Here is a 72,089-nt window from a genome sequence, read left to right as displayed (position 1 = left end):
CTCCTTTCTGACAAAGCAAAAGACAGAGGTAAGAATGAGGTGCTGGAGTGTGGTGTGTTTCTTTTTTTTTTTTTAATACATACATATTTAGCTTCCATCTGTGCCAGTTGGCACAGTATGAAATGTACAGTAGTGATTTTTATTGATACCTAAAGGTATAAATGAGTTATTTGGTAAGTTTAGTTTTCTGCTTGACACTAGTATTAGCTTCTCATATGAAAGCCATTATCTGAGATGTCTGTCCCCTGCCACCCCCCACCCGCCTCAAATTTTACTTTTAAGGTCCAGAAGTGCTGTTTTAAGTGAAATGTCAGTTTGACTAACAAGACAATACAGCCCTTTGGATTCCTTTTGAACCGTTTTTGTCATAATCTGCTTTGAAGTCATGTCAGGAATAATTTAAGTGTTTTCAGTGTCCCACATTGTAAATGCCTCTCTCTTAATCAAGCTCCCAAGTGACATTCTCAGTACCCAAAAGCAAAGAGCTGAGTATTTTGCCTATGTAAGGGAAAGTGGTTATCACGAGAAATAAGGCTGCTGACCTCAGAAGTTTGATGTTTTTTCCTGTATAATACAAGACAACTACAAGCTAATACATTTCAAATTAAAATGCTTGCATATGGCAGAGATTTCTAGGTTTTTGCCTTTGTAAACCCTCCTCTGGACAGCATTTAAATATTTGTAGCATTGTTTTATTCAAGCRGAGTATGTAGAGAACAAGTCTCTGGGACACTGGTGACAACACTTATCTTCTATACACTTGCAGAGGTGATGGCCTGAAAGCTACAGTATTGTTCCATCATAGCGGCTTACAAATTCTTCCTATTATAACTATAGTTGGGCTGCTGTAATAAAATACTAAACGCAAAAGACAGTTCTGCATTTGAGAATTTGTAATGCATATGTGCTTCTTCCCCCCCTCCTTGTGCTTTCGTTTGGAATCCCAGCAACAATCTTTAAAGGTAAAACGATTCCAAACTACATTATTGATAGCAGTAAGTATCCTGTATTAAAAAGGTTATATGAAGTTATACTCCCTAGAACTCCTGTCTTATATATTAGTTACAAACATTAAATTCTAAAGAAATCAGACTAGTTAAATTGGAGAGCTCACGTAAAGTTAAAACCTAAATCCCTACTTGAGAAATGAATGTTAGCTGCTTTGAATAGGGGTGTGAGGGGGGAGGCACTTCGGCTTTGGCTCTCTTTAATTCACAGTTTAGTAAACCAACATAACTCTGTGCGTCTCCCACTTGCTTAGATGTGGGATCCTGGCTGTGGATCTGGGAGTGCTTTAAAATCCAGTATAAAAATTCAGCGCGCACACRGTGGATGTTAGAGTATTTGCTTAAGACCGAAGAGTGGCAACTAGCACTGGTCCAGAAACCACTAGTCGAGTTTGAGGATCAGAAGCTAGTCTCACTATATTGCTTGCCTTTTTTAGTGTTTAAATGTCTTCCCCTCTGTAAAATCTATTCCTTAATAACGTTAAGTCTTCATATCAACAGAAAGTCTGCACTTCCTTGAAGGTAGTGATCTTACATTTGAAATGCATAATAAAATGCTGCTTTCSTAGCTTTTTTTCAAAACACTTTTTTTCCTTCCCCCCGCTTAAAGACTTGGAAATGGACAGTATGGACCAGAACTTGTCTGAAAATGATTCACATAAGCAGAGCTCAGAAGAGACTACTTCAGCATCTCAGGATGTTGGCTTGGCCAGTGAGGAGCCTGAAGGAGAAGAAAACTCTGATGTTACTCAGCCTGATCCTTTATCTCCTGCTCACGCAGACAGTGACAGTGTTTCCATTTCAAATCAGGATTCCTACATCCCTGAAAATGAGGCTAGTACTCAAGAGCCAGAATGTGCACAAGTGGATAACCAGGCTCAGGAACAAAAGACTGAGACAGAGTCAGACTCCAAAGCTAACTGGGATAATAAAGTCCAACCTATGGAATCCATATTAGCAGACTGGAATGAAGATATAGAAGCATTTGAAATGATGGAAAAAGATGAACTATGACTTGTAATAATAACTTATTTGTTAGTAAACAAATGGAGAACTCTTTGGGTAGAAGAGAGGCCCTGGTATGAGAGAACTAGGAAACATATTCAGTATTGTGATGAGCAGCCAGGTTTCACCTGGAAAATACCATAGAAATCCAGCACGTGCTCTTTGTATTTTAATTTTTCCTGTTTAAAAATGGGAATGTGCAATTGAAGCATTTGTATGGCTCCATTGCATGGTGCTGTAACCCAGGAGGCTCGTTCAGCGAACGAGCCCGACATCTGCGTTCCAGGCTCCGAGAGGCCAAATTCCTGTAGCCTCTGGAAGGCAAAAGTTGAATGCAGTGGGGTTAACATACCACTTAACGGTTATCGGCGAGAGCACTCGAAGGCAGGAGGTCAGTCACCGTTTTTGTTGGAGTGGAGGTGCGGCTTCGCCGATCTATACTGAATCGAAAGCCTTCATGGGTAGCAACAGGTGAAATCACGCGTTTCCAGTCGTAGCGTCTTTGAGACACGGCTAGAAGCAATTTGATTTTGTTCTGACATATCATAGCGAGACACAGTCATGTTGCTCATCCCTCCTATCTGTTACCCTGAGGAATGACTAAGGTGACTGGGAGTTTTTCCCCTCTGCTCTGATTTCAAATCGAGACACTGTATAAACCAAAGGCGGCGTGTACTTGGTTAGCAAGCTCCCTCAGGGAAACAGACTGACTTGGGGTCTACCAGGTAAAGGTTCACAGTGTGTCACCAAAATTGTACTTGAGCTAAGGTAAAGGGGACAAGAGGGACGTTCAGTACCGGTATTTCCTTTGGCCTTCCAGGTTGAAAAACTCAGTCTAGCCTAAGATACCGAATTCAGACCTGGTAACGTTCTCGGAAAGGAGACTAAACAGAATTAGATCAGAATTAACAAAATCTTCCTTTTCTCCAAGTTCTCCTTCTAACAGTCAGCTTGACTTTGTTGTCCTTTTTATATGCGACTTCTATACGTGTGATACGTAAGGCAACGAGGCCAGTGCCAGTAGTGAAGTGCAGCGATTTTGGCTGTTGATTCCATAGTTCAAAGTCTAGTGGTGTGAAGTCAAAGAATGACTGATAGGTTACTCTGGGCTTCGGGAGTTTGTTACAGGTAAGTGTGAGTCCTGATTTGTTATCCCTTTTATGAAAAACTTTGTTTAAATTAAAATGGGGATGTTTAAACAACTGYGAAACGTTTTGACTGTGTCCAAAGAAACTGCCAAAAACTAATGAACTTGATTTATATAAACTGCTTTTAGTGAATTATGATTCAAAGGATTGTTTTATATTAAAGAATAAAATAACACTGCCTATATGCTGCACCAGGCTAAAAATGAAGGTTTATCTTTACAGTGGAAAAAAAAAGAAAAAGCCCCCATCTGAAGCGCACCTTTAATTTAGCTGGTGAAATGATGCGTGCTGAATATGCAACCGTTAATTAGTACAGCCATACTGTATCTATTTATGTATATTGGTGTACAGTATGAATGGCGAGAACCCAGGCAAATGTTGTATACATGTATACTTAATGACACTTGCTTTCAAGAGTACCAAAACGCACAGGCACCTTTTGAGAGCATGACAGTCGATCAGAATATTACACATCAATCGAATGGTAACTTTAAATCGTTAGAGTAGGAGGTAATTTTGAGGAGGAAATGAAGCAGTAGCGGAATAGTGTGGAATAAGTGTCCTTTTAAAATGAATTAGCTTTTAATTGTAGTTACGATTCCTTTGCACAAATAACTGTATGGAGGTTTGAGCTGAATGAGTAGAGCTTAAAGCAGCTGAGCTTTTTCAGTTGAGAGGTTTTTTTTATTTATATATATATATATATATATAAAAAAATATTTGTTTTATGTGGGGCTGTTCACGGAAGCAATTTGATCATGGGAGCCTCCTAAGTGTCCTTGGTTACTTGGAGCCCTGATGCGCCATTGGGGCCGCGCTCGCGCCCGGCTGCGCGGCCCAGCGCCGGCGGCGGCAGGATGAGCCCCGGCGCTGGTGCGGTCGGCGGCTTTCCCTCGCACGCTGCCTACGGCCGCCCGTGCGTCGTGCCACAAGGGCGCGTTCTCGCCCTTCCGCCCTCCGCGCGGGCTGCGTCTTCCTACTGGTTAGGTCTTTGGGGGAAGCGGAATTTCCTTAGGAGTAGAGACCGTCCATCTAACAACTAAAGCTTTTTTTTTTTTTTTTAATCTGCAGAAAATTTATCTTTAGAGCTAAAACTCTTTTAAAAAAGATTAGCTTTCCCTGCCACCGCAAACTCATTTTTATTTCTTAACTACTGTGTGTCTACACCTATTGATAAAGCAGTAGACGTTGTCTCTCCTCTTAAGGGATTTTTTAACAATCCCAGAATTCGGTGTGGATTTGGGAGCGTCTGTTTGGTGGTGGCCTACCTCAGATACACGTTGCCTCCTTTCTTTGGGGTGTTGGTTCGTTTTTTTTTGTTGCTGTTTAAGATTGTTTTACTTCATCTTTTGAAATGATCGTGAGAGCCATAGCCGTGTTTGACAAGTGGGGTTTACACTTTGTTTACAGAACCGAATCAGGTAAAGTTGACCTTTGGGGAAAGAAGAAAAAATTCGGGAGACAGTTTTATTCAGGGGTTTTGGGTTTTTTTTTTTTTTTAAACTCCTTACAGGGAAATCGGTTTTAGTTAGCCTTTTCATATCGTTCTGAAAAGGAAGTTTCTGTCACTGTCATCATAAAAAGCGAAAAGAATGTATTAATCCTAAAGAACTTCTGGAGAGGGGAGTAAGCGAGCTTTACAAATTTTAAAATGGGCAATAYGACTCTTGCAGCCTTCGGTAATCGCCTCTTTATTTGTCTGGATTGTATGAACACYGAAGAATTCGGGGATCGCAGATGGGAATCGCACTTACTCCCTGCCATGTAATTCCGATTAGCCAATTGCTTTCTCAGTTGATGTTAGAGGAATATTCTCAATTGTTTACATTTATTGTTTCTTAATGAAGTTTTAAAGTGAGCCCGGCTGCGTTTCTCTCCTCCTCCTGCCGATGTACCTGAAGGCGTTAGTCACGAGTACGTGTACATTGGGAAGTTAAAACGGGACATCTTATGCAAAAGGCGTCAGTCAGAACATAGAAAAAAATAACATTCTGTGAATGAAATATTGTATGTTCAGATTTTATAAGATTTTTTTAGCCAGCCCAATTTACAGCCGTATATTTTCTTATGAAAGATGTCTAATAACAGGTGCTGTAACACTATCCTTGGGTTTCACTGTCTGGTGATAAGTGTATACAATATTTCTAAGGGCAACTATGTACTGTGATGTAAAAGTCTGGGCTAAAATGTATATAATCTGTGTACATAATTGTGTACTTGATTATAATTGATTGTAAAGATTTAATAAAATGTAAATATTCTGGTCAAGCTGTTCTAAATCGACACTGATTTCTGAATTGCCCAGCCACATTGGTGGTTTACCTTGGCTTTAGCAAGTAGTGTCTCTACAGGAAACCTGGTTAGCTACCAGCTGGACAAGCAGTGCAAAGGCCAGCTAGGTGCTATAGCCTATTACTGGGGACACGAATAAAGAGGTGAAACACTATTAACAACTGTAATGATGGAGCGGAGTGTGCAGCAACCTCCCCGGGGCCAAGGCAGAGGCCTGCGTCTGGGCTGCCGTAACCCCGTCCTGGCTGCCAAAGGGGCTGGAAAGCGGCTTTGCACAGAATAACAGGGGGTGCCAGCGGACTGTGAGTCAAGGGTGAGTTAGCAGCGTCCCCCTCCCCGGAAAGGCTTGGAGCAACCTGATCTCGTTGGGACTGTTTCAACCTGTTTTCTATGACTGATTTTTTTTTTTTTTTTAAGCATCTGTTCCTGCAATTAGAATGCCGAACTGCAAAAATCCCTTTTAAATATGAGCACTGCTGGTSCTCAAAGAGGCAGGAGCCCTAGACTTTAGTCTTTGTTCAAGTGGACATCATTGTTTTCAGCAACGAATAGTGTAAGTAGAAAGCATTACCTAACTTCCCCAACCTATGGTTAAGGGAACATCGGGAATTAATGGCTTGGAGTATTTTGGACAAAGCCGTGCTCTGCCTTCCTGCTCCCTGGAGAGGTCCTTAAGCCTAGGTAGTCAAAAAGCATCCTAGTCTGCAGGGAATCTACCAAGGCCATGCCCTTAAAAACACACCATCCCCTTGGCTAGTGGCTGTGGGCACGTGGAGGTTCAGTTGCTTCTGCCTGTAAATTACCAGTAGCTCCTGCAGCCCCGTGGGGGGTGATGGGCACCTCGCCGCAGTCCCTGCTCCAGCACTGGGACTCGCCTTGCACGGCTCCATCAGCACGGCTTGCAGCTTCAGCTCGGGCCGTGAGGGGAGGCCGGTGCCGCCTGGAAATGAGCTGCCGCCTCCTTGTTGGCTCGTAGGAGCGAAGGGCACAGCGGGGTGGGGGGGGGAGAAGCACCCGCTTCCCCGAAGGGGCTGCGGCTGCCCTCCGCGGGCTGGGGCGCTGAAGGCAGCGGGGGTGCGGAGGGGGCGCAGCGGGGCCCCCAGCCCACGGCGGGCCGGGAGCGTCCCGGTGGTCCRTCCTCGGCCGCTGCTCCGTGTCCTCCCCTGCTCCGAAAAGCTGCGGCTGCGGCCGGCGCGGGGGCGTGGGAAACCAGCCCGGCCGGGCAACGGCAGCAGCCTCTCGGGGCCTTTTTTGAAGAGGAAATAGGTCGCGTTGCCCGGAGCCCCCTTCTTCTTCTTCGTGGCAAGCGGGGGCCGGGCGAGAGGTGCGCGGGGCCCTGTGGCTCCGGCCAGGCGCTGCTGGGGGGGGGACGGGACGGGACGGGACGGCTGCCTCGCCGGCCCCCGCACCGGACGGATTCACGCCTGCTTCGGGGTGAAGCGGCTGCAGACGGGGGCGAGCAAGTGGCAGCGAGGCTTTGCCGCCCCTCTCGGAGCGAGCGTCCGCGCAGCACCCGGCAAAGCTCGGCCAAGCGGCTCGGCCAACCCCGCACTGTGCTCGGCCGCCGAGCCGCTGCGCGCGCGGCCGCAGGTGCCTCCCGAGATCAGCGCGCGCCCCCAAACCAGAGCCAGCGAGTAATGTCAAAAAAGCCCCTTCCAGCCGGGGACGTCGCCCGCGGAGGCTCTACGCAGCGGCGCGTGCGGCTCTCCGCRGGCGCTCGGGGGCTGACGCGGGCGAGCCGCTCGCCAGCCGGGGCCTGGCGCTGCGAGCGGGTGCCGGGCTCGGCCACGCTGGCGTGACGGCGTCGTAGGAAATTGCGGAGCTGCTATTTCAGGCGGCAGCTCGGTGAATAAGCGCGTCTCCCTGTGACTCATTCGGGGGGGTTTATTAATAGACGCAGGAACCAGAATGCCAAAAACCTGAGAATACCGCTCCGTTCCCACACAGCGCCAGCTCGCTTCTCGCGCTCGAGAACTTCTGCTCTCAAGAACCGTTCGAGGCAGAAAGAACAGACTTCCCACTCGGCTCCCGCGGGGGCAAAGAACCGCTGCCGCCGCGCACGATGCCGGTTATTCCTTCCGTGCGCGCGCACCGCGTTGCACGCCAGCCCAGCACGCTGGCCCGGTGCTCCGGGCTCAAGGAAACGCCTCGTGTTAACGGGCCAGCACGGGTGAGGCTGTCGCTACTATCAAACCCCGTAGCGGATTACGTAGCAGGCAGAGCATCACCCTCAAGTAACACACGGCGGGCTCCTCCGGCCAAGCACGGCTCGCCCGGCCCAGGCCAGCCGCGAGCTCAAAGCCGGTGCTCACCTGAATGCGTTAGGCAGAGGTGCGCAGCTAAAAAATAATACTAATTAAAAAAAAAAAAAAAAAAAAAAAAGCTAAAGTTGGTTTTAAAGCAAAGATGCAAGCAAACCTCTCTGAGCTTTCCCATTGCCAAGCTCAGCTGGGTCAGGCTCCACTTGATTTTGCTGAACACATGATCCAGCGACTGCAGAATCCTGTAATGTGAATTTTTTTTTTTCCTTCGGTGGCTACTGAGGCTCTCGGGTGCTTGGCCTCAATTTCTCCTCCCCACCCAGGAAAGCTAATATCCTGCCCCTCCGAAAAACCCATCCTCCAGCCTCCTTGTCCTCCCCCCCTTCCCCAAACATTTATGGAATTAAACTAGGAAAAGGAAATATTTTACTGGAAAAGGAGATTTTTCTCAGAGGTATCATAAATCCAGTACAGGGCCTTCTAATATTAAACACTTGAAAATCATTATCAATAAGGCCACATAGGTAGGAAGGTCAACAGCTCTGGACTTGCTCATTGACCACCATAAAAATATGGTGATGCTGCCCCAAAAACTTGACTTCAGACAAGGCTTTCGATTTTCCCAGGCATGCAAGTGCTATTTGCCACTTGGTTTTGGCCACCCCAGATCACTTATCTAGCCCCCACTTCATCCGTTTGCTCATGAGGACATTACGGGAGCCAGTGAAAGCCTGGCTACAGTCGAGATGATAGACAACCATGAACCGCTCTCCTGTCATCCACTGAGCCAGGCGTTTCACTGCAGAGAGCTATATCGGGTTGGTTAAGCACGATTTCCCCTTCAGAAATCCATCTGCTCTACCCCCGAGCACCTTCTCGTCCTTCATGTGTTTGAAAACGGTTCGTGGGAGGATTTGCTCCATCACCTTCCCAGGGATGGCGGTGAGGCCGGGCAGCCTGTAGTTCGCCTGATTCAAGCACAGAGCGGGACGTGAGAGACCCTGCTTCCAAAGGATGAAGTACGGGCGAGATAAGCAGACGCTGAAGTGAAAATGGGCTGAACTGCTGGGCTCAAAGGGTTGTGATCAGCAGCAAGATGTCCAGCTGGAGGCCAGGCACTAGTGGTGTCCTCCAGGCATTGATATTGGGGCCGATACCGCTTCACATCTTCATTCCTGACCTGGATGATGGGACTGAGTGCAGCCTCAGCAAGTTTGCAGATGATGATACCAAATGGGGAGGAGCGGCTGATGCACCAGAGGGCTGTGCTGCCACTCAGAGAGACCTGGACAGGCTGGAGAAACAGGCAGAGAAGAACCTCATGCAGTCCAACAGAGGGAAGTGCAGAGTCCTGCACCTAGGGAGGAATAACCCCAGGCACCAGGACAGGCTGGGGGCTGAGCTGCTGGAGAGCAGCTCTGCAGAGAAGGACCTGGGGAGTCCTGGTGGACACCAGGTTGAACATGGGCCCTTGCAGTGAAGGAGGACAACAGTATCCTGGGCTGCATTAGGCAGAACATTGACAGCAGGTCGCGGGAGCTGGTCCTTCCCCTCCATCAGCGCTGGTGAGGATGCACCTGGAGTGCTGGGTCCAGTGCTGGGCTCCCCAGTGCAAGGAGGACATGGACCTTCTGGAGCAAGTCCAGCAAAGAGCCACAAAGATGATGAAGGGCCTCTGCGGTGGCACGCAAAGCAACACCGGCCACCCTGATCCCCAAGGCAAACTATAAAACCATTGCGGGGGAAAAAAATGCCAACAGCAGTCAGAAATCAGCCTCTATTTTGTTTAAAGCTCATATTAAATTCATTCCTCAGTGGACGCGTGCATGAAACAGCCAGAAGGCTCTTTTATTGCAAAGACCAAGCGTGTCGACCGGGCCAGCTTGGGATTGAGTCATCTCCAGCTCCAAAATCGAAGTGACAGATAATTACTGTTGTATAAGCTTGCTAAAAGTGAAATAGCCAAGAAGTGAGTATTTGCCTGAAGTCTAATTTTTTAACACGACTGCAAAGGTTTTTGGAGTTCAAACATGCCTCTCTAGCACTTCATCTACCTATTTGTCCTTATCTTTGGACAAGTCTCTTAAGTCAGAGTTTAAAATACTTGCCCTGCTTCACGGCAAGGACCTGGCATCACCCTGGGCACTTTTACAGCAATTAAAACAGATGCTGCAAAAAAAAAAAAAAAAAAAGAGGAAAACCAACCACGTGCAATAGTCCAGATTGCCGCCTCCTTTCCCTTACGCCAGGTGCCCCCGCGTCTTGCAGCAATGCAACACGCAACGGTGCGCGGCCCACCCACCTTGCAGGAATTCAGCCGGTGCCGAGCGCTGCCGAAACCCATCAGCCCAGAGAGCAGAACTAGGGCAAGAAGCAGCCTCTAGTCCTGAGCCCTGCCAAAATCCTGCCGGAAGGCAAAAAAAAAAAAAAAGGGCCAGGAGGGGGTCTCGCCTCCTCCTCGGGGGCCAAAGTCCACTTTCCTGCGCACGCTGGCCACGCAGCGCCTGTGTTTCCTGCACGGCACCCGACCACCCGCGTCTCTCGCCAGCTTTTCGGAAATGTGCTGTTTTAGATACCTCGTCTGGACTAAACCGCGACCGGCAGCTTTCACCGGGACGTCTCCTTCTCCAAGCCAAAGCGCCGACCGCAGGTATCCGACTGCCCCATGCCGGGGCACAGCCCCATCCCCAGCGCAGGAGGCCACTAAAATTTGGCCAGAAAAGGAAAGTCAGCACAAATCACCAAGGTGCTGGAGCAAGGAAACCGCGTGCCGATGGAAGAAGTTCGCTCACAAAAACCCTTTCACTCCAATTTTGTTTAAGCCCCCGAGAAGTTGACTYGGCACTTAAGCCTACTAAATCAATCAGTTTGGCCTAGAGTGATTTTTTTTTTTTTTTTCCAGTGGTTCCCATATAACAAACCTCAAAAAACCCATTTACAAATAAGAAGCAGTACATCCTATAGAAGCAGTTCTACTTCTTCTCCCACTCTCTGCTCTTCCACAATCCCAAATATATTTGATGGGTGCAATCTGGAGGTGCAGCTTTGAGGAGAGCTGCATCGGAAGCCACAGTAATCCACTTACATTATTATAGGTCTTCGGCCACACAGAAATGGTAGTATATATTTAGAACACTAATGCAATTTGCTAGAACTTTGCAAAGGGAAAAAAAAGACCAGATGAAAAAAAAGCAGCATTTTTCTGTGCAACCTAACAGCATAAGATACGCCGGGGCCTATGATTTTCTGACCCGATTTGAATGGGCAAGAAAGTCCCCAATTCCGTCCCAATTTACTGCACAATGGTAAGGGAAATCACTTTAAAACTATTAGTTGGCCAGCAGAAACTTCATGTTAGGTCACTATATGCCTTATACATAGGATTTGTATAGGGAAATTTATAAATGAGACCTTCATCATTTAGAAAATGAAGTCTATGCTAGAAGAAAGGACCCAATCCCATCACTCCTCCGCTGTCGTAGAAGGCTTTATAAAGCACTTTCGAGAGAAGGATTTGTGGGATCAAATCCTAAGACTGTTTATTAATTAAACTGCTTAAGTAATTCAAGCACGCAATTCAAACTCCTCAGCGGGGCCACCTGCTCGAGCGCTCACATAATTTATGGGAAAAAAAGAAAAAATCATGCACAAGAGGACAGTGATCACGTCAAAGGATTCGTAACAAATTAGATGATGCTTCTTCAGCACTGAGAAACTAGAACAGACCTAATGAGGATGATGTGTTAGGAAAAGTAGGAAAAACTCAAGGAAGTCATACTGTAGCAAAGCAGGGAGAAAAGCTGTTCGTACAGGTAACAACCATCTCCTTTAAAAGAATAAATACAAAAGGTGCCTTTTTTTTCTTAAGGTTTTTTTTTCTTACTCATGACAGTTTTTGTTAAAAATATTACATCTTGCTTTTGAGAAGGTAATATCCTCCTTGTGCAATATGGAAAAATAAACTTTACAGCACACGCAACAGATATCCCCGGCCGGCACAGAGCTGCTTTAAAACACTCGCTCCAYGGAGTCGTAAATGCGGGGGGCCGCTTCTGCCTTCCCTCTCCCCAGGCTCTTAAAACGCTGCATCGTATGAATGGTAAAAGACAAGAATACATAAAAACAGTAAAATGTTTATTTTCTTAGAAAAAAAGAGATTCAAAATGATTGTGATCACACTCCCATTCGTGCTCAGCAAAGCCAGTACTGCAAGCTTAGTCCTTGATTAAGATACCTATTAAATGAAAACTCTTTTCCTCTTAAAATACAAATCCCTGCTCCTGCATCACTTCCAGTATTTCAGYGATAACATGCTTTTAATGGATACTAGCTTCTCCGCTTCTTCCCAGCGGAGAAACGAGGCCTGCCATGGCAAAACATCCCATCTCCAAAGCTTGAAATCACCAGCATTAACAAGCACGCCGGCCCGTACGCGGCCTGACAGACAGCTTAGGGGTGTTTCCTAGACGCTTGGACGTTCACTTATGGAAGCCTGGTATGACACTACCTCATCCGATAGAAAACCGGCCCGAAGCCTCAATAAGATCAACACTGTCTTTCAGATTAACCTTAAGGATTTGCTGCATATCTGGACACGGAAAAAAGTGGAAAGTTGCGACAAGTTTTAACTAGCAGCAACAAAAACGGTCCCATACGAGTTCTTAGCAATATTCCTCGTCTGGTCATTAAGAAACACTGTAACTGAATGGAGCATATAATGTGGAAATGATCTTCTTGCGCTATGTAGTGCTGCTCGCTCTAGAAGACTTCCCAAAGGTCTCGGCGGGGTTGGAATCTATTTACACAGTAGTATTCCTGCTTCRCTGGGCAGAATTGGCACTATGTGACATCCTCCTCTTCTGAACAATAGTCACGACCCTTGAAAGAGAGGGAGAGAGAAAAGAGCCACGTTTGTAAAGGATTGACTGAAAACAGAAGTGACAAAAAGCAACGGAGGACTTCAAAACTACCTATTATTTCAGTTCCGTAAACTTAGGAGATTTAAGTTTAGAGCTGGGCAGAAGCCTGAAAACCAGGGAAAAGAGTCTGCACAACTCCTAAATCCATTTCTGGAAGATCTCCGTGAAACCCAAACAGGAACCTGTTCCAGTACTGTCAATCTCTCAGCATTTCCATCCACTCTGTCGACTCCCGGGGGTTCAACGAACTGTTTTCCAAACCCGTTTTACAAAAAGCTGTGCCCTGACGGATGCCACCTTACCGATCCACCACGAAACACAAGCTCTCAAGCAAAGGCCACCACGCATGTAACCCTAYGAGCTGCGCTGCCAGGCATCTGCGGGGATCTTTAGCTGCGCTCGACGGCCAAACGCTGCTGGTAAAAGGGCTTGCTCAGCAGGTTGGGAAAAAAGAAGCCTAAGCAGCCCTAAATTCRGTTCAGCACTGACCCAAAAAGAAACATTTCTAAGTAGAAGAGTTGATTCAGAAAAAAAGAGGAGCTGAAGGAAAGTAGAAACACTTTGCAGCAAAGCCCAAATCCATTGGGTTCCTTTAGGCCAAGGCCCAGGACGTACTCTTCAAACCAACAAACCACCAGCTTCATCAACGTCCGAGGCTCAGGGCGCCGCTGGGGATTATGTCACCTGGTCCCCAGCGYGCTGGTGAAGAGGGAGCCCACCGGCCATCCGCCCCTGCCGTGCTCTGCACGAGGGGCCACCAAAGCTTGAATAAACCCCAAACATTTAATCCCATCTTGCATTTTTTTTCCCCACCCCTTTTCTCCTGCCGTTTCTTGCCTTTTTGGTTCGATTCCCGACAGAGCAGCACGCTGCTCCGCAGAGGCACGGAGGGAAAGGCTCGCAAAAGCAACGCGCCGAACAAGTCTGCGCCGCCTCCCGCCCGCTCCGCGAAGGCGAACGAAGGGCAGCCAGCCGCCGCTGCCGCACGTCCGATCTCCGCCTGGGCCCTGCGGGAGAAGGGGCTGCTGGCGCTGGTGCCCAGGAGGTGGCTTCCTCACCCGGGCTCGGGGCGAGGACCGGGTCCGTGCAGTCATCGCCCGGTGCGGGAGGCTGCCCGGCGTTGGAGCCTTCTCCAGCCTTCTGCTTCCAATTCAGYGTGTGTAGGCAGCAGCAGCACGGTTGAAAGGGGGAGAGAGTGACAACGCTGGCTGAAATACCAGGAATACTTCCCACGCTTTCCTGAAGCGTGACATGCAGCTCTTCTACGCACCATCCCGGGAAGAAACCGGCAGAAGAGACCTCCAACCAACAACCCATGGACTTCCCAGGCGAAGGCAATGCCCCGTTTGAAAATTAAGAGCCGTCCTAGCACCACGCTGCAGCCTGAGACCGCAGTGTTTTGGCACCGGGGCGCTCGACGCTGCAGACCGCCTGCATTTCTCCCTCACATGCAGCCACCAGAGCAGCCTTCAACCGACTCACCAGCTGTTGGGAAGGCGGAGGAAGGGAGCAACAACGTAGGCTTTTGCAGCCGCTTCGCTTGCTGAAGTTTGCACGGCCGCTTCCTTCTCTCCCATCCTCAAAGCTGAATAAAACCCTTGCTAGAAGCTGGGCGCAGTATTGCACTGTTCGATACAGAAGGAAGACGCGTTCGTAACATGACGGCACCTATCCCGGGTTTTCTACATACACGACCCAGTTACACCAGAAAGACCAGAAAGCTCCCGGACTAGCCCACGCTTAATTCCAGCACAAACACCTACGCGAAGCGCCTGGGCTCAGCCCTGCATGGCTCGAGGCACGCCGGCCCGGGTCGCCGGGGGTGAAGACCTGCTCGCCTGGAAGCACGTGAGAAACGGCCCTGACGCCCTGGAGATGCTCACGAGCAGAAAGCGAAGCGGGGGCTTCCCCTGTCCGGGCAGCAGCACTTCGCTGAGTGAGCTCTTGATGAGAGCCAACGCCTGTACAGAACATTCAGTCTCCTAAAAAGAGCAGAATTGGGGGAAACTACGCTAAAAGGATGCTGGAAAACTTAACAGCGCTTGCATTCGATTGCGTCTCAGGCAGAAGGTTGGGTGAGCTTTCCAGCTCACCGCCTGCCGAGCAGAGATCTGCTTTGGTCCTGCTAAGCCCTGTGGCCCCAATCCAGAGAAATACCTTAAGCAAACGCCCGTTTTGGCCCCCCTGGTTGTTTCGAAGGACGTCTGATGGACGCTGGAGCAGCCGATACCCCGAGTGCTCACGCCTGCCATCAGCTGGAAGCCTGCTGAGCTTCAGATGGGAAATTAATGTGGTGGGACCAGGCAAAATGTCGCTCCAAGAGTCAAGCTCAGCAGCTTGCAAAGCAGCTAAGGCCTTCTGAAGGAAATGGAAATAAAATATGGACCACGCAAACGGCCAGGCAGAAGATGAGCTCTGCTACGTAGACAGTATCCGGTAGTATTTAAATGCAAACATAGGTGACGGCGTGTTTCTTGAGGGAGAACATGTGCAAGCAGATGCATAACTGACAGAAAGAAAAAGGCACTGGCGAAGGTAACGGACCCTCCAAAAGGCAGCCGGATTTTGGTGGGAAAGGTCGGACGTGGCTGGTGAAAGCACGTCCCGGCTCTCGCTGCCGCCTGCCGGGGAGCGGGCGCCCGCTTGCGGGACGGCACGCGGCCGCAGCGACGCGGGCAAAGCCCAGCGCAGTGAAACGCTCGAGTCCTTCCGCAGCTCCTCTTCCTCCCGCAGGGCCCTGAACGCCGCCGAGCGACCGCAATACAAGGCCCGTTAATACGACGTGCCGTTAAACGGAGACGAGTTCCAATGACTCGCGGTGTCAGTTAGCTGGGTTAAGGATCAGAAGAGCAGGAACATATACATACAAGTCGAGCTAATTCCTAGGAAATCCTTTCTTCCTCCCTTGCCGTTCCAAAATCCGGACTTCTAATTTTTGTAGCGGACCACGAAAATGCCTTAACGCAAGCGTGCGAGTCCAAGGCAACGAGAAGAGGCCTGCAGTGCCTCTCCCGCAGCTCACACCAAAGAGCAGAGGAGAGCGAGCAGCTAATTCCCCCGCAGCCCGACAGCGCTGGGATCCTGACACCTCCACCAGGATATCCTACGTGGTTGATGATATCCTTTTACACTAAAAAAAACAAAAAAAACCCACCCAAAACAACCCAAACCGCCCAACCACCAAAGTGACCTCCAGTCGCGCAAAGCAACGTGCTGAAGCAGAAGGAGGGACATCATTTGAAGTGTGTGTGCACTGCAATTATTACTATTTTTAAGGCAGTGTAGCTACGGAGGGAACAGCTTCTGATGACACGACCACTGATGAATTCCACCAATATAGGTTATCTGGATTGTGTTTTTGCATTTTACAGCTCACAGTTTTTAACACTGCTTTTGTTTCACGCTTTCACGGAAGCGCTGGTGAGCCTGGCATCCCGGCATCGTGCAACATGCACAACCGACCCAGCAGACAGTCCTGGACAGGACCCAGCCCGCAACAGCTCTCAGGCCTTCCACCGGCTTCTTAATTCCTTCTTCTCTTCTCTCATAACGCTTTGCACATCCAGCCTTCGCATCAAGCAGAACCCGAACCCAACGCGGACCTAACTCGCTCCCCTTTAAAGAAACGCTCTAGATCGTTTCATTAAGGCTTCTTTGATCTCCGGGATTCGTAAATACTTCATATTTTCAATTGCTAAAACATCAGCTCCTTCTCTTCTGATTTCACGCCTTGATGGCAGAAACTGTATTTCAGCCAGCCTTCCTGCCCATTTAACCATTTTGCCGTGAGTCCAAAACACACATCGGACCTTCTCTCCAGCGCGTAGCGTGCACGTTCGAACGGCTGCTGGTCATTCGTATGAGCTGCCCTAACAGCCATCGGGCTTTCGGGGCAAGTTCAGGGGGTATTTTCTTCCTGACCGCAGAATTTCCGCCGACGCAGCTCACGGGCTCGGTGACCGGCAGCCCGTCTCCAGCCCAAGGCCGGTGCTGCTGGGGCCRCGGTGACCAAACGACCGTCACGCCACCTCCCGGGTCCTGCTCGAACCTCCCACTGCGGTGGGTATTTCGGCTGTAACCGGCGAGCCGCGCAGTGATTTAATGCTTTTAATTTTTCTGTCGCCATCCTCCCCTTCCCCGGAGAACAGGCTGAAAATGCTATTTAAGGATCAAATAAGAATCTTCCTATCTTCCCATCTTTCCGGCACTTCTGGCAGATACCTACAAAACCAATGCATTTCTGGCAAAAATTAATTAAAAACAAAACTTCTCTTAGTAGGAGTTTTTCCTCGGGCGCAGAAAGCAAATCCCATGCTCAGCTGTGCGCTAACCCCTGCCAAGCTCCTCGACTGCCGGCAGCTCGAAACGCGCGGCAGCTGCCTTCCTCCCTTCGACGGGCAAAACTGTACAATTCATCTTATTCGGCCGCCTCTGCAAAAAGGAGCACGGGAGCACCGGCAAGCGCCCGCGAGCGCGATCCCGGCCCACGGCGGGGAATGCACAGTATCGCCGCAGGAAAAGCATCTAAATGTTCACAGGGTCAACGCATTAATTCAAAGGGGAATTAGCTCTATAGCAGAATAAAAATAAAAATATAAAAAAATACAGGCAGAAATTCTGCTTTTACATCCACATATAGGAATGCCACAGGTTAAGCTAAACCTTGCTCCGGTCAATTGCTCACATGGAAACACTCTTCCCGAGACTCTACAAAGTCCTCGGCCCTTTTTATTCTTTTTCCCCTCATAATTAAAAATTCAGCTCCAGACATGAAAACAGCTCCCTGAATAATCTAATCCCCACACACTGTCTGAGTGAATTGAAATATTTGTTATTCCTCTCTAATTTTATGCTACTCTAAAAAAAAATACATTTGACAAAAGCAAAACAAATTTGCAAAACAAATTATCCAGCGTAACACGCCAGCGATGTGGGCAAAAACGGCAGAAATTCACAGCTGTCCAAGTCAAAATTCCCCTCCTTCTCTGCAACCCCAAATCACCRTTCGGGAGTAGGAATTACTTTATTCCAGCTGGAGAATCAAATGTTTAACATCAAATACCAGGTAAGGTGCCCAGCTCCAAAATGCGAAACCTAAAGAACCACTGATGAGYGGACACCAGCTGAGGGTATGACCAAGAGCAGAGAGGTCTCTCCCGGCTTCTCCTCGGGGCTGGCAAGGTGATCCAAGCAGCCCATTTAACCTCTGACCGTCTCCGTTTCCCACCTGTGTCGTGATACAAAAGTTCTCCACCATCTCACAAGGAATTACCCTCAATTAGAAGATTTGTGGAAAGCACTAAGATCCATAAATGAAAGCTGCCGTCAAGATCCCGAGCTAGGCAAAGCCTCATTCACCCCCCTTCTTCGGAAAATGTGGAGCTCAGCTCTTGAGGGGGGGTTGCCCAYGCGCCTGGGCACAGGTCTGCACGGCCTCCGGGGAGGGCAGCTACCCCGAGGAGCTCCAGCGGGAGACGAGCAGAGCGCGGCCCTGCGAGCGGCAGCGCAGGGGTCTGGCAGCCCCCTCGGGGTGCCCGCGGGCAGGTCTGCCTGCCTGCCTGCGCACGCGCGCGGGTGCCGGACTCCTACCTTTTCAATTTTTTCGTCGAGCATCCTGAAGAATTCCTGTTGGCTTTCGGAGATGTGCATGCTGCAAAGCAAAGGGAGAGCGTCAGCACCCGTAGGAAGCTTCTCTCCTTTTAAAACACCCGTGCGCGGTCCAGAATAGGCCAGGATCCAGTTTTAAGGTTTTACCACTGCGAAAAATAACTCGCTTTTCTGTCATTGTAGAAAAAAAGCGTAAGAAACCCAACCAGAGGACAGTACGGCCCCCACGGTCCATAAGGTGAGTCATTATGATCAAAACCCCTGGCTCTGCACGTTGCAGGATCCAGGCTAAGCCAGCGCTTCCCATCAACAAATTTGGTCTCTGAGCCATATCCCACAGCTGTCACACGGGTTTTTTAAGCGATCTGAAGGTCCCCCTTTTTCAGGCAGACTCCAGGTGCTAGGAAAGAGCCCGCTGCCCCAGCGGACCTCGCTACGCTGAGACGGCACGTTTTTCCGAGACTGCTGACTTCCCCACCATGAAGTTAGATGCCTCCAAGGCGAGATTAAAGCCTAAATTACAGCCTCTCTCTCACTACACTTTATAAGGTGGAGAGAGCAACTCTCACTCACGTCAACCATAATTTGTAAGGGAACTAAACAAAGGGGAAAAAAACCCACCGCGTTGCACTGCTCTATGGATGAAAAGCGTACACACTCCAGGAGAGCCTGAGCTGCACTGGAGATCCAAAAGTGACACCCTTACGGGCCACGAGAAAAATTTAGCTGGGCAATAAAATTGCCCGGCAATTTGCAGGTGCAACGCACACGCACACAAAATGCGGACACAGTCTCTGTTTTGAGGAACTGTGCAAAACTGTAACACCCTTAGCGACTTAATGAGCAGCTGGAAGAGAGCGCAAATGGACCACTGGACCTACACGCAGTCCTTGGGTGTCCTCCAGAAGAAAACGTTTCTCCCAAATGGAAATACGGAAATTACTGCTTTTCTTGAAGGAAGTGCAGCAGCATGCGAATGCATTTTTAGACGTCTCGTGGCAGACTGATTAAAGACAAGGGCGTATGGATGAAGTCTCATTAAGGCAAGGTGGTAGCAACACGTCGTTCAGGGTGAAGAGGAAGCAACCAAGCCCTTGGCCTCTGTCAAAGACCCCCGTGGATTTACTGCTGGTCCCGTACGTACAGTGTTTATGTAAAAATCTACATGCTCCTCGATATAGCAGGAATCTTCCCAACCTTACTGTTCTAGGTAACATTTTAAAACTCCCTCCACTGTACTTGAATTTAATAGTATTTGCAAAACGGTCTAAGTTTTGTTTTAAAATAACACCCATTCAACAAGGAAAACAGTCCTATAAAAGGCATTTAATTATTTATCTATTTATTTTTACTCTTCAAGCAAAGTAGGCCTTTCCCAGGCAATGCCTCAAATCCCTCTCCATTAGGGTCAGATTTGTTACGGTTTTGAGACTATAAACCTTAAAAGAAAAAAAAATAAATTGCACATGATGATAACCAATATTTGTCGACTTAGTGATGAGGAACTCAAACCCACGTATCAAGCGAAATTCAGTGGTGCGGAAGAATAGCAGCTTGGGTAAACAGTGGAGCGCCCCATATAACGAAGACAGCAATGACCATTTCCGAAACAATTTAATCATTTTACATGGAAGAAGTTTACCCTCCCTGGGCCCACAGAGTCATCGTGCAGTATAGCTGCTAACCTAAGCCCAGGAGGGAGCAAAAACTTCCCAGGGAACTTAACCGGTAACTATTTGGGAACATGAGTGCACATAAAATTTTGTTAATAATTGAAAAAAAAACGGAACTTACTTTGCTCTGGGTTGATGTACTAATCCTGGGATCTCTTTATTAGATTTAAGTCTTACGTTTGAACTGGCACTTTTTTCCTGAAACACACAAAAACACAAGACGGAAATCATCAGCGTTTATTGAGCACACAAAGCACAGCTGGCGTTTGTCATGGGAACATCACGCTCTGCCGGACTCGGTCACGTCTGCCTGGACCGCCCAGCGAAGAAAAGCAAAATTAAAGGAAAAAAAGTGATGAAATGACCCAGGGAAACGTGCAGCCAGCAGCTCGGGTGGACAGACGTTAAATGGGACGAGCAGGGGCTTGGTGATCACCAGGGCACCGCAAAGCCCCCAGCCACCAGCCCAAATGTGGCAGGTAGCCATCGACCTCTTGTTTTCAGGGAAAAAAACTATCTCCTGCCTGCAAAAAAGTGGGAAAGCACGTGGCCGCTTGCAAGTCTTCCCGGAGCAGCGGGAAGCTGCCAGTACGGATGGGCCCGCGTTGAGCCGACCTCTCCGGCCCGCCACCGAAACCGGTCACCGGTGACTCCTCGGGCGCACCACGCCGGCGACGATTCGAGCCAGGCAAAACGAGAAACGAGCCCTTCCGCCGGTAATTCTGGCGGCTTTGTTCCGCCTTATTTACTCGCTGAATGAATAAATCACGCCAAGTGATTTTTAAGAGGGCTACTGAATCGCTGGCTCAAAAAGTAGGCCGTCTAGCAGCTAACACTTTAATGAATAACTCTACAAGGACTGTAAACATCGAGCGCCGCAGCATATTTAACGCTGTTCAACGCATAGTTGCTAATCCTCCCAAAGAGAAAACAGCGCCGGGCCTGAAAATCACCCTAAGAGAGAAGCAAGCCTTGCTTTCCAAGCCTTAGCAAACTCCCTCTCTATACAAATACAGATATACGTGCAGATGCCGGGATCAGCACCAACCCTGCCCTGAAGAAACTTCTCCCGCTTAGGGACGACCAGGAAGCCACGAGAAGAAAACACACTTAGGCACTGCCTTCTTTCTGCGGGTCCCATAAAAACATTCGGAAGATTAGCTAACTCGCTCAGGAGGACGGGAATAAATTTCCCGTTAACCCAACGCCACGACCCCCCAGACTATTCCCTGCCACCTATGGCTTCTAATAACGGAGACGCATCTACCGCCTGCTGCTTGCGGCTGGAAATTAATATGCAAAGGTTTGTTTGCTTTTAATCTAGCTCTGCTTCGCAGGCTGGCAGAAAGGTAAGAGAGTAAATAACGCCTCTCACCACAGATTTAAAAATAAACCACTCGGGACGCTGTAATTGGATATCCGCGGCAGCCAGTCTCCAGCAAAAAGGGTAATAGCGGACGCTTTATTCCCCGTCATTTTGCAACTAATCACTATCAAAGTAAAGCTGTCAGCAAACCAAGGTGATTCCAGTTGATAGATTTGTTAATTATTGCTAATTCCCCCCGAAAAGGACGTGCCGCACCAGAATTGCAGGGCGTTAGCAGATGGCAGCGACTCTGCTGCCAGATGCCGTTAGCACGGCAACAGCCACCGCTGCCACCAGCATGAACTACGTGCCAGCATTTCCCCGGACGTCTCCCCTCTTACGCCTTCCCCCTCCCCCCTCCTGGAGACATGTGCGCCTAATTTTAAGTATTTTCTTTTCCTCATAAAAAGCCCCTTTTTAAGAACCTTTGATAATTATAGGGATTGTCGATTTTTGAGAGACGCTTCCAAACGATGAGACCGTGTATTATTTTGTGTGTGCGGTATTTTTAACTGATGAGATGGGCACAAAAGAAATCAATTAAAGATGGTAGTAACAATTACTTCCACTACCTAATCTACTGACCAGTTTTCATCAACTTATGGTCACCTTTTGGTCTTTCATTGCTTTTCTCAAATGCTACAATAATCAAACAAATATAGGACCAAATAGGAAAAAAAAAAAAAAAACACGTAAAACAGTAAATCTTAGCATAAGCAAAGCAGGTTTCTTTGATTTTTTTTTTTTAATTTAATTTGGAAAAGGCTGAAAATATCCAACTTGCAGCTGTACCCTGCGCCACCAATGTCTGGAGGTGGCACATTCTCAAGAATTAGTTCTGTTTTTAAGATGCCTTCGCCTCTATAGATTCTCTATTAAAATACATTCAAGTTCACAGAAATATCGCAGGTCTCACCAGACAGTGATTACCTTTTACTTAATATCGGTAGTTTACAGCTCTTCAAATATTTGTAAGTACCACACATCATTCATAACAGGGTAGCACTTTTCCTCAAAGGAGTTTGCAGCACCTTTCGAGCTGTTTTCCAGAACTATGTAATTCATCGTTAAAAGCATTTGGGGGAAAGCGAAGAGCTGKGTCTCGAGCCCGTGCGGCGAGGGGGCCGGGCACGGTGAGGAGCACGTCCGTCAGACCAGCACGCCTAACGGATGCACCCATCACAGCTCACGTGCCAAGAGGGAGCAAGCCCTAGGTGCTAACGGTGGGTGAGGAGACACCCAACAAAGACGTTCTCATCGCAGTCACAGAAAGGACCTTCAAAAAAAATTTAAAAAGCCTTTATTAAAAGCAATCCCCTTAGGGATACAAATACCCACGGCGATGCTGAACTTTCTATTACCGGCCAAGAACAAGCAACGGTGGACTCGCGTGGGAAACCACCCAACAGCGGCTCGTGCGTCCCATCTGCCTGAATTATAAAGAACACCCTAAGCCAAGGAAGAACAAACCCCCAAATGCCTTTTATCAAGAGCGAGAAAATGAAACAGAAGCAAGTGCTAGCAGAAAGGACTGTTCTTGACACGATTATAAATCACGCGCTGTTATTAGCTGATCTGAACGGAGCTKGAGGGCAGGTTTCGAAATAAATCTTAGTGTTCAATGGACCGTTTTAGCACACGCTCTTCCYGTTTCAGGCCAAACTTTCCTCAATTGAGAAGGAAGGACTTGCCCATGACGCCTTACTCCTATAAAGTATCTTCCAAGTGTCTCAAAGGAGCTTCTTAATAAATCRGACATTTATGCGTAGGTCTGGGTGTTTTCTCCCCCAGTAACAGGCTGGGGGAGGCCGATGCCTGAGGACTTCAGGTCAAATCCTGGCCGCTCAGGCATGCAACGAGGAGGGGGAAGACAGGCGTGCAGCTGTGCGTTTATTTTGGAAAAATCCGATTCTGCTAAGCCAGCCAGCATCGTGCCGTGAGTCTGCACAGAAGCTGCAAGTGCAATCTCCATTTGGAAGGGGGAAATCCTGTGCCTTCATCAATGGTCCACGGTTTTCTCAAATTTCTTCTGCAGCGTAGGCCTCATCCTGGAAAAAGACAGTTTTCCAGCCCAGTTACTACTGGGAAACTTCCCTGCAGCAAAATAAACATGAGTGACTCGGAGACACTTCGCCAGAGCTGGACCATGCCCGAAGGCAGCTCCACGCGCTTCGATGGTGGCAGCCCAAGCCGGCAACGTGGAAATGCTGGGAAGCAAAAACGCAAAGACTAAAGTGATGCTGCAGAAGGTGTATYGATTTGGCTGGACCACCCTGAACACCGGCCAAAACCAGAGATGTTACCCTCCGTCCTCAATGGGCTTTTAATTCTGTAGGTGTTTACACGGGCCAACATCTAATGAAGTTTCCCACTCCCAATGAAGCAAGGTGCTAGCATATAGGTGCACACRTGCAACCACCCTCCCGCAGCTGCGCAGAAGAACATATATGAAAGACAACGCTCCAAAAAACTTCAGGACTAACTTACTACAATTTTCGTTTTTTTTATTTCCAGAAGTTTAAAAGGGACACATGGGAAGTCTCGGGCCTGCTGTCAAAGCACTGGGAGCAATGGCTGAAGTCAGAAGGAATTCAAGTGGAAGCTCAAGTATTTCCCTGCACAAACATCGCACCTCAAGTCATGGTCATAAAAAAGACTCTCCGAACACATACTGCAAACTTAGAGAGGGGTTTGAGCGGAGCCTTCCTACACTCTCCAATACAGCAAGCAACCACCCGACTCTCAGAGCTTGGTGCTGGCTGGAGTCAGGGTAACAAACTTGTTTTATCTGCAGGTTCGGCACCATTTCAAATATTGCCCTGCTGCCTTCCCTCTACTGATCTTCCTCTTCAAGGACGTCTGATCCGAAGTGATTCGGTTTCAGATTGCCACCTTTTTTTTTTTCTTGGATCAGCTGTTTGCGCATTTGGCTGAAAGCAAGATGAACCAGGACGGTAACGAATGTGTTGTCGTTCTTTTTAAGTGCTTTCAAGAAGTTAAAATCGGGGTGTGACTGTAAGAACACCCCATGTTCTCACTATGCTTAACTGAGGCGGCAGGATCTCAACAAACATGAATTTGAAGAAAATGGAAAAGGTAGGAAAAGGCTCTCTCTCACGGAATATCTAAATATAGTTCACTCTCAGCAAAGCTATCGGCACGCGAGCTTTGATGGGGAACATCACTAAAGAGCAAGGAAAAAAATAAAAAGAGGGTAAATTCCCACTCCTAAAGGTTTTCCAAAGGACGTTAATACTTGCATCTAATAGGAGTCTTTTTAAACTTCCCAGTCAGCTTTTCAACTCCTTCTTCCTCCCGCTGAGTATTAGAAAGTCTGGACTATTGGGCTATGGTATTTCCAATTATTTTTTCTTTAAGTTTTCCCAGTATTTGGTTACTAGACAGAACCGAGATGCAGACCTGTGAACAGCTGGCACGAAGACGGTAAATGAAGCCAAGTAAACAGAAGAAATCACAAATAAGGAATGGAAATGGAAAAAAGAGGAGGCAGACCGGAAGCCTCTAGGGAAACCCTACTTGCCCCTTGCTGGTCTACTCCCTTTCACAGCTCCGTAGTTTCATCACCCCTCCGCAGGGGTTACAGCCTTAAATCCTCTACTTTAGATATAGCTTGTGACACAAAACTCCAGAAAAGTAAATGCATTTATTTCCATCTCGGAGTTCTTTCCTGCAAAGCGATTCCCAAACTTAAAACTTCCAAGTGTCCCCTGCAGAAAACGACGTTAAAAACGCCTCCGTTCCATAATACTGGGTTTATGCTGCTTTAACAATCAGGGTTTTCTGGCTCCTTGAGCTTGCACGGTACTTAAAAGAGCAGCCAGGATAAGAAAATGAACATTGTGACAAAGATAAAGCCAAAACAACTGTATCCACAAGACTGGACACAGTACACGAAATTTCATTCCAGACGTGAAATCACCTTGCAGGAAGCAGAGCAAGGGAGATGTCTAAAGGTGATGTGGGATCCCTTTAAGGCATGGAGCATTAGGGCTAAAATTAAAAAATATCCAGAAATGCTCAAGAGAAAATGCTGTGAGCAGAGAGGAGAACCGCTCTCTAACTCTTAGTTATATAATACACCTTTAATGGCTTTTGTGCATCAGAGTGGTGGAAAGTTTTATCTAGCAAATGAAAAAACGTGGATAAAATTTTTGTCCATCTGAACAATGGAGAAAAATTAAAACCTTCATGATGGAAAACTTATATGATTAGACTGGCCCTCAAGGAAACTTTTTAGGTTAGGTTCAGCCCAGGTTTAGGTTGCACTTAGCAATGAAAAGCACACCACTTGCTCTTTTGCAGGTATATCAGTCTTCTGGATCCTACAACCCCCCGGGTAACAAGACTTGGCTCAGAATTATCTTACTGCTTATTTAGCCTGCATCGTTAATATATCTCTCTCAACAAGCTTTTATAGAAATATATTTATTTACAATAAATGACATATTACTCATGCCAATTTTTCACGCATGTCTCCTGAAGGCAGTTCTCCTCTAAGAGTAATAACGTGGAAAGAGCTGGCATTTAATACAAAAGAACGGTATTGCAAGAAGTCTGTAAACATTTATATCGAGGCATAAATGGCGCAGTCTTAAAAGTAACTTGGTGTATTATGCAGCCCATCCGTAATAGGGCATGCATCCATTAGTTTTTGCTCCAAGAAAACAGTCTGCAAAGCAGTTTTGCATTACATGTAAGTTGGGCTCGTTGAGAAGATGGTGACCATCAAGCAGCCATTCTGAGGAGGCATTAAAAATAACACGTAGTCCCCTCCATCTGCCAAACAACAGTACAGTGATGGTGCCTCCTCTCTTAGGGTCTGCAGTTTTGCTGGTCATCAGCTTTTAATCGCAAAGGGAAGGTTGGAGTACCCTAGGTTTATCACACATCTCTTACTACCTCCATGTAGCTCCACAATGTGCATCAAGGTCCTTTCAGAAATTAGGAATATGAAAGTGTCCCATTAACCCAGTCTCACAGGGAACTTTGTGGCATCACAATACATGTAAGATACTTTTCCCTCTTGTTCAAAACCTGAGATTTATGAAGGACAGTAGCATTTCCCATCAATACAAATATGTTTGTGATGGGAAGGGTTTGGTCACTCACTGCCTACAGGGGTGACTCTAGCGTGGAAAGCAATGGCATAAACGCAGAAACGATCTCCATGTGTGCCCACTAACACACACGCATTCCCACAACTGACAACAATTATTCCCACAATGTGCTTCCAATTCCCACAGATTCCCATCATGGGAACCACCTCTGAACATGTGGAAGAGCGTATGCTGCACGCCGAGGGCTCATGCAGCATGGACATTGCTGGCTAACCACATTTTCCACTCGTGGAGCTCTGTAGCTGACGAAGGGAAAAAGAAACACATTAATGCATGTTCCAAAACAGCAACAATTCCCTACAATAAGCACGCATTCTCCCAGCACTGTCCATGGCTAAAATTTTTAAATTTCTTGTAGACAGCAATTAAGTAAACATCATCACAGAAGCATATTTTCAATGTCTGCATTTTGCTTCTCTCAACTTCTGTTTTGTTCTTATTAATTCTCCAATTTGCACAAGGCATAAGATTTAGGACCCAAGAGAGACGGAAGTTGTAGTTCTTGCTAGGTAGCAAATTTCACCAAGTGTGGCTAAAATGCTGCTTTTAAAGGATATAACAGCTTAGTTATTATTAAGGATGACATAGGTACTATGACACATGAGAAATATTATGGCTGCAGGAGGAACCTTAACTCTGATTCATTTATTTTGTACAATCTTTTGTTTTGTTTAGATTTGAAAAAAAATCATTATTTCACAAAGAATACAGTAGCCTGCTTGTTTACTAAGTATCCAGTCCATCCATAAGCATGGATTTTGTCTAGACTATCCCAAACAAATTAATTTGACATTAATACTGAGAATAGAGATGGTATATACCAGAACAAAAGACAATCACAAAGGCTTTTAAGACTTTAAGCCATGTAAAAACCCAACCTCCATTCCTGATTTAAGTGTTTATCTCCCATAGGTTTCACTGCAAAAATCAGTGCGTCTCCCCAGCAGAAATGTGAACCAGCAAAGCAAACATGTTCCATCACGGATGAATAAAAATAGCTTTGGCTGCTAGAGGTGCTGCAGATCAGGGGAAGATATCCAGACCAAACACCGAGTCAAGAACTACCTTAAAATCCATCAAAACACAGAACTGGAAGTACTGACGTCCAATGTATATTTAAGAAACACTGCATTACCATGTGCCTGATCCACCGTTTCAAAGGACAACAAAGTAAAGCGCCAGCAATGCCACAGCATCCACAATACTAGTGTTCCCTGATTCCACCTTGTATATTGTCCACTCTGGTTTTAGCGTGTCTATCATCTCACCTTCTTCTGCATCTCCTCTTCCCAAAGCCACCCTCTCCCAGGTGGAAGGGGGCAGAGGAAGGATTGGAAATGAGCCCTGTCCTCCTCCACTGGAAAGGGGTGCACCTCCTTTTCTGGAGGAAAATCTCAGAGGTCGGCCACCGGGCATCAGTACGAGACGGGCTGCGCTCGGGCACGACGTCTGCTCCCTTGGGAGGGAGCAATAGAGGCCACGCGAGAGGAGGTCTATGTATGCTGGGCAAGACGGGACTGGCTGGGGATGGAGAGGTTAGTGGGAACACAAGTAGGGATATGCTCCGTGGCCCCTTGATCAAAATATGAAACAGCCCTGCGAGACTCTATGAGGTCAGTCTCTTGAAAGCTTCAGATAGTAGCAACGATCACCAAAGGAAGGTATTTCAAAATATCATCTAATTACACCATCTGAGGGCATGTATCCAAAGCACAGATTTCTGCCCAACCTGTTCTCCAAACCTCCAATTCTACAGTTTTCTCCATAGCCTGTCTTTAATTTTTTACTTCCCTAAAAGTTCAAACGTTCTTTCTACCGCCCAGCTTAAATCTTTGCCTGATGTCTTCTTGCATCTCTCTCCGTGGTCATGGAAAAAACCTGCCATGCCTTTTAAAGAAACCTTTTATATATTGGGTGACTTATGTTTCCCTCTGTCTTTTTAGGCTAAACAAATCAATTCCTTCCATCTTTCATTACAGCTTGCATTTGCTAAACCTTCTATTCTTGTCACTCCCCTCTGGGCCCTTTCCAGTCTGCCTACATCTTTCTTAAAGAGTATGCTTCCAGTTTTGGTCACAAGATTTAAAACCTTATTGAAATCAAAGCACCACATGCATTACCACATTTGATAGCAATAGAAGCTCCCGTTTAAATGTGGTATCTCAAACCAGTGAGGTTAACCTATGATATTGAAATAAAGACTGCATTCCTCCGCCAGCGACAGTTCTCTTGGAAACCTGCAAGCAAATGGATGCTACCAACCATTTTCGCTTTTGAGGTTTCCCTAAAAGCAAAAGACTTTTCGCTTTGAAAGGCAGGTTGGGTCACATATACTCAGCCGAGAGAGCCCAGCTCCTTCCAACAGAGAGTCTGTTCTGGAGTTTTCAAATTTCTTTGACTTAGGCAAGTCTTCGCAGAATGTACTCATTTTGTTACTATAAATCATGGTTTGCAGTTGAAATACCATTAAGTTTTATTAGCAGATCTACAAGGGACATCTATGTGCTGTACATTCATACTTCAAAAAAATGAGGTAAATAAATGCAGAAGGAGAAATAAGCTGCGCTCAAGCTCTCTACTGGATACATAAAATTTGTGGTACAAGATCCCTCTCCAGCCGAAGAAGTGTTAGGTGTGATCTATCTTCCTGCCTCAACCCTGGGATTGCTTAATAAAAAAATTATATAACGCTATCAGAATTACCACAAGGTCGAATATCTGCACGTCCCATGACTCACAGTCCAACAGCTCTTCCTAAAATTAGAGAGAACATGCAACAACCAAAATCTGCACTCCTGAATCACTTTTGATTTTGTTATTTCTAATCAAAATCCATCTTTGAGTGAGTAATGGTTTGTTTTCAGCCATTTGCAGATGCTGAGTTTTAACACACACTTGATCTTCTTCTCAAAATCAGGTGGGTGCAAAGATAGGAAAAACACCTCTAAAATTCACTAGGTTTTTCCCATCACGGGGATGTTCACAAAATGAAGGACTTGCCTGTGATTACCACCAGCCGCAGTATTACCAAACACAAAAGCTTTCCGCCTGAGTCAGAAGCACATTCCTAGGCACATTCATAAGAACGTACTTACAACGAGGAGAAAACAAGAGTTTAGAATGAAAATATTGTCTCATTTTTCACGGCAGTGTTGCAGTGTTATCATTCAATTACTTCCTTGCACTTAATTCACTGTTTAATCTTAATGTGATAATGAGAACTTGACTTCATACTGTATACCACGTCAGTGATCCTAAGAGCAAAATTAGATTTTATTAAAGTCACCGAAGCCCACACTCCGTAATCCCTCTGCCTTTTTACAACAGTATTAGCCAGCATTTTCCTTGACTACTGCTGAAGAATACTAATAAATAAAATCTCTTCTGCAATCGCAATTGGTATGCTGTGATTAGTATTTCCTACTTGCTCATGCAAAATGAAGATCAGCAGAGACAGGGTTATCAAGGCGCTCTAAAAATCCTACAGAGCAAAGTGTGTTTGAGCAAAGACCATGTTGGGTTTTTTTGTTCTATTCTAGGAGCTTATAACTTCTGAAAAACTGATAGCAGGGACTATAGCCCCATAGGCCTGCGATATGCATCCTTCTTTGGCCTTTCTCTAGAAGTCCCATTTTGTAAATGGTTGAGAAAGGACTAGAAACAATAATTCAAGATGTAGCAAGTAGCCCATTTCACCCTAAAGCAGGCTTATCAATTCCAGCACGAACACCAACAAACAGATGTTATAACTCTCGCAAAGAAAACTGAAAACACCACTCTTTCCAAGCTTTGCACTCAGCTGCCAAATCTGATAACACTTATGCAAAACTTCTCAACCTGCATGGTGGCAAAAGCACATTTTGAAGCAAACAAATAGATGAACTGTGTGTCACACCACTGTAGATAGATCTAGTAGATACCACTGTGCCACTGAGATAAAGGAAAATCTTCTCATTCCCTGGCTCTGTTCATGAAAAGCACAGCCTCCCAACCCCAGTGAGGCTAAAGCACACGATGCCTTATATGCCTCAAGGCTCTCCTGAATCGTGGTCCGCATGGCTCTTCCAGGAGAAGACCACCCTCGCCGAAGGCTAATTTTGCAGCTATTAAATGCCACAAGAGCAACAAACGAGTTCAAAGTGGCCACGATTATTTAGGATTTTTTGCGATACCATCGTATAATATGTTTAAAATGGCCAGATATGGGAGGCAGAGAAGGGGCAGATGGCAGGACAGCCACAGGAACAACACGGAGACCAGCAAGACGCCAGAGCTGCGTACAGACCGAATTAATAAAATAACCCTCGCGGGAGAAAGGAAGGGTCGCCCGCCGACGGGGAAACCCAAGAGGCACATTTTGCGTCGTTTAAACCTCACTTAACGCATCGACTGTGTCCGACGAGCAAAAGCAAGCAAGTTCTTCCTCGCCAAGAATCTTCTATTCCTTTCTTCCAAATGAAGCACGGCCATCGACGTCATCTTGAACTCCAAGCTATAAATAAGTGGGTTACTACCCTACGCAGCGCTGTCCTGTGAACGCCCGAGGACCAGTAAAGCCTTTCTGTTGTTACGTATACGTGATGCCTCGGTATTGCCGTGGTTGGCTCCTCTGTGCCAAATTCCTGAAGCTTAAAATCACTTTCAATTAATCTTAGCCTATTTGTGACAAGCTGGCCAGCAAGGCGACTTTTGGTTCACCTACAGAAGAGCAGGGCAGAACTCTGGCCCACATTAGTAACAGTTAATAATGCACGTTCAGAAAACATTTTTCAAGACAGAAAGGTATTCATCTCTTGGTAGGGCTATACATTTTCAATTCAGCAAGTTTTTTCCTTGCATGATCATAAATTGTACCCGTTGACATAGTTGCAGAGAAGGAACCAAAAGAGAAACCATAAATACCAAGAATAAGTCCTACCTCCCAAACGCTTAATACAACAGACTTCCCAAATGAATTATCAAAGCAAATCTCACAGTGTAATTAACTTGCTAAAAGACAAAAAGATCTTTTATTTTGTTTAAAATTATTTAATATCTAAGTATTGACAAAAACATTTTGAATGGCGTCCTATCTAGCACAAACCCCAGAATGCTGTGAATAATTTTGAGACGAGAAAAATAGCATAATAACAAATAACACGATTATATTCTACATGTTGTACTCGGCCTCTTGTTATATTTGGTCTAAGCTGTCGGCCTACTGTAAAAGCTGGCCAAGAATTCTTCAAACCCTGCCAGAGCTAGAAATACTGGCCAGAAATATTTGTCATATCGCAGCTCAGTTTCCAAAAAGTGAGATGCTGGACTTTCAGAGCCAGGAAAAAGTAAGGTGCAAAGGACAATAAATATTGGACTTATTTAATATTGGTGGAACGCATCAGATGAAATGAATTTGAGTGCTCTTAAGCCTGCAGGGCTGCGGCATGGCAAATACACTTCACTTTGATTCCTGAGTCCCCGTGCGTCAAAGCCATCTGGAAGATCCAGCCACACAACTGCTGGATACTATTCAGCTAGGACGAGGCAATGATTTCCAGTGCTCGGCCACCACGGCAGCGTTCTCCTTTATAGAACTAGGCAGTTTTACCTTGGATTAAATTTATTGATTTTTTTCTAATCTCATTGGACACTGATTAGTCATCAGAAACTTGGATCAGTCACATGTGAGCAGACACCCAGTCCAAGCTAGGACACCCGCTGAAAGATCGTGGGTTTTATCCACCTTTTGTTCAAACCTTTCTCTATTTATAGTGAAAATGTGCACTGACGACTGCACCTTGACTTGTACCGAAAGAGCCGTATAACCAAGGCCCTCGCATCTCCTCCATGCCGCAGCAATAGAGCTGGCTCCCTAAATTCATCCTTTGGCTCTCAATGGCGCTTCCTAATCTAAGCATCTGTTTTAAAGCAAATATCCATTCCGCAGCACTAACATTTTCAGAGAAACCCTTTACAGGGCAAAACTGTGTAAACTAAGAGTATTTGAAACTCATATTAAGAAAGCTCATATTTACGTAAATACTAAAGTCCAGTTACATTGGTTATAATGAACCTCACTAAGACCTACCACGTGATACACCCCAATTTTTTGCAAGGTGTTTGTCACCATCTCTCTTGACATTTTCATAAACAAGTTTGGAAAAGCAAGTCTGTTTTCCGAGACCTGCGAGATGAAAGCACTCTGGGCTAAGTGCAGAGCTGGCTGCAAAGCCATACTCGAGGGAGTTTATAATGGCACGTGGTCAAAACGGACGGATGCATTGAGTAGGATTTTGTCGGTATCTGTCCTGGAGCTGGATTTTCATGAGTGATGAAAAATGATGAATTACAGACTATGACTGTTTTCCTAAACCACAGAGAGCACCAAGCCAGGAAGGACTTGAATGTTTTGCAAAATTCAAAATTACCCTGACAACTTGGAGATACGTACTGAAAAACGCAGGAGACCATTCAAGTGCTAGGTACTACATTGAGGCAGGAATAATCAACGGGACATATACAAAATGGAAACACCAGATTAAGTAGTAATTCTGGAGAAAAGGATGGAGAAGAGAGCTGGACGTGAGCCATCACTACCACGCTGTTGCACAGAGGGCAAGCAGCATACTGGCATATGCAAATGGTGCAAGAGGCTGCAGATGATGCAAACTTCTTCTTCAGCTATGCTCACCAATAAGGTCTCGGAGAATCCCCCAAAACGACTAGAAAACATGGCCATTGGGAAAATATTGCATCAATTAAGAGTTGTTCAACCTCAAGGATGACTGAAACGAGACATGATGATCCTCAAAAGCCAAGCTGCTCAAAACTGTTCTTCACATCCACAGCGATTAGGACAGAGATAATGAATTTCAACTGCAACGAGGTTACACAGGGAGAGGGGAAGAGTTGCTCCAAGCCCTCACTTCATAGCCCAGTGTGCCTGGCCTTTCTGGGGACCTCTCGGTCCTTTCAGCTGGCCCCTCTCCCATGACTTTGTTCCTGGCAACTCCTTGCTTTGCCTTACGTAACGAGCTTGAAGCAAGAGCAAAATAATTATACAGTATCTCCCACCCCAGCGTTAAGTTCCCCAAAATGCAATTAATCACGGAGAAGAGCTGGCAGCTCGCAATTTGCCAGCGAGAGGCACCGAAGTAATAAGGGAACTCGCAGTCTGCTTTGGAAGACAGGCTATTAAACTCACATACTGCACTCCTTTAATCAGGAATAGTTAATTAAGCCGCTCCCTCAATACAAGTTTTTATGGTCTTGCACCAGCCATACATCACTTTTATAGGACTCAGACTGTGGCCGTGATGCATGCCTGTGATCCGTCTTCCCAAATTAATCTGTCGACATCTGTAAACTCAGAGCAGACCCCATATATTTTGCCTCGCTGGCGACGGGGCCAAACGTCCAGGGAGACTGAAGACTTGAGGGTGAACGATGCTCAAGTACCATTTCGCAAAAGGGTTCAAGTGAAAAGCTGAATCACAGACCCCTCACCGGTTTGTAACCCAACACGATACAAATGACCTCATTATTATTTTAGCGCTTTATAATTGCATCGCTTTTATTTCTGTGAGTTAACTCAGCTTTACGGCTTATGCCACTGTCATAAACCCAATGCAATACCTAGTAATCGTGAATATACATAATCCAGGACTCAAAAATATGGGCCGTAAAACTAGCAAGATCCATAATGCCAGATTTTTTAAAAAAATTAATATATGATAAGAATCCAAGTCCAAATTTGTAAGAAGCAGCAAGCCCCGAAGACTTGCTATCACGTTACCTGAGCTCAAGGACAGGCTAACACCACACCTTCCTAGGAAAAAACCCTCCCCACGCCGCAGCCAGAGGAACCAGATGTGTTTTACAGCACTCACAGAAGCATGATATAAAAATTAATATCTAGCTATGTGATTTCATCATCAGAAAAGACAGCTTGCAAGGAAAAAAAGAGAAAGCCATGAAAATGCGGCCACGTTTTCCAAACCTGTGCCTGGAGCCCTAAAAGGGGCCATTCTGCCATTAATTTGCGAGAACCTGTTAATTTTGCAGCTCAGAGGAGCTGCAGAAAGGCACCCCTAGGAAAATAAGGAGCACGGAGGTCAGGGGAGACACCAGCTATGCCACTTCATCTAGGCTTTCGTGATTGCACGCAATCAAGCCAAATCGAGCCCTTCACACGCTCACCAGACCATTCGTATCCGAGCACGTATATACGGAGATAAAAGGAGGAGCATAAAAGGGTGCGTTGGAAGGTCACTTAGTTTTTTAAAATGCAAATAGGAAAATAATCTCTGGCGTGTTTTATTTAAGTGACAGATCAAGAACAGCTGGAAGAACCGCTTCTAAAACACAACCAAGCCCACAAGTGAAACGCAAGTCCGCTCAGCGAGCCTTTAAATTGGCTAGTAGTACATGTGGTTTTCCCATTTAACAGTCAGATTCGTTTAGATAAATTCATAAATATACTTATTTACATATAAAGATGGAAACGTGTATTTAGGCATTTTTAAGCAGAAGAAAATTCTTTCATGATAATCTTAAAGCGAAAGCATGCCAAACTTTAGTTAAAGGAGCATGTTGCAACGCTGCGAAACTTTTATAATTAATCCTTGCCTTAGATCATCTCAGAAAGCATTATGAGTCTAATTAACATTTGCTGGGAAATTGCTCATGTGTCTGAAATCGCTGCAGCTAGGAGCTCAGGAACCGACGACCTGTATCCTTTGTATCCCATGACCAACGTCTGGCGAGGCGCCGACTCACGGCATTAAGCCGGAAAACATTGCTCCGAATTAGCAATAACTTGTTTCAGACCCAAGCTAACAAACGGACAAAACCAGGTGACGGGGGGGAAAAAAAAAACAAAACAAAAAACCCTCCAACCCCCATCGCTTTATAGCAAGGATGACCGCTCAGAGAAGACGATGCATTTCCCAAATCTGCTTCTTTTTCCTTTTTTTTTTTTCTTAATCAAAGCACCAGGGCTATTCTCAGCAGGGAGCATATACAGGCTGCAGCCAGCCCCGGTGCGTTAGCAGCAAATTGTCCCCCAACACTAAAAATTGCACATCCAAATATTGGGGAAAAGAGGTGAGCAGCATCTCGTGCTTCACTGCACACCATGCTTTTACGCTCCCAAGCTTTTGCCTCTCGTTTTATAGCTTGGGGTCTGCCTAAACCTGACCTAAAAACCACCCCCAAATCACTGGGAGCACACATATTTTGGAAAAAAAGTGCTGGTCTGGATGAAATCTTTTGGAAAAAGTCTTAGTTCATAAGCTTTTAGGGCTCTTTTCGCTATGTTTGCATGCAGAGCAGCTGATTCTGATTCCTGGCTACTGCCTGCAGGCACTGCTGTAATGCAAACTACCTTTTATATTTAAATGCGTATGCACATACACGCACATAGATTATATTTTTACATGATTAAAAAAGCCCTGGTTTTGTGTTCCCATGCACAGACCATCAGGCAGCTTGTTTATTTATGTAAAGCAGCCCGGCTTTGATGCTATCCCGCGAAAAGATTACACATGAGATAAGATTGCGAGACGAATGGCACACCGAGCACGGTTACCACGGATCAAGTGTGGGAGACGAAAGAGGAATGCTGGGAGAGCGGCGTTTCAACTGAAACACTTTCTCCTGCGGAAGCAAGAAACGCACAATTTAAAACCCAAAGAGGTTTTCTTCTCAGGGAGAGCCAACACGAAACTGGTCAGTAAGCGGTGTATTAGCTCAGTTTGGTACTACTTTGCTATCTGTGCAAATAAGCACTTTGCATTAAAAAGCATTCACGTAGGAACGAGGTTTATTTCATGACATATCCACATGCAGCTCCAGCCTGCAGCATCCTCCACGCACGCAAGAGCCTGAATTAGCCGCCCAGCGTTTTCGCAGTGTCGGAGTGCTTGCTTTCGCAAGCATAAATTTCTTATCAAAGGGTTTTTTCTCCCCTGAGATCCTTTTTTTAAATAAGAATACCTAGAACCCCCGACGTTTATCATTTTATACTGATTTCCCCTTTTCCCAAACCAATCTTCTCCTCCTCTACCATACGGTGCCGTCCTTCCCACTGGCGGAAATGTAGAAATTCCTCCCAACACCCACATTTAAGTTTTTCATCTGTCTGGGCACTGGCAGCAGCAGCAGCCTAAAGAGCAGGAAAAAAAAAAAGAAAAAAAAAAGAGACAGCTGATCGCAGTTTCCCACAAAAGCTAGAGGAACGACTGAAGCTGAAAAACCTAATTATAGTGGAAAAACTCCGGCTGAGCCCCTTCCAGCCCTGGGTTTCAGAACACGTCGTGCAGATGAAGCGAGACGCTCCGCGTGTTATCCTCAGCCACGGCTGAACTGTGGGTAAATTGAGCTCAAGGCAGATATCCAAAATAGCAAGTTTTGGGGAGAAGAGCTGGAGCTTGGCAATGATGCCCGCGGGATCGCAGGTGCCAAGCAGCTTTAGGAGGAGTCTGTTTCCTGCAGCACCCTAACGAGAGGGCGCGGGAACCCCCAATGTATTTTCTCATTTACAAGAAAAAAAAAAAAAAAGCTTAATGACCCAACTTCAGTCACGTGTTATGATAAAGTAGAGTCAAAATATCAAGCGAAACACTAAACGGTTGCCAAAGCAGGGAAAAATATTCTTGCTCAGTAACTGTAAGAGCATATATTTGCCTAAAAGGTGTGGTGGAAAACATCGTTCTTCTCCCACCGACAACAGCAGTGAATATTAAAACAGCAAAGATACCAGCTCATTCTCATGCAGCACAAAATACAAGATGACTAGCTAAATAATTAGTGCTCTCCTGCTACAACTTTTATTCCTGCAGGTGCTCCTCCTTCTTCTATCTTCTCCTCTATGCTGCTTCTCAAAGTATGTTTTTGTATATGTCTTACTAAACAATCAGAAAGAGCTTAAAAAGATATTTTGGGCAGTGAAAAGAGTCCCGTATGGATATTGAAAAAGACTGGGATTGTTTACCCCCCCCCCCCAAAAAAAAAGAGAGACAAAATGCACGTTTTAAAAATAATGGTGCAAAACAGAGCAGGAGCTTCTGTTTTTCTAATCCCTCCACAGAAGAGCAATGCGACACTTAACGGAAAGCAGCAAGATCAAAACTAAAAACGCTCATTTGAAAAAATACGTTAGAAAAGTATCTTTATATTAATGTTGAGCAAAATGTTGGCTCATGCTGTGCTGCCCTTGCTGAATGAAACCCTTGCATTTGTGAAGTTTCTGCTTGCCCCTCTTCCGCCCACCTTCCACTTTTTACCCCTCCTTTCTCGCCATTTACCTATCTTTACCCCTCCAACGTCTTCCTAGGACAGTCCTGTATCTCCTCCTTGCTCTGACTAGCAGCTCCTGCAGATTCCCCCTTGGTGCTCTGGACCGTATTTCCAGTAGCAGCTCCACTGGCCAGAGAAGATGCCACAGCTCTCATCTGTCACTCAAGAAAATGCATTAAAATTACTCCGAGAGAGACATTTAATGTGGTTTTGAGGTCTGCTTTGCACTAGAGAGCTGTCAAGTGTCATCGGCTTTGCTGTTTCAAATAAAACTAGCTGTCATCAACCTCAGAAGAGAGTATAAGCAATCTCTTTCCTAAAGAAAATGAGCAAATTCATCCTTTCATAATGGTAATTCCTTGCTCTTAAATATCATCTTGGAATCTGTATGAAGCCAGCATAACTCAACACGAACAACCCGAACTCCCATCTACTAGGAACCACTTTAAAGCTGTGTTTTTCTTTAAATAGGCCAGGGGATCAAAGTGATGATGTTGGTCAAAGAAACACGGGATAAAAGTAAGAGGAGAAAAAACCCTGAGAAAGAAGGAAGCATCTGTCATAGGACCCCATCCACTGCATGGTGTTAAAGCCTGAAAACTGGCTGCTGAAGGTCTTTTACCTGTATTAGACAACAGTTCATTCGACTGACTTCAAGGTCAATCCTTTTTTAACTGAGTTTTGAAAGCTTTAGTTGAATAAGTTCACAAAGAAAACAGTTTTACAATTGAAAAAAAACCCACCCTAGACATGCCATCAACAAGTTACAACAAAAATGCACTATCTGTAAGAAGAATTTGCCTGAAACCAGCACCAAAAGTCCTACCCTCAAAAGCCCCCATCTTGGCTTTGATAAATCAAGATAAATAAATTCAGTACCGGTTTTGAGTCTAAAATGGCACACCCCATCTGTCACCACCTTGAGACCTTCTCTTCCAGGTGCAGCAGTGTATTTGAACTAAAACTGAGAGATTAAGTCCGCACGGTTAAATATCTAGATGTTGGACATTGGCAGTATGAAGCTAGTACATCACATGAGACGTGAATCCTGAGCCCTGTGTTTTCCCCATAACTGCGTCTACCGAAGGAGTCCTAAAGCGTCTGAGAAGCAAGCTCAAGCAAACGCGGCTAATATCACACATATTTCAGCTTGGATGGAGGTGGTGAAGGTATCTGGGCTGGCTCCACCCTGTGCCAGGGAGCAAGCGCGTTGGTCCCCAGCGTGGGAGACGCGAAGGGTCCCGGCCCCGCATGAACGTCTCCCTTAAACCCTCAGCTCTAGCCCTCACAATCATGGAAGACATACTTAAAACCCCAAACTTCCAGAGTTCTGTGTTTTTAAATAACAAACGTTATATATAAACTATATATTTTGGTCAGCTGACTCATTTTCAAGTGTTGGCGACACTGCAGCTGAGGCTGGTTCATGCAAAGAGCCCGGTCAGTGGTCACAGGGAGCAGCGGAAGGGTCTACGCCTCCTCCTGAAGATCAATATCGAGAAGCTACGGGCACAAAGCAAACACGCAGCAGCCAACGCGCCGGGTTATCCGCACCGAACTGGATTAAGACCTGAATCAAGATCACACAAGCAGCATTTCTAGGGACGGGCTCCTCCGCTAGCTGACTTAACCGGATCTGACGATGAGAATTTATCCTTCCTGGCTCCAAGTTAGCGCCGCGTTTCCATCTGCTAGCGCCGCGGCGACGTCCGAGGCCRGCTTCCAGCGCCGACATCTCAGAAGCCCTGCGCGAGGCCGCCCGAAGCCGCCGGACGCGCGTCAGCCAGGGAGCAGCCGCGACGAGGCCGCACGGCACAGCTCCTYGCCGGGGCTCCCACGAGAGGCGGCTTTCCCGGCAAAGCTGGTTTTCAGCCCRCGCCCGGCTGCGAAGAGAAAACGGGCTGCATCTTTGGGAGGGCTCGGAATGGAGCTACGCAGGTTATATTGTCTGAGGCTTGGAAAAAAAAAGGGAAAAAAAAAGGAGGGAGAAAAGGGAGGGGAAGGATGTTAGCATTCCCCGCAGCACTGTTCGTTTTTGACAGCAGCCCCGCCAGTGAAGCTGACTCCTCTGTTCCACAAAACAGCTCTTTGTCCTTTTCCTCCTCAAAAGCAGCAGCTTTCCCAGAGAGGGGGAAAAACGAAAAAAAAAAACCCCTCAGCAGAAACCCACATGTTAAAACAGTGTTTAAAAAGAAAAAAACATGGGGGGAATAAAAAGCACGACCGGTATAGAGAGTAATCGGCTCCCCCAAATAACGGGAACGCCTCTCCAGTTTGGGAAGAATTGGTCACGGGGTCGCAAAGCTGGTGCCGAACCCCTGCCCCTTCCCAAACGCCGACGCGGACGCGCGCAAACTCCCCGCGACAGCGGGCCCACGCGCCAGAAAACGGCGCTGGCGGCTTGGACACCCAGGCTATCAGTGTTTGGAAAAAYAAAAAGGAGAGCAAGCTTCGCGAGGTGAGAACTCATTCTTCTCTCGCGCCGAAGTCCGCACTCGAGTGGTCCACCATGCGGAAAATCTGGAGCGGGCAGTAATCATCAGAAATATTCCTGGCTTGCCAAAAATATCTGCTGATAGTATTCATTTATTTTCTAGATTCTCGAAAGCTAGGTGCTATCTCAAAGGTTGGATGCTAGAGAAAAACTAACGCGTCTCCCATCAAAAAAATGTTTTTAAAGGAGTTGGGAAGAAAAAGAATATTAATACGGAATGCAATCTGTTACTCAGATCTCAATATAATAAGCAATGACCCAGAAGTGAGTCAAAACTGGTAAGTTCGTTATGAGAAACCATTCTTTCAAGAATATCACTGCACATTTTAAATAAAATAGGCAACACKGTGCAATAACGCATGGTGTTTAAAATAACTGACTGTCATAACGACACCCTTTCCTTGTACTTCTATCTCAGTTCAAATTCATTTCTTTGGAAAGAAATTATTTAAGATACTGGTTTATGAAAATTGAAACGCTAGAATTACTTTCTCCTTTAATACTGATATGGGCAGCGCAGCATTAAAGACTGAAAAAATCCAATGGGCGGCCTGTTGAACGGAGGCCTTAAATYGCAGAGACATTTGCAGGGTTTTGCATAGTTAGAAAGGAAAACGCCACAAATACCCCCAATAAATTCAGCCGCAGCGAGCAGCGGCTAGCTGCTTTCTTTTATACAGCACCTAGACTGGGCAGCCCAGCAACAGAATTAAAAAGACGTTCCCCTAAGTCAATCTGAAATTGAGAGATGTCAATATTTGCACTGCGCGCTACAAAATGTTGATACGACTGATCCATCAATAATACATATTTTGCATACCTATTTAAATATTTATACTACGCACAGGATACTCCAYAGCCTACATGCTATACAGTTATCAAATTTGCTTCATTTGTCATGTGCTACTAGGCTTTTAATTTTTATACACTTCATCTCTCCGATACTACTGTCTACTTCTTTTAACGTATCACTGCAGCAAGCGAGAACGGGTTGGGAATACAGAGCGACGGATGCTGCGGGGCCGTAATACTAAGTAAGGGTCGAATGAGAAATTGAGCCTGGTCGGCGAAGTAGTCAGGAAATAACAGCTGACAAAAATTGCATTTGCAGGTAACTGGAGTGGAAATTTATACTTACTGGGGGGAAAAAAAAACCCACAAAACATTGTTCTTGTTATTAAGGCAGAGCGAGAGAGAGCGGGAAGCAGGTAGGGAGGCAATTTTCTTCCCGCTCCGCCAGGAATTCGTCTCAAGCTCTAACACGCAATTCCACTCCGGAGCTTCCAGACGAAACCGAGGATTACGCCCAATTGTTTCGAGGGTTCGGATAACAAAGCACAAAAATCCCAATAAGCACCTTTTGTGGCAATACAGATCATATAAAGATTTCTATTGGCAAAAGCTCCAAAAACATCCAAGAACTGCACTTCAATAAATATTGAGCTAACCAGCTAAAATGAAAAATGTTGCTTTAGTTATTGGATTTTTTTTTTCAGAGGAATCTGTACTATTACAGACTGCTTCAAAGGAAAACCGAATACAGCTCATCGAGTCTGGAAACGCAACGCTAAGCTATGTGAATACCATACGCACTTTTATTTTACCATTTTCAGTAATAAAATTTTACGACGGAAAGTCATGAATGCTCCAAAGAGTATGGAAATGAGGACAATTAAATTAATCCTATTATGAATCCTAAATAGCCTGTTATGATTGTACTTTGCATGCTTAATACGATGTTGCAGAGCTAAACAATGAGCCCTTTCTAAACAAAAAATTAACAGGGCTTTAGAAATGGTAAAATGTGTTACTTATTCCAGTCATACCTGCTTGTAGCAGGTAATTTCAAAGACTAAATCCTTTCTGAAAAGATATTAGTAAAGCCTGATTTTCATCATTTTAGCATTTTCAGTACCAAAGGCAGGTAGGTGACACATGGGTACCGGCCACGGCCAGCTGGTGCTTCTAGGCAAAGCCAACCCCTCCCCAGGAGCTGCTGAGGAGCAACTAAAAGTTGGGAGGACTCTTCATTTTGGATTACAGCCACCATAAAAACCTTAAACATCCCCCAGGACTGAATAAAAAAGCCCACTCTCCCTCTGCAAAAGATACAGGGAAAGGCATGAAAGCCAGGTGAGATGGGTCCCGGCTGGTGCTGAGGTCACCTCGACGCCGGCTGAGCTTCGGGGAGCCGCTCGAGGGCGAGCCGTGGGTGCTGGGGGAGGACGGGCTGAGCGTGAACACCCCGGCGTGGAGCAAACGCCCTCGCTACACTCGCACCGGGGTCCCGCGGAAAGCCTGCGGCAAGGGAAGGCTCTTCCCTGGGAAAAACCTGCAAAAATACCTGGGGGAGGAAGTGGATCACGGCAACAAATACAAAGGAACCGCAGGAAAAACAAGAGCTGACGTGGACAGAGCTAGAAACAAGCTTGGCTTTTCCGTTTCTCCCTTCTCTGTCAGCTCAGCGAGACCTTCGCTTCTGCCAGGAAACGTCTTCCTGGGGAGCACCTCCTGCTTCAGCCGGCACCGAGCCCTAGCCCCGCGCTCCAGCCCGGAGGAGACCTCCGTCCACCGACAGCTCCGGCTCTCCCAGCGACGCCGGCTCGCTCGCTGAGCAAAGGCTACTGCCACCTTTTTTGTTTTTTTTCGGAAAAATCCCAAGCGATATCCAGAATAAACCCCTGGGACGCCGGCCACAGGACCGCGGTGTGAAGCTGCAAGGTGCCTGCTCGTGGCTTCTCCCGTCCTGCTCATCTGCGTCGTCTTCACTCGGAAATCTCACAGCACCGGGGAAGAGAAGATGCCGTGGCCAAGGACCTCCGTTATCACGTGCTCTCCACTTGAGCAGAGGTTTTAGAGGAGACTTTAAATTTTTTCCCCCCAAGAAGAGTGATAATTGTTGGACAAACCTGTGAGGGGACTGAAAAAGTGGGTGATACCTAAATAAGATAATTCAAGTGTAAGTACTAGGGGATACGCCAACCCCCACACGATCAGCTCCCAGGGAAATGACCAAAGACTATTAATGACATTAACGCTGTACGTCTCGTTTCTGAAGGAGACGGGAACGAGCAACCCTTGGGCAACAAAGCAATTTGGGATCCGGAACCAGGAGGGAGAAGGGCCGGGTGACTCTCGCTGCCGTGTCTTGTTGCTAAAATTTCTGCTGCCTGGAAGTGTCTGAGGAGCTTATGCAAGCGCCTGCCAACTTCACACACGTTAAGAAAAGGAAAGCCTGAGCCATGGGTGGTTTAACCCATCTCTTCAGCAGTGAACTATTTAAGTTTATTAAGGAGAACTCCAACAGTGAACCCCCCTAAAAATCCAGGAATGACCAGGATTTGACAATTTCCAGGATAAAAACACTGCATTCGTTTACTGAAGATGTAATCTCCTTAGGGTAAGATGAGGAAAAGCAAAATAAACCCTTTTTGACGTATGAGATGCTTACTGTTTTAAAGAATACACCATCTCTCTGATCAAAGGCCTTCGTGTATTATTGTCTTTTTCTCTCCTCACACATATTATAGACAGGGGAGCAATATTAACCCTCCAACTCCAAAAACCCTGCTGCTGCCATCAAACCCAACCCATCAATAATAAAACCATCTAGAGAAATGTCTCTTACTAAAGGTAACCAGCCTCACGTTTAAATGCAGCAAGAAAGCAGCTACCAGGCACAGTATAAATATCTGTATCTAGTTTTAAATATAACTTCGGCAGACCCAAGCTTTTCCGAACTCCTCCTGGTTGTCATTCAAGGGGAATTTTACCTTCTGTAAATACTCCAATTTAAATACAGCCGAAGGCTAGTTTAAAATACTAGATGTTCTTCCCATTTTTAATAAAAGCGGGTGGTCGCTCTCAATTTTCCTTTTGCTGTTTGCCGGCAAAGCATGGGCGTCTCCAAACCTAGCAAAAATTCTTGCAGTCGCGCTTCTTCAAAACAGTAAGAAAAAGAAAAAAAGAGAGGATAAAAAGCAACAACAACAACAACAACCCACGTGTTTACATGGGCAATAATGCTGATACACTGCAGTTGCTGCTGGAAAAGGTGATGTTCTCAGCAATGTTTCTTAGGCACTATAAAAAACCATAACATCCTGCTGCAAGCTAAAGTTGTGCCATCCGAGGGAGCCTCAGCAGTGCAAAACTGCAAGYGGCAAAAGTCTATCTGCAAAACAGAGGAGAAACACATCGCGTGCTGTTCAGCCACYGCTGGGACAAGCAGGTCGGGACAGCACACCGGAAAGTATTATTTACTACAGAAATGCATGTGTAGCTTCATACTGCAAGCATATATATCTGTTGGGGGAAAAAGCACCCAAGTTGCCTAGAAATCACTTACRCTGTTTCATACATCTCCAGCGACGGAAAAATTCCCAAACGGTGAATTTTTATACAGCTTCCCAATCGTGGCAAAAGGCAAATCCTTCGCTGGTGCTAATGGTTATAGCTCCACCGAGATTTGCTCATCSTCTTCCCCCTTTGGGCTTACTCCAGGTGGCGGGAATAATATCAGGGGGAAAAAAAAACCTTAAGTGAGGAAAGCTGAAATGATCAATGAGACCCAGATGGGAAATTTCACCCACACCCATTAAAATTTTGAAAAGTCTCCAAAAATTAAGCTGGTCCAAACCCCAATCAAAAATCGGTATTACTTTCTGCTTTAGAGAAGCAGAAACGTCTTCCTGCAAACGCCTCAGGTAAGTCAACTGTGATTTTAAGCTGCCTCMGCTTAAAAAGCTATTTCTATTACTACGAGTTTTATTCCTAGTTTACCCGAGATTTCCTCTTTAAGTGGGACTACGGACAGGCAGGGTGCTCACTCAGGTGAAAAAAATACGCCCCAAATGGTTCTTGCGACTAGGTTATAAATACGTTACTTTTTCTATCCCGAACTTCCTTTCCTGCGAATTTTAAAATAAGTAAAACCAGGAAGCTCAGAGCAAATAGCATCTACTTAAGCAGGTCATTTTCTTAATGGCAGCACGCTCCTCTTTTACTAAGAACTCCTTTGCAACACGCGCGCGCCAAACTGCATTTGGTATTTATAGCCGCAAAGGAGGTGAGCAGAAATAGTACTTCTGTGGAAGCGCTCCATCAGGGAAAGCCCTAATGCAGAAAGACAAGCAGGAAAACGTAATAGTTTGCACCTTCTACGCGAGCATCGTGTAGGGTTACGGCGTGTCCGAGAGGGTCCTCGCRCCGTGCTGCACGCCGCGGATCTCACCGCAAAAGCCGAGCCCCGATCATTTCACGAGATAAGCGATAAGTTCGATCCTTACCAAGTTTTCTTGGTTCCTGGCTGCTATTTTCTGATCATCTTCGCCCCCATTTTTCATGTATTTGACCTCTTCCACTGGTTTGATCCTATACTCATCTGAGTGCCGAGGGAAAAAAAAGAAAAAAAAAAAGAAAAAAAAAAAGGTTTGAACCAGTGTAGTTCAGCAGCTGGGGAAAAAAAAAAAAGAAAAAACAAACCAAAACCGAAACAGCTGACTAGAAAAGGCCCTAAACGAGCAAAGCAGTTAAAAATTACACGTATATAGCTTCAAATGCTTAAATATGACTGATAGCAAGGAAGTTTTTCTGCCTGCAGGTTGAGGAAGCAYCTCCAGTTCTGGCCTTCCCCAATTGCTCATGAGCTACCTCTTCCAGTATGGCCCCAGCACCACAAATAACCTGTGTTAGGTATATGGGAGGATAGTACTACTCTCCGGCAACTCCCCAGTTTTCTGTACAATACAACCAAGTTCTTTGCACCCGGCAAAATCCCTGGKTTTTTTTGTTTTTAGTGGGCAAACAAGTGGTAGCTCCTATACAGAGGAGTTTGCTTAGATACGTTCCTCACCTTGAGCAAACCTCCTTGGAAAAGCAATACAGATGGAGACAATGTGAAATTTAAGTTAAAATCTGGAGGGAATAAAAAAATAAAATAAACCACTGAAACCCGCTACATTTTTCATCCTGTTCTTCCTGCCCTGCTTTAATGGGGCCAAAGCAAAAGGTGCATAAGGCAAAGCCATATAATCATGCCTAGAGGAACAGGCTTCCCACCTCCCCCCCACGTGGCTACCTGCCACCTGTGCGCTACGGTACACTAAATCAGCAGCCCCCCTCAAAGCTCCAGTAATGGCTTTGGGGGTTTTTTCAATCAATTCATCTCACTTGCTATGTCAAAAGCAAAACACAAATGGATTTTCCTAAGTTTAACGCACTGTAAAAAAAATAAAAATTACTTAGAAAGCAGCTTGTTTTCAGGAAACTGTTAACCAAAGAGCGTGCAAGGCAAATAAGATAAACTGTAAAAAACAACTTTTTTTTTTTTAAGGTATGACATGGTTTTGCATTTGTTCCATTYCTATACATATTTTAGGTTATTATAAAGTTTAAATAAAACTGGAAACTTATAATCAAATAGCAGCATCTCAGATAGTTATAATGGAGACTGAAAATAGAGAGTGATGGAAGAATTTGAAACCATATTATTAGATTGGCAAGTGTGAACAAGCTCTCACTGAATTTATTTAAAAAAACAGAATTTAGGAAATCAGGAGGTGACAATTCATAAAACCAAAAAGGCTGAACACAATAAAAACTGGGAATTACAAGCACTTGATTGACTGTAATACCTAACTTGCATTTTTCTCACTCCTTCAACGATCTCCGTTGTGATTAGCACTAAATCCCACATGCAGAAAAGCAGAACACTCCCACAGTGGCATTTATGGATTTGAATGGGAAAACAGATGACAAAACTCAAAGGCCACGCGCACAACCTGCAGCCAGTCCACATTAACCGAAAGAAAAGCAGACTGAGCAGCCTGGTCTTGCAGAAAATGAGGAAGGTGTCAAGGCCCTGATGTTTGGTGGCAACCACCACCTCCGAGATGCGACACCATCTTGGAAGCAAGCGGACCAGGGCATTGATAAAATGACTTTCTTTTTTTTTTTTAAATAAGATAATCAGTTAGAACCAGATTTATGTATGAAAGTTTGGTATAGTCCAATAGGACCAGAAGGAAAGTTTTTGCTGGAAATTCAGTATTCCTTCTCTAACCATTTCTACAACAGTCATGACAGGCCTCGCTGTTCAGATATCTGAGCTACAGGTTTCCTGTACCCAGCTTCCACATCACCATCTTCATCATGATGACACTCTTAATTCTTGCTGCGTTACTACTTATGCATCCCAGGAACTGCAGGAGAAGTGCAGATGCCTGGAAAATTCATGCCTGAGACATTCAGAAGCAAGAAAGCTTCCAAAAATAAAAGCTTTTTTTTTCACCACATTTTTGGGACAAGTTGAATGAATTACGTCAACTAGTTTGTCTTATTTCAGAGAAATCCRTCTTCTCATTAGAAGAATTCACATTAAAAACATACAGGAGGTCAAAGTGGAAGATACTTGCTTCTGCAAGTGTTCGTAAAATGAATCTTTTAATAGAAAGCATCTTACAAACTTATTTGGTATTAATGTCACGGCTCTATTATAAAGTGTGTGCTTGTGCATGGGAAATCTCTACCTGTATCTCAAAAAGCAATGCAATTTGATAAAATCTGAAGCTGACACTCTGCCGCAAAGGCCCACTGACCACGTCTTGGAGGACAAGCCGCATTAGGAAGAGGTAAGGAGGGATGGCCAACACTCATACCTCCATGCCTCAATAAAGGATTAATAGCCGGGAGCACTAAGCAGCTAGCAAGCCSATCGAACCCACTGATCTGGAGCACGTAGTACCACTCTCAGACAGACAGGCGGACACAGCACCAGCCTGTGAAAAGCAAGTCATCAACCTAACTTCAATTAATGAGAGCAGAAAAGCKGATTGAGCTACGAGTGATTGTTATATTGCACGTACATGGAGATTAATGGCATGTAACTTCAATATTAAATTTGAAGCAATATTATTACTCATATGCTCTCAGAATTTCCTACCATGGACAAAATATTTTCCTTAAAATAATACATGCAAATCCAATATATTGGCATCACTTTCTCATATTGAATATTCACTTGCTAAAGGTAGGTAAAAATAGATATGATTCCCCTATGAAAGGGCAGAAAAACAGCTATGTAATTATACTGTCAGCAAAAGTATCAAAGAAAAAAGAGGACTATCAGACAGACTACGAGCCCCACAGCTTTCCACCACCAATCTCTTCAAGCACAGGCTTGACGTGAGAAACACCAAACACCTCCCGAAAGCAATGGGTCAACGTGTAGCGTCTCACCGGCTGAGATGGTTGACTGCAATGGGGCTTTTGGGAACCCAAAGGGTGCAAAGGAGGAGAAGGTGGTCCCTGTGCGGCTTCACCAGACAGCAGCAGGGCGAGCTGGTGTGACAGGAGGGACACACGTCCTACATGTAACACCTTGCTTTTCACAGCAACGACAACATTATTTCAACTATCTGAATGTAATATATACTTACCAATTAGGCCTTGGGCTATATCATACAATTAGTGGGAGGGCAGAGCTATACATACATTTTTTGACTAGGTGAAGAAGATGTTTACTAAAGATATCCACAAGGATGGGGTTGCTCTGAAACCAAGAGTTTTGAGATAYAAAGAGATTGCTCTTACTATAGAGTTAATGTCAAGATGGAAGTSTTGTAAAYGCAATAGAATGGATGTTYGAGCAACAGATAGCCCTTCAAGTGGGATGTATGGTCATAAATGGCTTTAAATGAACATGAAAATTAGATTAAAGACAGGTTTGAGGAATGGTCCTTTGATGCTTTCCCTGAAGGCAACTCCTTTTGTATTTGCTGATTCTCTTGTTTTGCTAAAACTGCTGCCCAGGTTTTGCTTGCTACAGTAAGAGTGGCATCTGGAATTCAAGAAATATAGGATGTTAAATTCACCTTTTGATTTCTACTAAAGTAAATACATCATTTGGGGATACTTTTGGTCTAACTGATCAGAAGCCGACCCAGAGAACTCATGAAGCATTACYTAGGTCCTACTTAATCTCAATCAACTGTGACAGTCAGCAAGACCTTTACAACTATAAGAAGTTCAGGATAAAGAAAACTACATAAAGTTTTATGCATATTTATCTTGCTCTATCTTGGTAAACAGTAATACTTTCTTTCTTTTTTAAACACACACAGCTTTACAGCAAAAAAGGATAACCAAAAGTGAAAAAAATCTTTATGCTTCTTTCATGTGTAAAAATAAAACCAAGTACTGGATAAAATTTTAATTTCAGGATACTATCACTCAGAGTGTGGTATGTTAAATATAAAGAGAAGAGCTGCGACAACTCAGATGGATGAAGAATGGGTCTTCAGGGCTGCCACAGCAAATACTGTTTTGATGCGACTGAATGGAAAGAAAAAATAACAAAATTGGACCAGGAAAAAAAAAAAGGAGGRACAGACATGTTAAGCACAATACCTACCACCAAATCCATTACAGGGTATAAAACAGACAGCAGCAACACGTCTAGCGCAGAAGACTCCGGAGGGGCAAGCGAGGAAGATTTTTTTTAAATTGAACAGGCTGCTAAAATTCTCAATAGGCAAATCTTATGAATGAAGATCTCCATCTGGAAACAGATAACTCTACTCAAACATGTCACCCCGTTACCATGGAAACGTGACAAAGAAAAAGAGCACTCATTAATAACGATTTCAGTGATAAATGGGCATATCAACTCAGAATATTGATACAATTCCTGGGGGGTTGGGGGAAATGAAAACTGCGGTTGTTCCTATGAAAAGGATTTCTTCAGGATGTGCAGACATTTGTGCAAGTGCCATTACCACAGCTACGCTGGTAATGACATCATACTTCGGCTCAGCTAAGGGGAAAAAAAAGGAACAACAAAAAAAGACAAAAAAACCCCCAGAAATCTGTCCTCCCACTCTTTTTTTTTTTTTTTTTTTTGTTAACTCCATCAAATAAATCTGGGCTTGCTGTGACTTTTGCAGAAATCTTTTGTTTAAATACCAAGTCTTAAAAAAGACGAGGGCTATCTGTTATTTATACTAACATGCAGTCCCATTTCAGACATCTAAAGACCGACAGATTTGGCTCTGCTGTATTCGAAAGGGATGACGGGTGAGCCTCCGTTTGCTATTTTTAGTGACATATCAAGTATCAGACATGAGATAGATGGTACTTTAGTCACGCTACTGGGAAGAAAGTTTCTGACCACACCTTCGTTTCTCTGCACTCCCAATTTGTTCTGCACCACCTCTTGCCTTTGTACCAAAGGATGCGCCAAGATTTATCCTTCATTTGTTAAAATACGAATGTCTGTTCTGCAAAATATGAACTTCAACTGGTACAACACATTTCTCTGTATTGTACTTATTTCTACCTGGTGCAGAAACTACTACTGCTGCGCTCAAGTCCCCAGGCATACCGCAGATCAAAGGTTCGCGGGCTCTCCTCTGTCGAAGATTTGAAAGCCAACACTATATTTAGAAAAAGGACCAAATTGCTCTTTCTAAAAATATTTGTTAAAAATCATGAAAGATTTGATGCAACTTAGCTGAAATGTATTTAGCAGCAGGTGAGTCATTTTGATGCTAAAAGCAAAACATGCCAACCATCATCTACAACGCCACTGCAAACGCACCTACAGTTGACAGGACGAGCTGTGGTGAGCTTAAATCTATAAAGATCCAGCCTAGGTATTAGCAAAAATCATTAACAGCAAGGACAGTGAAGTATTACAACTAGCTCGCTTGGGTGGTTGCACGGTTTCCCTAATTAGAGGTCTTTACAGACTTTGGTTAGTCAGTTAGAGAAAAGTTGTGTAAAGCCTGTAAATGAACATTTCTCAAACAAAATTTTGGACACTAGAGGATATGTCATTTATCTGTTCAGCTTCAGCTCCAACCACTTGGGGAAAGTGGTATCAATGTGGTCATTTTGATTCTGATTTAACTAGAATATGAGTTGATAGTGAAATGCCACCAGGGAGCAACCAGTAGTTGGTGAGCGGCTCATCTTCTTCATCCATGATCAACCCTCAGATCTGTCAAGTCTCAGGCAATTCTGCAATCCAGTGATCATGCTGTTTTTACTAATATGAAATATTTAAAGAGAAAAAATAGCTTAGGAAATAAGCAGACCTATTTCTCCCAAAGGAATATCTGAAGATGCTTGTTCAGATTTCCCAAACGAAGTTACACATACCTTAATCTAATCTGAAATACAGTCACTGCTGAAGCCGAGTCAGTGGACAGCATCAGATATTAAACAGAGTACAGGTACACAAAACAAATTTTGCCCACAAGGTATAAATCATCTGACAGAAAAACTGTTTGAAAATCTAAATGTACTAAAACAAACGGTTCCAGCAGGTCTGGAAAGATCACCCTAAAGTATTGTCTCCTTCCTAGATAATACCAGCATGGGCCAGAAAAAGACGACTGAATACTGCTTATGCMCAAGGTAGATGAGACTGCTGGTTTGGCTTTCTGGGGGGGAAGAAAGGGGCCTGAGAAATTCAGTTTTAAAATGTAGGCAAATGCCTACATCTCTGTCTCGAATTAAACAGAGTCATCTAGATGCGATGCATCTTTTGGAGGTCCTCTACTTCCCCAGCTCCCCCCCAAACCAGGTTGCTGCTGCCACCCAGGAACTTCAGCTTCCGCAGAAACTGCACTACAGCTTCAAGCAGCGGCTGAACCACGTTTCCTTTTTCAGCACCTAAAGCCTGGCAAGACAGGAATAGCTCTTTTCTGAGCTATCCAGCAGTTCCTATTACATCCTCGCTTCACGTCCCGGGCTTTATGGAACATTAACGATGTCTGCTTGAAACTAAACTGGGAAATTTTAGCAAATTTCCTCCTATTTTATCAGGCTATTTCCTTCCAGGCCCAAATCATGGCAGCTTGCAACAAGGTGCCTCCTGGGCTGACAGGTTTGACCGGAGCGTGGTTCCATTAACTTTAATGAGCTTCATCTTGACTTCTCCTGGTATAAGAACAAAGAAAACTCCCATTGCCATATTAACCCGTCTTTTGTTACTGCCGTCAGTGCTCCAACCTGCTCTGATCCATTCGGTATCTCCGTCCATCTTCCGCAAAAGGCACGATCTGACTTCTGCCTGCGGGGAGAGAACATGCCGTTCTGGCACCTGGGGTGCTGCTGCTGAGCAAGCTCCCCGGTTCATACATCTCGGGTCTTCCGATTTGTTTTCTTCCCCCGATCTAATAAAATGACAGATGGTTGTCAAGCCATAATTTAGCTCCCTTGTTTCCGTAGGGCTAATTCTCAAATTTGGTGCACTACTCATGAAGAGATGCACTGCTGGGTGCAGATCACGTGCAGCTGAATCAAGGAAGCCACGAGCCCTACGTGGTTTCTTCTTGGACAAAAAATTCCTAAGGCTATACTGTATTTGGACTATTGTATAGTGCAAGTGCTATAAATACAACAGACACAAACTGAGAGAGCAGAGTACACTGGATGAATGGTGTGCTGTGCGACCAACGCTGTCAGAGTTATTTTCTGGGAACTGTTCTTTCCATAAGGACTTCTTTTTCCATATGCAATCTCTTAATTAATTCTAAGTAGGAAACAAAAGACCACGCACCATGTTTTGCACATTCACTTCCTCGCATGCGGGCGCATTGCCCACCCACGTGGCTATGGAAAGGGAGGAAAGGACACTTCCCTGCTCAGGGTGCCACCTACGGCTTTTCCAGCTCCACCTCAGACCTCTTCCGTGTTCCTCAGGGTTAATTCTCTTTACAAATCCCTTTTTATAAAACATGCTTTTTTACTTCGGAGGAGTGCTGGGAGGATTTATATCCGTATACGTGGATGAGCGGAAGATACTGAGTACCCAAAACAACTTGGGAAACAATCGCTGGGGACACGCGGTCTCACGGATGTGTGCGCGCGGCAGGAGGAGGACCGGAAATCCGAACACCTCCTGAAACCCGTGAAGGAAGGAAACGCCTTCTGCTCTGCTTCACGACAGCTCCCTGATAGAAAGGTCAGGGACGCTCCCAATTCCAAGAAACACAACAAATGCCCCAGAAATCAGCTTGCTGTAACTTCTTTCAAGAAGAAAAAAGACAAAAAAAGGAAGCTAAGCACGCGCGCAGAGCCAACAACAACGCAGCAGCGCACGGCGGCCCAGCTCGGCTCTCCGGACTTCTGAGCGGCTCCAGGAAGCTCCGGGAGTGCCCTCCTCCCTCCACAGCCACTTCCTTTCTCCTTCCCCCTTCCCTTTCCTCTTCCCCTGCGCGCCCCAAACAAAACGTTTAGGAATCGGATTAGCCAACTACAGCATCTTCTGCACGCTCGGCGTTTCAATTAAGCAAAACCAGAGCGTGCGACGAACAAAACGACAGCGAACGCCTTCCATACGAGGTGCGCGCTGCAAGCGGCTAGCTCGAGTTTCGCGGGGAAAAAAAGAACGACAACCTCAGAGGTTATTTTGCTGGTTCGGAAAGACTCTTAAGAGGTACAATCTCAATATTCAACAACCCTACACCACTTACCAGTAAACAAGCAAGTCACACCCCTCTTGCACGGTGCAGGCTTTAATTACACAATCTCCGGATCTCTTAAATACCCATTTGTGTTTAAGATCCGAGCGAACACTATATATAAGACAGCATTGAAAAAAACAGCCATGTGATCATATAATTAAAGACTTTTGTGTGACAGYGAAGGCAAGAAGCAGCGCTGAAGTTGTATGCTCATAACTATCTTTCGGCGATGCAGATTTTTTGCATGGTTGAACTGTGTAACTCCTACACACCCCATCTTTTGTTTTGTTTTGCATTTAATTAACATGGTGCTTTGAGCCGGATGCAAAGTTGTTTGAAGGAAGCCATTGCTCAGGTGGAGGAGATTATAGCTATGGTGCTCTGCAGGAAGGACACGCCGCAAATGCAATTATCCAGTCCACTAAAAAGATCAAATTGAGAAATGAAAGCAAGAGAGGAAACGAGAAGCAAGAAGATATTAAAGGAGCAGACCGCAGGAAAAGGAAGGGATGGTGCCTTGGAAATATTGCTACTCATCTGAAATTACCAGGTAGGTTTTCGGGTACAGTTTGCAACTTACTGTCACAGCATCCCATATTACAACAACCCCATAGTACATCTGACCACCACAAACATATTTGGTGCTTTGCAGAACCAAGTAAAGAGCGTGACCCTGCCCTAAATAGAAATCTTTACACCACTCAAACTGCAAAAGCAAAGATTAAAGAATCGGCTTTACTTTGGTAAGCCTCTTGGTTACGGAGCAGAGGAATAGAGAGAGAAAAAACAGAAAAGAAATGGCCAAGGAGCAAACCCTGGAATACAATGTAACCAGCAACACCAGAAGGGCTAAAACCTTCCTACTAAGATAGTGAGATCCACATATCAGATGGACAAAAACCAGGGAAACCTTCAAATCCAGTAATGTCTTCCAGAGCACCTTTCACGAGAAGATTTCAAAGCACTTTATGAACACAAAACTCCTGTGCGGTGGGAATTATTTTCATTTTATAGGCGAATAAATGAAATTCAGTAACTACCTCAGACGTCACACCGGTTCAGACGCAAGGAGACAGACTTGGCCAACCCACATACTTTGTGAATTTACAGGGTCTCCATAGTTCTCGTAAGGCTTTCCATACATAACTTGCTGATTTTACAGCCATCCTGGCGAGTAGCTAGCCAATTATATCATTAAAAACTCAGCAAAACTGTCGGCAGTTACGATAAAACCTTCTCAAGTAAGTTGCTGAGAGGAGAAGGTGGTGAGGATGCCGTTCTCTCCCTTTTCCAAGCTTCATGCTGAGAAATACTTTGAGACCAAGCAGAAAGGAATCAGCTAAAACAACCTAGATAGCCCTGTGCGGCCAGGATGGAAAAGGCATTTCAATTCCATTTTACTGCTCGTTTTGAAATTCTCCCTTAGAAAGCAAAAGAAAACCAAAACAAAACATAAAAACACCCACCGGGTACTAAATATTGTAATTCTGTAATAATGACCCCAAGAGTTCCTTGGCACAAAGAATTATTACGACTCCACAACCCCCAAATTACACATTTGTTATTATTGCAAGTACGTGACAAGGTATCTTCAGTTTCCTTATCAATAAAAATTTGATTGCTCTTTACCTAAGAAGTAATGTTATTCTTAATCAGTCAGCTATTAAATGAGATTGATGCCCTGCAACGTGCGACTTAAAATGTATTCTGATAGCCTCTCTGGCATAGAGTTTTCTTCTATTAATATAATATTAGTCTATCAAGTTTTCTCCACTCATGTACCTCAGAAAGAATATTTGTAAATCAACAGCTATTTAATTAAGTGCACTACGAAAGGGACAGAATAATTATCAAGGACCAGTAATGTACTGAAGATTCATGATGAGCACAACATCTCATTGCTAGCATTTCTGTAAATCAAGTTGAGGTGGGGATGTAATGCAAACTTAATTTATAAAATACAGCGCGCATTTCCAGATGCAAAAGATAGAACAGTTAATTCCCTTACTTGACTTACAGGCCCTCTGAAGAGCTACCAAGTTAACCGCTACGGCGAAGATTAATATTTTACTCTGGTTACAATGTGTAGGGTTAATCTGTCATCTCTGAAAGATGCCAGCTTCCCAGAGTAGCATCCACTTTGCAAAGCCTTCTGGCAAGATGCGAGAAGCCAATCCCAACCACCCGCACGGCAGCCTCATCGTTGAAGCCATCAGAGATGCCATCAGAGATGGTGAAGCTCCTTGAACTGGAGGGATGTGGGACAGCCAGGGACCGTCTGACTCCTGCCCCACACGAAGGCCGTCAACGGACTCTCACCCACCACCTATTCCATGGCACAAATTAATTCCCGGCTCTCCATGCCGCGGAGCTGGGGCTCTTCCACACCATCTCATCCTGCTCATGGTCTCCTCCCTTTCCCCTACTGTCATCGCTCGCACATCACCTGCGGCGTAACTGCCCCAGTTAGCTGCCCCCCTGCAAGCAATAGGGGGAAAAAAAGGCAGGTTTTAATACTAGCTGAACAAAAGCAAAACAAAAAGCACAAGTCCTTGGAGCGATTATTCTAGTCAAGTGCTTTTAGTATCAAAAGATCTCAAGATGCACCCAATTCCTACAGGAAAAATCTAAAATATTGTAAGACAAAATACAGGGAGTCAAATGTATATAATTTTTAATAAAAAACCTGTAGCACAAATGAGATTTCCACAAAACAAAACGCCTCTCCTTTTTCCCTTTAAAACAGCCCGAGATCACTGCTGAAACTACAAATGCATAAGTCCTGAAACAAAGACGATTCCGAGCTATTTTGCAGCATCACGGAGCAGGAAACGTTCACCCTCAACAGCCCTTGGTCGCGCAAGCTTTAAAAGGGAGAGGAACTAAATAATTTAAGAGCACCTTTAGCTCGATCCTTTTGGCCGGAGCCCCCCCTTCGCAGGGATAAGACGAAGAGGCRCTGGGCAGGGCTCGATTGCACCCACTCAGCAGAAGCCAGCTCTGTTGTCGTAGCCGTACGCTCCGGAGGCTGCAGCCTTAACCTTTCCAATTTTTTTTGGCACAGGGTCAAAACAGAGTGCAGTCGGTCTCGGGCCGCAGCCCAGGGCAAGCTGCAACCGCCGGATTAGGTGATTTATTTGCGAACCCCAGGATGGCTCAGCGCTTTGGAGAAGTGCGTAGCGGAAAAGTCGTGTCTGTGGTTTTTTCCCAGCGGTCCCGGCATATAGGACAACTAAATGTTTTGGGAGCATTTTAGAAAAACCAAAGCTACAGAGCAAATAGCTTCTAAGGGCTTCTTTGGTTAYATATAGTAGCATACGCAAATATCTGCTGTTCAGTTATGCTTTCCTTGTATTTATACAATATCAGTAGGTAATTCAGTATAAAACTAGCCTTATGTTGCTGAAATGAATACACATTTGTGTACCTTCAGAAGGCCTGAAGCTTACCTGGTGAATCAGAAAATTATCCCCCTCGCTGAGGTTTTCACRGCCAAAATTCAATATTTTGTTTATTTTTGTGACCCAGTAATACAAAGCTTGGCAAATTGGGGGGGGGGGGAGGAGAGACTGCAGTAACTGGAAGTATAGTGGCACTTTTACTACCAAGTTTCCTCGTTTTCATCAGGACAGTTGCCTGCAGGGAAGGCAATGAATACCCCAGACTGCCCTGAAAAAAGTAACGTAAAAATGCAATTTGTCTCTAAGACAAGGTAAAGGGATTTCCTTCAGCACCAAGGCTGCCAGAAAACACCGCCTGGCTTCTCGCTAGCAAACAGGGACACGCACCCAGCTTGGGATCAGCGCAACTGTTTCTCCGTCTTTTTTCCATTTTCTCTTTCTACATCCCAGAGAGGTTCGGTATAAACACAGGGCATTTACACTAAGCAGAACGACACTGCAGAGCAGGTCACTCATTTAACACCACGATAAGGAGTTGCAAATATTGCAAGATGATTAACTGGCCCAAGAAAACGATAGTCTGAAGGCTATACACTTAATTCATGGATACCTGCTCTGCTTTAAATCCAGCTCTAAGATGTCAAGCAACTTGACAAGCAATCCTGCGTAAGAGAAATAGCTATAAAACTGTTGTTTAACAAGTATGTCGGAGTCACCCCCTCTTCCTTCAGTCTTCCTACCTCAAACTTATCTGCATATGTTTCCAAGCCATTCCAAAGCCAAGTTAAATGTTTAAACATTTGCCATTAATCTGTACGCCAAGGGTGAAGGGCTGCAGAGGAGACGGGACCTTCACATCTTCTGGCTGCATAACAAACAGTGTTCAAGCTGTAGCGATGACTTTTTAAGCTGAGGACCACGCTACCAGTTATATAAACAMATATAAACTATATCAGTTTAGTCCTCTGATACAATAATCTCAAGAAGYAGCGACAAACAACAAAAACCTGGTTTGTGTAAATTTGGTAAATTGTTCTTTGATTAGAGGCAGCAAAAGAACAACGACACTAGGGGCAACGGCRGGAAAGAGGTGGCAACTGCTGCAGGAGGTATACCACGAAACGTGAAAAATTACAGCGTTTGGGTTCATACGGAATATGCTGTCTTTGCACCCATGGATGACTAATAAGTGGCTAACCAAAATCTGATTTATTTACATCTCACTGTTTCCTTGTGGGAACCAAATAGTAAATTATTGACTTAAGGGTGTTTTCCAAGTTACACCATAAACCTAGATAACAAATACAGTTTTATTACATTTCCCATGTGAACGTAACGCTGAAGGTTGTTTGGGGTTTTATTCTTTTCTCCCACTTCCTGAAACAGCTGCATTTAATACCAAACCATGTTTACAGAGGCGAGAAAACAGGACCTCACCAAATGAGGTCGGAGCAGGCTGGAGAGAAGGGAAGGGGTTATTAAACTAATAAATATCATTTCATTCAAAAAGACACTGCACCCTACCATGCATTTGGATCTGTTCTCCAGCAACGACTCCCTGACTCATGTTGTTATCTTACAATTGAATAAGAAGTGAGGAAAATTAGACTCAAGCTCTTGTCTCAAAATATCTGGGATGGTGTTAGGACACTGCATGACGCAGGTCCATTTGTGTGCAATCACTACTGCTCTTAAAACGAGCCAGGGCYTGACACTGCAGAAGCAAACGGGCCTGAACGATTGCTATGTGAGCGCTGATCAGCTGATCGGGGTCAATAAAACCACTGCTGCCAGGCAAAGGGAGCTCTGAGCTGTGTGTCTGCATGAAGTCCAGCACAGCAAGACCTTGCTGGTCGGGAGAGGCGGCAGCAAGGTGTTATTCACATTTGGAAAATATTTCTAATTAATTTTTCCCCACTCAAGATCTTACCTAAAATTTTCCCAACCTTAGAGCTTCAAAGGGTCAGAAAACTCTCTGCAGAATTTTGTGCACTGGAACTAGATGGAGAAAGTCAGGCTTCAGAAGTGAATCTTCATTAACTAGGAGCACCTGAACAGCCTGAGACTGAAGTTTTGAACAAGATGATACTTCTAGGCCTACCAATCAAAGAGAAAGCCTTCGAAACAAAGTTATCTCTACAAAGGTTTGGGCACAATATTTTTGGTGGTGAAGAGGGGTATTTAGGAAAAGTCAAAGGCCCAAATTCCCCTCTCTAATCTCTTCCTGTATATTGTAGGCATAGGCATACTTTTAAAATTTCAATTATTTTACCATTTTCAGCACCGTTCCCTATGTACACGATGGCATGATTTGTTGTTGCACACAAGGCTGCATCTTTTAGAGCTCMCCATGGTCCACCCTGACCCAAGTATCAGATGCTCGTTTCCATCATGAAYGGGCCCAAGCAATCCCTTGCAACCTTCTCCTACCCAGCGTAGGAGCCTCCTGCTCTTCCGTGGGAAATGATACCATGCCGAGCAACATGAAGACTGCAAAATGAAACACTCTGCTCCTCTTGCTACAGCTTGGGATGGAGGGGGAAAAAAGTCTTATTTCATGCAGGGCCTGCATCAAACAAAACATAAGAGCAAGAAAGAAAACACTAATATGGGAAATCTCATGACGGGGTCGTGAAGCTTTGGGGTTTTAAGTTGTGCTGTTGGTGAACACGAAGCCAAGTACAGGAGCCTCCTTCTAGTTCAGTTATGGCATCTGCACATGTTTCTTCCAGGTGGCTAAGCTGAACTCCTCAGCCTGGTGGAGAAGTGAGTCCTCCCTGCTAGGAGACAGGCTGATACTTTCCGGACCTTGCAGACCAACTGCCACCATAAAGGACAGGTATTTGCAATAGTTAAATACTCTGCTTGAATTGTGAGCTTTTCAAAAGGTCTGGGAAGGAGTATCAACACAGAGAAAACTGCTGAAAGAGGAACCGAGGAAGAGCAGACCAGGGTATTAGGGCGCGCAGGTCTGCGAGGGATCTGGCACCCATCCTCCGGGCCCATCACAAATCTTCTGTCTCTAAAACAAGGGTGGGACTGTCACACAAATCAGGAATGATGTGAAGAGACGTACACTAAAGCTTGTGAAACAATCTGATACTACATTAATCGATCAGGTTTTCAATCTCACTATGATATCTAAATGACAAAGATTTGCTTTTCTTGTATTCTCACAATGTTCTGACATAAGTTTGTTTATAAATTATTGTACTTTGTGTTCWGCTTTACTTAGACGGGTTCAGTAATTGGAGTTGCTATTAATAATAGAAATGCTGTCGGGCAATTGCAGCACTGATATTCCTGATTTGCCAGAAGACGCTAACCTGGCACGTTCGCTCTTGCTTTTGCAAAGCACCCAAGAGCTCCATCTAAATATCTGGATTAGACTCTCAGATTAATAGATAGATTCTAAAATCCCTTTTTCCACAACAAATCACATTACCAGTTGTTTTCTCACGCATAAAAATTACGTCAATAACCTTCTCCTCAAATGAACATCTCACAATTTTTAAAAATCAACAGATAAAATAAATGCACAAGAGATGTTACACTATTAAAACATATCCCGAAATCAAGAACACTCTGGGCTCTGTCACAGCATTTTGTTCTTCATTGGCATTTACGTTATTAGAGTTCTTATGTATTGCCCTGGAAATCAGCTTTGAAGTGAAACGATGAATAAAGGAAGATTTATTACTACTATCCTTATTAGAGGGATTTTAAAGTCATTAGAGACCAACAAGGCATAATAATTATATTATATTCAATCTTCTCTAGAACATCTCCTTTCACAGGCCTGCTAACTCAATTATTTAAATATATATTACAGCAGAATGCAGAGTGCCTACTAGAGTTTGGGATAAGACACAGATTTTAATATTATGCTTTTTTTGTTTTGTATTCAGTTAACCATAACTTGTTCTTACAGAATCCATGGGTTTCATCTTTGGTTTCTTAGTTTTAAACACTAGGAATTCGAATTCACAGTGAACATCTGGCTCATTGTGTCCACTCAACTGAAAAGAACTGTAAAAGCTGGGGAGAAAATAAGCATAATCTTAACCTGCAGTGACTTTTAAAAGTCCAAAAAAACAACCTCATAGATGTGATGGTTTCTAAAACAGTCTCTAGACTTGCTTATAACCAACTACCACCAAGGTGACATGGAAAAAGCATCCAGAAGTTCTGAAGAACCCCAGGTTATGACTTATCCCACCTTTTTTTCTGCCCTCTAAAACTTCCGTCGCTATTAAACCTTGACAGCAGAGATGGTATAGAGCAGCCACAAGGTTTGAAATACTGAGAAGAGTTTAGAAGATGAAGGTACTATAGTGGTTCCAAGCGGCATCTGGAACAATACCTACCCAGTAGGGTTTCACCAGCTGTCGCAATGCTGAGGAGAGCCTGACTTCTCAATTTGTTACTCTCAAAGCACTTAGTGCCCTCTGATCAACACTTGCCATATCTCTGTAGACTGGCACCTGCAAATTTATTGCGTAGCTGGAAAACAACTGCAACGGCAGCGATGATGGCAACCATCCAGTTGTAGTTACTGCCGTGGAAACGAAGTAGGAAAGCTCTTGAGCACCACCAGAGAAGATGATGATCAGAGAAGCTGCATGACCAGCTGCATTGGTGCCAGCCCCCTTGTCTGTGGGAAAGGGTGGTATGTGTGAAAGCTTAAGGTTTTTCAGCTACGTGGCTAATGCTTCTAGCATGCATTACAAAAGTCCCTAAGTGGCAAAACCAAGCAGCCTAGGCAAAGTTAAGAGCAAAGCCGGCTAGAACCAAACCTTGGTATTTTCATACCTTTCCTTTCTCAACATGTTGTATTTTATGAAACAGCAAGACGGAAAGTACAGTCCTCACTATTGACTCTTTCTGCCTGTAACTTATATGGGGATGACACTACATGAAGAAAGAAGAGTATGAGTCTCATCTCAGACACTAGGCAAGCAACAAGAGACAACATACTGTACGCCGCGTCTTTCATGCGCCAGACTCGGTGCCCAGGGAAGGGAGGACCAGCAGTGAGGTATTTTCCATTCAACCCTCTGTCACAGCTATTTCAAGTGTTTTTAAGACTTCCTCCACTTGCAAATCATCAGAGCCAATCTGGGCTACTGCAACCTACTGCAACTACAAAGCTTGTCCATGCTGCTTCTGCGTAGTTGCTTTAGGACGGATCAGTGCCCAGATGCGAACACTGAAAATACTAAGCATACTAGTTTTCCCAGGACATTATCAACACTAACACTATATCGATCACCTTCTACCTCACTTGTCATTTCTATGTTTTTTTTACCCCCTTCCCCAATTCTTCTCTTACCTACTGCCTCTAATTCCCTTTCATTCTTGTTCCCCATGGATCGGCCCAGGCTCTCCCTGCCATTTACYGTGGGCTTGCTCTGCAGAGATGCTCTGCTCTTGTCCACTGGTTGCACGAGATACTTTTGTCGCTTCCCAGCAATAAGCCAGGAAACGTTCAGCAGTTTTGGGCATCTGGAATTGGACAGGGGAAATCCATGAACTGCTGCAGTACTTTCAACCTTGGCTGACTCTATGGATCCTTCCATATCTCTGGGAACTTGTTCTACCAAGATTTGTCATCCTCACTGAGGTCTTACATTCAAATCTAGCATGACTAAGCCCTTTCCTGGCTCAGGAGAAGGCGTCAGCTTCCTCCTTGATGCACTGAAGGAATAACTCTGCAGATATGCTACAAGAAATTATGTTCAGGATTAATAGCATGGAAGTTTAACAGAAAACGAAGCAGGAAGAATACTCCGAGATTTCGGATCTAAGTGATACCAAACAACGCCATTAGTTCCCAGCAGGGAAGAAGGGGGAGTAGGAATAGTATTCAGTCTCCTGTGAAATAGCTCTGGGCACTTGGCAATTCCAGAAGATTGTTAAGAAGCACAATAAACATGATGATAAGGTATAGTCTTCTTTCCTTTTTTTAATTAAAAAAATGTATGTTCAGGAACCATGCAAGACACTGTACACACAAAGCACGTAACCTCCAAGCCCTGGGCATCCAAGGTGCTCATTTACAGGCCCAAAAAGGAGAGCAGTAGAGGCAGGTACCCTCAAGTTCCCCTTTCTCACATGCCCAATTCCCGACCTGGAGGCTGCCCTTCAGCAGCAAGGGGATAACACGGTTTTTCTGTGCTCRCACTGGTTGCCTTTCACTAAATCACTTCAGCCACAGAACCCAATGGTACCTAAACTCTCTGCTAGAGAAGGGTTAGTCGGTGAACTGGGACTTTAACAATGACTAAACTAACATATGTGCCCGAAAACGTGTAACTGCAGGTAGTATTTCGGATACTGCTAGGTTTCTGTATAAAGAGGGAAAGGCTGTCAGCCCTCAAACAGATCCCAGAATAGCTAAATCAGACCGCTGACACCGCTCCAGCTCTATAAGTGGCAACCCTTTAAATTCCCTTCGGTCATCATGATCCTCTGTCTCCAGAAGTTACTTTAGGTTTCTTGACATTAAAGTTAAGATCTTTGGCCTGAAGCGTGCAGTTAAAAAAAAAAAAAAAAATCCTGAGAGAAACATATTGCCAAAACTGCTCCCTTGTTAAATATCAGCTAACATATAAACTCAAATCCCTTTCATAAACTAACAGAGCTTTTTGTTCATGACTGYACTTACAGCCTGTTTTAAATAAAAATAACATACTGAATCAGAATTCCAAAAACAACATCTCTCTGGCTGGTAAAGGACCACGCATGGGAAAAGAAGCCAGCGTTCAGCCTGAGGTTTGCTGAACAACTTTGTGCTCTTTAGATCATCATTCCCGGTATTCTTACTTTGGGATCTGTTGCTGGGAACAACCATGCCCTCAGACAGGCTGGAAAAGCAAAATACCTCCCCTTAATTTCCAGAGCAATGATTTCTTTTTTTGCTGCTAGATGTGTCATTCCTCATTCTACACAAACAATTGCTATAAAAAACCACCAGGGAAGAAACGCTTGGCACCCTCAGCAGCAATGCACCTATTTTAAGAATCCTGAATCCAAGCAGGCTATGAAACGGCACCAAGTTACTTATTTGCAGTAATGAGTTTTCAGATAAATGTCTAGGCAGATCTAGAAATCTCACAGATTTCCAGAATCYGGAAAAACAATAATGAGGCTGACTATACGTTTTATACACATACCACACTACCCTTCCTGGTGCGCGAGCGTCTGTGCTAAGGTTCTGATTAAAGGCCACCCTTCCCATGCAATGAAACTAATGTTTTTACGCCAGAGTTTCCCAATATCACTGAATGCCCCACAGAAGATTACTGCTAGTTTCACTCTACCTGCACGTCCTGCTCACTATAGCATCTCAGAACTAATGCTTTATTGCTTTATAGGACAATGGTATCAAGGAATATCTTTTTCTTACTGAATAGATTTTTTTTTTTTTTTTTTTTTTTTTAAAGAAGTGAGTCAATTATTTTGGCTCCTACTGACAAATATATATATAAATATGAGGGGTTTTGTGTGACTGGTTGTTTTTTGAACTATTTTAGGATGTGAAGAGTTAAAGCCAGTGCAAGATAATTTTCCACTCCGGATTTCACCCTGACCTCTATTTCAGCTGTCCTGGTACTATCTTTTAGGGGGGGGCCAACTGCACTACCGTCGTGATTTATTTTAAGGTTCACCTCCCTTTATCTTTTGTGAAAGGTTAAGACTCCCAAATATACCTCGCAGAACATTCACGCCGTCCAAGAAAGATTAAAATCCTGCAGCACTTACCCCCAAACACATCTCCGTTCTGGTAGTTTTTGCCTTTCTGAGTTTCCTCTTCGTTTTGAACAGTAGAAACATGCTTGGCTGACGCGCAGCCCATAGCTTCATTCAGACAGCGCCAGCCGGACCCAACCGCAAACCATGTCTAGAGCCGCGCGCTCATCGTCCTTCAAACAATCCACCTTCCCGCCGGGCTGTCGAGACGCTTTTACCTAAAGGGAGCAAGAGAGAGGGAAAAATATTTAGCTGCGTGCRTCGACAAAAGGTAACCTCTAAACACAGCGCTTCGGCAAAACAAAGGATGAGATTTGCGAGGAGGAGGACGAGAGCGCAGACTGTCGCCATCATTCTACATTTTTAAAAATAATCCAGTAAGCATCGATCCGGCATGATATAGGTAGAGCCAAGCCTGCCTTGGGACAGGAGCGCAGTCGTTGAACTCAAAGTCTCTTCTTTAATCTGAAGAAAGCAGCACCCRCACACCCATTTCCCACCCATCTGCCTACTCCTGGAGAATGTGTCTTTCGAAAAAATGTAAGAAACCAGCAATATCCACTTCTCTTGCTCCTTTTAACAGTTTGCCCACCAGGCCAGAAATCTTAGTAAGCATTTTAGCGATTAAGATCTGCCAAATGCAAGTGTTCAGACAAAAAAAAAAAAACTAAATCAATTAAAGATCTTATGCTGATAGATGGCAAAGAAGATAGTGAGCTGCATTTTTTTTTTCCTACTCGTTCATTGCTCTATTGGATCCAAAAGACCTTCACCACTCCAAAAGGCAATTATCCACATTTTAAGATGCAATAAAGCTCGCTAAATCACACAGTCACATAACGGGTGAGGTTGGAAGGGACCTCTGGAGATCATCTAGTCCAACCCCCCTGTGCAAGAATCCAGATTTCACACAAAATGAAAGTGGGAAGGAAAACCCAGTTTATAGCTACACTGTCGTCCCAGTAAATACAACAATTAAAACCACAAACTGTTTAATGACTAAACATTTCCACGCTCAAACAGAAACAACTTCAAAGTTGGGTGAGATGATGGCTTGCCCTTCAACCAGCCAAACCTTTTGCTGGTGAAAGACAGAGGAGGAGGCCTGGAGGAAAAGGAGAGCTTTTGACAAAAAGCTCRTTTAGCTCAGCTGCAGCACAAGATGATACTCTAAACACATATAATTTCTTAACCCATGACTTCCTGGATATTTAAGCGCGCTAAGCAGGAATGATGCACCAGGACAGGGGCTGTGGGGCCGTCGCAGCAGCCCGCGGGCCACCCCCAAAACCACACAAATGGGCACGTGCCAGCTCGGGCCGGGAGCGATTCCCATGTCTCTATTTCGGCCGCCACTTCCCAGAGAAGCATCTTTGCTGCTGAACATGGGTAAAGTGAGGACTCGGGATGCAGAGCCACCTCGTGCCTCCATTCAGAGATGGGTTTCCATCTTCCAGCCCACTTTGTATGGAAAATAAAGAACTTTCCTCCATTTAATGAAGGCTTCATGGCCTTTCATTCATACATATATACTTATATATATAAGTATGTATATATATACACACACACTTAAGTCCTGCTCTAAACAGCTGACCCTCCCAGCCATACCCCTACATGCATTTTTTTAATATTCAGTACCTTCCCCCATATGCTTTTGCCTTTTTTCCCCATATATGCACACTTAGGCATAAATTTCTAATTACACCATTCCTCTCTTAGCTCCAGCTACTCACCCATAAAATGATGAATTTTAACAATCTGAATAGGTACTAGTGCTGTTAATGGCAGGGAGAGCGCAGACCCCCCTTGAGCCGCCTTCCTCCTCAGATGTGTTATCCCCGCTAAGAAAAAAAAATTCAAGTTCACTCTTGGTATATTTAAGCAGTCAGTATATTAAGCAGGCCATTTGAATTACACTGCCTTGCATTGCAACTATTACGATACGGTCACTTYATTTAAACTGTATTAGTTGATCTTATGTTTTTGCAAAACGGTGAGAATCACAGCTGACAATATTTTGCCTCCAAACGTGTCCAAATAGCATGACAGCCCGAATTAAGATAAAAGGTCTCCCTCTTGCTATCGAGGGGCAAAAAAGAGGATCCATAAAGATTTAAAGCATTAGTCATGCTTTGCTTGTTCAGGATACGGGTCAAGATACACAGAGGCGTGGGGAGCGGAGAAGAAGTAGCAGACCGGGAAGGGGAATCAGTAAGTGGGTTGTAAATGAGATATGTGGAATGCTAATTTTCTTTGAGGATGCAAATTTGCTTAAAGATAATAGCTTTTAATAGACCAGCTAATAGTGATGATGAGGAAAACAATCACATTTTTAGTCCCGGAATCCTCCTTTCAGGCTTCAAATAAAAGCAGCAACCTCAAGGTAAGTAGAGGCTGAAAATGATAACTTTGATTTCTCATCAATTAGAGAATCCGAGGGAAAAGGATGTGGCCATCACGACCTTGTCTCTGCAAAAGGACATGTAAGGGAAAACAATGAACCGCCACACCAAAAAGGTTTTGCTTTAACCATGGATTAGTAACCCTCAGTAGCTATGAGCCCAGGAAGGTGATGGTCCCATCCTCCAGGACCAGGGTGCTRGAGAAGCAACCTGGAGCGGAGATACAGAACAAAAACCCAGAGGCATAAAGCTCTCTGGGGAAGGGAAAAACAACAAACACCACACACTGYGATGAGGCTCAGATATTTTTCTAAAACCGGTCCCAATGCTGGGCCTAACTCACTGGGATGCCGACACAGCGTTTGGGAGACGTGACGCACGGTGCTTCAGATGGAAGCAGAACAACGCAGCCGTTCTTGCCTCCTCCCCCACTTTTTCCACAAATATAATTTTCCCTTTTGTCTTCCCAAGCATTTGGGGGGCATAAAGATTTCAGAAGCCAAAAATAAAAGGAATAAGAAAACCTCAACCCATTTGCAGCTCATGTTCACCACCCACCATCAYTAATTATCGAGATTTGAGAGGCAATTTGCAAGCTCCAATCTGCAAAATGCTAGTGAGAAAAACCTCTTAGGCAGATCAAAAGCATCTACGCCACCCCCAAATAAAATGTGGCAGTTGACATGAACATCTTATGCGTAGGTCAACAGAAAAAGAATATATACGGTGTTAGATGGAGTACTTTATTACCCCCAAGTTTCTCCTGAGCACGTTCAAAAAGGGGAACTCAATTATTGGAATAGAGATTGCCCCTAACCTTCAATTCCCTTTTCTTCCCCCCCCCCCCTTTTGGAGCATGTCTACATCCTGTCTTTTTTCTTCTACCAGCTTTTTCACACTTCATTAATTCACTCTTCATCTTCTCACCCCCAAATAAAATGTGGCAGTTGACATGAACATCTTATGCGTAGGTCAACAGAAAAAGAATATATACGGTGTTAGATGGAGTACTTTATTACNTACTTTATTACCCCCAAGTTTCTCCTGAGCACGTTCAAAAAGGGGAACTCAATTATTGGAATAGAGATTGCCCCTAACCTTCAATTCCCTTTTCTCCCCCCCCCCCCCTTTTGGAGCATGTCTACATCCTGTCTTTTTTCTTCTACCAGCTTTTTCACACTTCATTAATTCACTCTTCATCTTCTCACCCCTTTTCTTCCTAAAGTCATGTACAAGGCTGCATCCTTGACAAAACCATTTTGCTTCCATAGCTGAAAACTCAACCGTCAGCATCAAATGGAGGCGCTCCCGTGCTTTACCACAAATGAATGTTAATTCTTCTGCCACCACAGGTGTATCTGTTTTCATCTTTATTGCACTGAGATAACCAATCTTTCATCTTCTTCAGGCTGAACATGCACCTGAAGTTTCCTTCCGTGTTGACCACACAGGAAATCAGGTTAAAATTTCACAAAGCTAAAGAGATCAAAGCAATAAGCTTTGCAAAACCATGGGAAAAAAAAACCCTAACTACATGGGCTTTTCCTATAAAACAGCCTARTCCAGGCAGAACCCAAGGATTTCACTTGCTGCTGATAAATATACTTATTTCCTAAAAAAAATAGGTCTGTTTGACTTTCATCCGATCTTTTTTTCCCAGAAGAAAGCAGATTATGAATTTGCACTCAAGGGACCTCAGAAGTTTGCACCTGGGAGTTCCCCCCACGATATCTCTCTTCCTCAGTTATCCTTGATTATCTGTGCCAGAAAAGCCGGAATTTTCTTCTTAAACTGACAAACTGGTATTTTGGACTCAAAGGCACAACTTTTGCCTTTGAAGTCCATCAACGGCCTAAGGGGAGGAAAAAAAAACACCCATTCATAAGCTCTCTTCCTCCTCCTTCAATTATTCAAGCTCGCTTTGCTGGTGGAAAGCATAACGTGATATTGAAAATTAACCCACTGCACTGCTAAACGAAATGGGAAAGGTTATAACAGAATCAGCATGGCAGATCCTTCTTCCAGGTCCATCATCCTTTTTTTTTTTTTTTTTTTTTTTTTTAAGAAGAGGGAAAAAAGAAGAAGAAGAAGAAAAAAACACTGACAGTGACATTATTCATTTGAAAACACCATATTCACAGCAATTGCAGAAAATCTAGGGTAATACTTCACAGTGGCACAAGGGGACACAGAAAAGTCAGAGTGAGCAGTGACACTCTGCTCCTTTGAATGCTTAGGCAAAGTATGTTTATATATCCTGTTTATATTAATAGCCATGAAATTAAGCGTTTTTCTCCCTTCTAGGAAATCTGCTTGTCTCCATGATGGAAAATTCCCCTATTTATTGCCACATTTCACTGTCCTCTTGGAAACACGACATCGAGGCCAGCTAGGTGAATACAGCATTACAATAATCTTGCTAAAAGGGCAAAGAATCAGCGCGGTGTTATACAGTCATTAATGCACAAGGAAATACAGAGAAAGAGCACCACGCTTTTCTAGCATTTTACCCAGGCTGCAGTAAAATACCACCAAACTCAACAAGCCGAAGTTACCAGTAGGTTGGTGGAAATGCTATTTGAAACATAATTTGCATATATCCTCTCCTGTGAAACCGTGCTCTGCAGAAATGGTATTTTCAACACATTTTGAAGAACAAACAGGAACATCATGATTTGAGAGCTGAAGAGAATAGCTAGCAAATGACAGAAGCTCGTCTACCTCCTTCTTCCTAGCAGGGAGGGCTTGGTTGGAGTTAGTGCTAATTAGCACCATCGGGTTATTTGCTCTATTTTAGGACAGGCTTTGCACTACTGCCCCACTGAAGCTTATCATACCATTTTTTATGAGCAAAATTATCCTCTCATTTTCTTGGTTTGCAGTCAGTGTTTCTCCAACACATGCTTTCTGACCTATTAAAGCAACAAATAATTTCCCAATAGAATGGCTCTCAACAGCCATGTGATATTTATCCAGTGAACATCATCTCCCTATCTAGTCTCATAAGGGCAAGTGGTACTAGCGATTCCCTCCCACGAGATTTCATGTGGTGCACAGCAAAATAAAAAACAAGAAAAGGAAGGGGAATTGCAATGCAATCTTCCTCTTAATTTACACAGCGTGAAGTTAAAGTAACACTAGTGTGGAAAGCCCAGCAACCAAAATCCATAAGCAAGAAATGTGAGCCACAGGACCTATAGCCTTTGCTGTTTCCAAAGAAAGTTAACTGAATTTTTTCCTGTTTTTATTTTTWTTTTTGGAAAAACCTCAAATACCTTAGGTGTAGCAGCAGGAAGACTATCACCATCAATACAGCATGCAATTTAAATATCTAGTTAAAAACTTTTCTCTTTCTTGAAGAATGAATAGACAAAAATTGAAGACAGATAAGACTGCAAGATTATGGGCTGGCAATACTGCAACTTTTTTTCCTTGCACACATAGGAAAACAGCATAGGAGATGGTGGGTTTCTGGTGAGAAAGCAAAATTTTCACCTGCACATCTGTTTCCTTGCTCAGCATTTGCACTACAGCTTCTCTCTACCGTAGCAGGTGATGTTTCACCTGCTATTTCAAAAGAAACAGGCCCTTTATCCTGCATTCTTTCCCCTTGCAGAAAACAAGGGTTTTTCATTAAAAATAAAAGACTGCATGAAAACAAGCTAGGCACACTTCCAGTATCTCCCACTTCTGTATGAGCAATTGTTGTTATAGCTGTTGCAAGGATATTACAGAAGTGCAGGAGAGAGATTTCCACGAGACAAAAAAGTGTTCCGACACAGAGCTTGCTATCAAACTCATTTAAGATTAGCCTGCGTTTCAGAGGCGGTGGGTTACCATAGCATCTCACAGTGCTTCTGCTCCGTGCTACGGGCAGAGCTGGATGATTGATAACAGCAGAAAACRGCTTGAGGGACGCGATTAAAGACAATGCAACTCTTTCCATTGACTTCAGATGGATTGAGGTCACTTCCTAAAACTCACATTTCATGGAAGACAGACCGTTTTGTGATTTACTTCCAAAGGAGCTGAAGTATGCAACATCTACGGTAACTCCGCAACCTGCTTAGGTCAGGGAGAGAAAGTAAACCGTGCCTGTATTATGCGACACTGGCAGATCTAGTTGATACAACGGCGGGCAGGATGCTTGTGAGGTTTATAGCTTAAAATATTTTTCCGGAGGTCAATCACCGAAGCTAAGCTAACATGCACAGYGATCACTCTGCCAAAGCTACAACTCCGCTAACCTGGTTAGCTCGTCCATCATGACAACACGGGAGGCCGCCTTGCGTTATTTTGAAGTCACCATTGAATAAATCCTTTCAACCTCATCCTCCTCTTGCAGGAAGGATGGATAAATCATGTTTTAATGTTAGTGAGCTAGCTGAAGCATCATTTTTCTTATAATTCAGCATCACTCTCTCCTTTCCTTCAACTTGAGGTTCTCAAGTCCATAGGTACACCCATAGGTACCCGTGGCTCAGTCCTTGCACCTCCCATAATTCTGGCCTTAAAGAGCACAGCCTCTGCCACTGAGTGTATCCAAGCTAAGTCAGCCGCTGTGCGGTGCGATACTGGACTGGACTACTGAAAAACCAGGTTTATTCCTTTCAATACGTGAGTCTCCTGTAGATGGAAGAAAGGTCTCCACCACTTACCGCAGCAGGTAGGGTGCCCAAGCACCACTACAGTATAAACAAAACCAACAATAAGCTCAGCTCTCCTATTAAATTTTATTTCTGTCTTCATGGTTTAAGAGCAAGATACATTTTATTGAGCAAGATATAGAATAAAAGGCCCCAAGGTACAGGAACGGTGATCTAGGCAATGTTTTGCAGCAATTCAACTCACGCTTTCGAGCATTCGTCTGAACAT

General features: G+C 44.7%; 2 protein-coding genes across 5 annotated transcripts in view; one reads left to right on the top strand and one right to left on the bottom strand.

Annotated features, from left to right (window-relative positions):
- The window catches only part of EDEM3 (ER degradation enhancing alpha-mannosidase like protein 3), a 31,216-nt gene extending 25,788 nt beyond the window's left edge, over positions 1–5,428 (top strand). For all 4 annotated transcript variants that reach the window (XM_026062748.1, XM_026062755.1, XM_026062762.1 and 1 more), the window contains 2 exons: positions 1–28; positions 1,618–5,428. The exon at positions 1–28 is cut by the window's left edge and continues 158 nt beyond it. In XM_026062748.1, coding sequence (XP_025918533.1) covers positions 1–28; positions 1,618–2,021 — 432 coding nt within the window. In that variant the 3' untranslated portion in view covers positions 2,022–5,428. The remainder of the gene's footprint in view (positions 29–1,617) is intronic.
- Positions 5,429–11,826: 6,398 nt separating this feature from the next.
- CUNH1orf21 (chromosome unknown C1orf21 homolog) lies at positions 11,827–64,918 on the bottom strand. The gene is made up of 5 exons (XM_026062818.1): positions 64,825–64,918; positions 45,476–45,570; positions 20,034–20,110; positions 18,222–18,282; positions 11,827–12,591 (listed from the first exon to the last, which is right to left on the bottom strand). The coding sequence occupies exons 1-5, from the start codon at positions 64,916–64,918 to the stop codon at positions 12,553–12,555; spliced, it is 366 nt and encodes a 121-aa protein (XP_025918603.1). The 3' UTR covers positions 11,827–12,552.
- Between the last annotated feature and the right edge of the window lie 7,171 nt (positions 64,919–72,089).

This window comes from Apteryx rowi, unplaced genomic scaffold (assembly GCF_003343035.1).
Source record: "Apteryx rowi isolate R43461 unplaced genomic scaffold, aptRow1 scaffold_100, whole genome shotgun sequence".
Lineage (NCBI taxonomy): Eukaryota > Metazoa > Chordata > Aves > Apterygiformes > Apterygidae > Apteryx > Apteryx rowi.
This window is presented reverse-complemented; position numbering and strand designations above follow the sequence as displayed.

What these genes read in the sequence shown, in the direction of transcription:
- CUNH1orf21 (XM_026062818.1), bottom strand. Translation starts at nt 64,918, where the DNA reads ATGGGCTGCGCGTCAGCCAAGCATGTTTCTACTGTTCAAAACGAAGAG. An exon ending in GAACGGAGATGTGTTTGGGG is followed by an intron (nt 45,571 to 64,824) that starts GTAAGTGCTGCA and finishes CTCGGCACTCAG; the next exon opens with ATGAGTATAGGATCAAACCA. An exon ending in TCGACGAAAAAATTGAAAAG is followed by an intron (nt 12,592 to 18,221) that starts GTAGGAGTCCGG and finishes CTCTCTTTCAAG; the next exon opens with GGTCGTGACTATTGTTCAGA.